This window comes from Pecten maximus, chromosome 2 (assembly GCF_902652985.1).
Source record: "Pecten maximus chromosome 2, xPecMax1.1, whole genome shotgun sequence".
Lineage (NCBI taxonomy): Eukaryota > Metazoa > Mollusca > Bivalvia > Pectinida > Pectinidae > Pecten > Pecten maximus.
The window spans coordinates 15,283,647-15,343,974 of record NC_047016.1 but is presented as its reverse complement, the minus strand read 5'-3'; the positions used below and the strand labels follow the sequence as shown (position 1 = coordinate 15,343,974).

General features: G+C 34.9%; 4 protein-coding genes and 1 long non-coding RNA gene across 6 annotated transcripts; 2 read left to right on the top strand and 3 right to left on the bottom strand.

The window, feature by feature from the left end:
- Positions 1 to 1,362: 1,362 nt before the first annotated feature.
- Positions 1,363 to 28,247, bottom strand: LOC117319148. Its single transcript, XM_033873997.1, has 10 exons — positions 28,048 to 28,247; positions 27,297 to 27,561; positions 25,162 to 25,266; positions 9,366 to 9,456; positions 8,846 to 8,937; positions 8,212 to 8,371; positions 3,588 to 3,736; positions 2,803 to 3,033; positions 2,421 to 2,456; positions 1,363 to 1,626 (listed from the first exon to the last, which is right to left on the bottom strand). Exons 1-10 carry the CDS (start codon positions 28,243 to 28,245, stop codon positions 1,526 to 1,528), a joined length of 1,428 nt encoding a protein of 475 aa, XP_033729888.1. The 5' UTR covers positions 28,246 to 28,247; the 3' UTR covers positions 1,363 to 1,525.
- A 3,985-nt stretch (positions 28,248 to 32,232) lies between these two features.
- LOC117319130 (Sjoegren syndrome nuclear autoantigen 1 homolog) lies at positions 32,233 to 36,565 on the top strand. Its single transcript, XM_033873982.1, has 3 exons — positions 32,233 to 32,419; positions 34,574 to 34,773; positions 35,066 to 36,565. Exons 1-3 carry the CDS (start codon positions 32,248 to 32,250, stop codon positions 35,177 to 35,179), a joined length of 486 nt encoding a protein of 161 aa, XP_033729873.1. The 5' UTR covers positions 32,233 to 32,247; the 3' UTR covers positions 35,180 to 36,565.
- Positions 35,483 to 39,439, bottom strand: LOC117319141. Its single transcript, XR_004530615.1, has 2 exons — positions 39,151 to 39,439; positions 35,483 to 39,038 (listed from the first exon to the last, which is right to left on the bottom strand). It is a non-coding gene; the product is annotated as an uncharacterized LOC117319141 (long non-coding RNA).
- A 358-nt stretch (positions 39,440 to 39,797) lies between these two features.
- Positions 39,798 to 44,953, bottom strand: LOC117319116. 2 transcript variants are annotated; one of them, XM_033873968.1, is made up of 3 exons: positions 44,819 to 44,953; positions 43,758 to 44,037; positions 39,798 to 42,933 (listed from the first exon to the last, which is right to left on the bottom strand). In XM_033873968.1, the coding sequence occupies exons 1-3, from the start codon at positions 44,864 to 44,866 to the stop codon at positions 42,368 to 42,370; spliced, it is 894 nt and encodes a 297-aa protein (XP_033729859.1). In that variant the 5' UTR covers positions 44,867 to 44,953; the 3' UTR covers positions 39,798 to 42,367. The 2 variants fall into 2 exon arrangements, with proteins under 2 accessions (XP_033729859.1, XP_033729866.1); XM_033873975.1 differs by having other exon boundaries at positions 44,833 to 44,942.
- Positions 44,954 to 45,385: 432 nt separating this feature from the next.
- Positions 45,386 to 57,953, top strand: LOC117319104 (fucolectin-like). The gene is made up of 4 exons (XM_033873957.1): positions 45,386 to 46,023; positions 48,420 to 48,656; positions 53,897 to 54,136; positions 56,994 to 57,953. Exons 1-4 carry the CDS (start codon positions 45,960 to 45,962, stop codon positions 57,200 to 57,202), a joined length of 750 nt encoding a protein of 249 aa, XP_033729848.1. The 5' UTR covers positions 45,386 to 45,959; the 3' UTR covers positions 57,203 to 57,953.
- Positions 57,954 to 60,328: the final 2,375 nt, after the last annotated feature.

The window sequence follows — 60,328 nt, the reverse complement described above, 5'->3', positions numbered from 1 at the left end:
AATAAAACAATACGATTGCCTAATTAAAAGCATTCGGATTGAACAATTGATGCCAGCCCGCATATATCTGCTGAGGAAAGCTCAGCCCAAAGCGACCCGCATTTGTGACGAATAAGATGCGTAGAACGCCCCAACCATTGCAAGACTTTTGAAGACACGGATCGTGTTACAGAGCTATTATAAATGCCTGAGCCGGAGGAAGGATCTTGTAGCATCGTTGAAATTTGATAGTCGCATAATTATTGCTCCATCATTAGCGTATCCCGGTGTCATTTGGGGCAAAATGTGGATTCTTAGAGAAATGTTTTGTACCACGAAAGTAACCGAAAAAGCATGCCTTCCTTCCGTCTTCCAAGAATTTACTTCATTGGTCAATGTGTCTAAGGACCTCATTAGTAAAATCTCTTTGAGTCATCATTGGTGTATATCGAATTTCGTCATTGACTTTGAAATTGCCAAAACTGAAACTGTACAACAATCAGCTAATACGTTAAATTATGTATGAATATGACTTTTGGCCTAATGATGCTAAAAATTAATTCTATTAAAAAATATCTATTTGAATTAATAACCTCTTTTCATGATTTTTTTTCAGAAAGGTAAGTAAGGATTTTCTTCATAATTCCAACGAAAGAGTCACTAAATATCGCAAATGAAAGAGCTGATTTGCAGTAGTTTCTAAGATGAATAAGGATTACATATATGTAAAACAAGACAATTTAATTATATTTGAGCTGAGTGAAGCAAACATATTTTGTTAATAGAGTATTAAAGGGTTTTGTTGTGTATATTTTGGAGGGTTCGAAGAGCGAATGAAAACCATTAAAAAATCCAATTTAATCAATTAATGAATAGTAATTGTTACGAAAGAATATCAAGTTCGGCACTTTTTTTCTTTAGAATGATAGGAGATTCCACAAACAGAAAACCAATCTGTCATAAAGGTCACGGGTACATTTCGACATCACAATAGAGAATTGGCATAATATGTTATTGTTCACACTTAATACTGTGACCTGATAAGTCGATTTAATATGAAATCCAGAAATGGTGTTTTGCCACATTAGAAATTTATCGAGATATGGTTCCAAAACATATTAGATGCATATCTTACTGCCCTTCATTTCAAATATATTCGAAAAACTGACAATTTTGTAAACATGTACATGTGTAATGTAATAGTTTGTCACTATCTTAACAAAGATGTATAATACTTATAAACATGAAATTTATCAAACATTCTTTATTTTGCCAGGCACTTTTGAAAAATCAATACCTTTTAAAACTATAAGCAAAATTTTGAGTTAAAAATAAAGTAAATCAGTAAGCACTATTACGTAGTATTCATAAAATGAATAGCGATTTACGATAGGGAGAAATCTTTATTTGATTTGTCATTTTCTTAAAAGATTTTGTTTATAGTACTAAGACACTAACATTTATATCATTATGTTGCTAAATAATCACTACAACGTAAACTACATTTTTGTAAATTAATGCACGTGCCTTATCGGTCACACACTATCTAAGCGTAGTCTATAACTCTGCTATCTCGTATATCATTGTAAAGAGATGTCAATCCGTGTATAAGACCCATCATACGTTCGAGCAGCTTCGATTTGAACACTGAAAATAAATAAAATTACCATGAAAACTGTTCAGGACTATATACGGTAAACCAATAGAGACCCCCCGGCTTCATAGAATAACATATTCATTTTCAAAATATTGCCGCTCGTAAGGAGATTCAGCAATAATCAAGAACTAAGTGCATTTTGAGTCTGTTTACGATTGACCAGACCAACGCCATTAATAATTATCGATAAAACATGCGTTTACAATTTGCCCCTTTACACATGTGCATTCAGGATTTAGCCATGGATAAAATGTTGATCATCCACTGATTGGCTTGTAAATTGTGCTGTTCCAAAACAGAAATTATTCAGAGATAATGTTGACATAAATATGGTATGTCTGAATGTTTTGTTCAAAATTACAGTTCATGATAATTAATAGGTGATTTTTTACCTTTGAATTCACCAAATTTCAAAACGTCTACTATGGAAAAAGTTTGAGTTGATGGACCAAACTTTATTTTTGATTAAGTGTTTTATGAGACCCTTAACTTTGTTATAAATCAAAATGGCCAAATTGAATTCAAGGCCAAATTGAATTCAAGATTTTAATTATATACTTCAGAAATTAAGATCGAAATCTATGGGGGAAACAAAACAAATGATTGGTTGGTCCCTATACTTACACATAAGCCAATGTCCCTACTCTTGTACTTACACATTGGTCATTGTCCCCACACTTATACTTAAACATTGGTCAATGTCCATACACTTATACTTAAACATGGGTCAATGTCCCTACACTTATACTTACACATGGGTCAATGCCCCTATACTTATACTTACACTTGGGAGTTGTTGGTGCAGGCGTAGTTGTGGTCACTAGTAAGGACAAAGCAAATATGGTTCTTTACCCGGAAGTACATTTTAAATTGGAAGTTTACTTTCTTAATGCATGGTTAAAATTGTATTTCATTCTGTATAGATATTTTATCGTGGAGGAGGAATACATACAAAAAATAGCAATGTGCTATTAGATTCCTGCCAATCAAAATTTCTTAATCTTCATTGATGTAATTAAAAACATTTTTATTTATTTACCCCTTTTTTTGGAAAAAAAGCAACGAATTTAGCATATAAAAACAGGACTGGATACAAATTATGATTAAAAACCGAGAACTACGTGATGTCAAATTGATGCAAAAAATTACAATGTTCCCTGACTTACCTGTGGTAGTCGCGATTGTTGTGGTGATACAGTCACACATCCGGCAGCCCGCGAAGTCGTACCTGTGTCCCATAGGACAGTGGGTACTAGCACAGACCTGGTCAACATCTTGGCACGTGGGCATGTTCCCGTCCGCAACCTCATACCGTATCACGTAACCCGTCAGCACAAGGAAAGTATCCGATTTGAAAGTTAACTCCAGGTACCTGTCTGACCTACTGGCAGCTCGGACTGAAACATAGGACAATGGTCTTCATACCGAGTGAATTATGAATATTATATCCCTGTTTATAAGATGGAATGCCTTGCTGTGCTGTTTCTATTTACGCTACAATCGAGGAACATGAATCGTCATTAGATGCAAGTGATTGTAGCTAAATGACAAATCTGTATACGAAAATGTGGCAAAAGCATTATTATTAAAATCATTAAACCTCTAGTGTATGTTTTACTGAAACAACCAATATAGTTTGCTTAGACAGAAATTCTTTCATCAAATGCATGGGAGGCTAAGTTTGCATTTCAGTTTGAAATAGTATACATCACTTTGATACGACATTAGAGCTACTATACAAAATCATCTGTCTTGTTTGTTTTTGCGATAATTCACAAATAGAATTTATTTTGAAAGACAAACTGTGTGGAAATGGAATAAGTATTGTAATACATAGGCTGTGCATTCAGATCATATTTAATCACATATACAATATTGCTGAAAATTGTTAAATATGTATATATATTAAACAGCATCCAAATGCCCGATAGTAGTAGTAAGTAAAACGTACAGGTGTATGTCTGGTTGAGTGAGATGTTGTTACTGTCACACAGTCGTGTGTTTTCCAGGCCTTTGACGTTAATGAACGTGAGGTAGTCACAGCGGCATGTCTTGCCGTCATACCCATATTTACAATGGTCTATGTCGAAATGAAGAAACCTGGTAACAAAGTCAATTCATAGGTAAAAATGTAGATAATTGATTCGTTATTTAAGAAACAAACAATTGTATCTTCAAGCAGACCCTCGTTTGTTTGTTTGTTACTGGGTTTATTGCCCCGTGAACAGCCAGTGTCTTTTCGAGGCGGGGTCTCCTTGTAGAAGTTGGTCACTTAAAAGCATACGAGAGACCCATCATATGCCACCGAGAGCAATTAGGGCAATGTATCTTGCTCAAGGGCACCACCATGACAGCACAGACCAGTCCGTTTCACAGCTTTCCGAACAACACAAACTACCACGGGTATGGAGCGTCAAACCACACACCTCCGATCTTCACCTGACTAGACCGATACTCTAAACGACTGAGTCATCGCGACCCCTCCGGACAGCTTAGAGTGCATGATAATATTATATAGATATCAACATGATTTAATACAAACAATCCACAACTTAGTATAAAAATATACGCATTCAGTACATACACCAACAGGAAAATACATACACTATTTTAATATAGTAGAGCATATGTGACCTGTATTCATTTGATATGATACAGTATGTGTGACCTATGTTTATTTTGATACGGTACAGTATGTGTCACCTATGTTTATGTTCATAAGGTAGAGTATGTGTGACCTGTGTTTATGTTCATAAGGTAGAGTATGTGTGACCTGTGTTTATTTTGATATGGTACAGTATGTGTGACCTATGTTTATGTTCATCAGGTAGAGTATGTGTGACCTGTGTTTATTTTGATATGGTACAGTATATGTGACCTGTGTTTATTTTGATATGGTACAGTATGTGTGACCTGTGTTTATTTTGATATGGTACAGTATATGTGACCTGTGTTTATTTTGATATGGTACAGTATATGTGACCTGTGTTTATTTTGATATGGTACAGTATGTGTCACCTATGTTTATTTTATATGTTACAGTATGCGTGACCTGTGTTTATTTTGATATGGTACAGTATATGTGACCTATGTATATTTTGATATGGTTCAGTATGTGTGACCTGTGTTTATTTTGATATGGTAAAGTATATATGACCTGTGTTTATTTTGATATGGTACAGTATATGTGACCTGTGTTTATTTTGATATGGTACAGTATGTGTCACCTATGTTTATTTTGATATGTTACAGTATGCGTGACCTGTGTTTATTTTGATATGGTACAGTATATGTGACCTATGTATATTTTGATATGGTTCAGTATGTGTGACCTGTGTTTATTTTGATATGGTAAAGTATATATGACCTGTGTTTATTTTGATATGGTACAGTATATGTGACCTGTGTTTATTTTGATATGGTACAGTATATGTGACCTGTGTTTATTTTGATATGGTAGAGTATAGGTGACCTGTGTTTATTTTGATATGGTAGAGTAGAAGTGACCTATGTATATTTTGATATGTTACTGTATATGTGACCTATGTATATTTTGATATAATAGAGTATATGTGACCTATGTTTATTTTGATATGGTAGAGTAAATGTGACCTATGTATATTTTGATATGGAAGAGTATATGTGACCTATGTATATTTTGATATGTTACTGTATATGTGACCTATGTATATTTTGATATAATAGAGTATATGTGACCTATGTATATTTTGATATGGTAGAGTATATGTGACCTATGTTTATTTTGATATGGTACAGTATATGTGACCTGTGTTTATTTTGAAATGATACAGTATATGTGACCTATGTATATTTTGATATGGTAGAGTATATGTGACCTGTGTTTATTTTGATATGGTAGAGTATATGTGACCTGTGTTTATTTTGATATGGTAGAGTAGAAGAGACCTATGTATATTTCGATATGGTAGAGTATATGTGACCTGTGTATATTTTGATATGTTACTGTATATGTGACCTATGTATATTTTGATATGGTAGAGTATAGGTGACCTGTGTTTATTTTGATATGGTAGAGTAGAAGTGACCTATGTATATTTTGATATGTTACTGTATATGTGACCTATGTATATTTTGATATAATAGAGTATATGTGACCTATGTTTATTTTGATATGGTAGAGTAAATGTGACCTATGTATATTTTGATATGGAAGAGTATATGTGACCTATGTATATTTTGATATGTTACTGTATATGTGACCTATGTATATTTTGATATAATAGAGTATATGTGACCTATGTATATTTTGATATGGTAGAGTATATGTGACCTATGTATATTTTGATATGGTAGAGTATATGTGACCTATGTATATCTTGATATGGTAGAGTAAATGTGACCTATGTATATTTTGATATGTTACTGTATATGTGACCTATGTATATTTTGATATAATAGAGTATATGTGACCTATGTATATTTTGATATGGTAGAGTAGAAGTGACCTATGTATATTTTGATATGGTAGAGTATATGTGACCTATGTATATCTTGATATGGTAGAGTATATGTGACCTATGTATATTTTGATATGTTACTGTATATGTGACCTATGTATATTTTGATATGGTAGAGTATATTTGACCTATGTATATTTTGATATGGTAGAGTAAATGTGACCTATGTATATTTTGATATAATAGAGTATATGTGACCTATGTATATTTTGATATGATAGAGTATATGTGACCTATATATATTTTGATATGGTAGAGTAGAAGTGACCTATGTATATTTTGATATGGAACAGTATATGTGACCTATGTATATTTTGATATGGAACAGTATATGTGACCTATGTATATTTGATATAATAGAGTATATGTGACCTATGTATATTTTGATATAATAGAGTATATGTGACCTATGTATATTTTGATATGGTAGAGTATATGTGACCTATGTTTATTTTGATATAATAGAGTATATGTGACCTATGTTTATTTTGATATGGTAGAGTATATGTGACTTATGTATATTTTGATATAATAGAGTATATGTGACCTATGTTTATTTTGATATGGAAGAGTATATGTGACCTATGTATATTTTGATATGGTACAGTATATGTGACCTATGTTTATTTTGATATGGAACAGTATATGTGACCTATGTATATTTGATATAATAGAGTATATGTGACCTATGTTTATTTTGATATGGTACAGTATATGTGACCTGTGTATATTTTGATATGATAGAGTATATGTGACCTGTGTTTATTTTGATATGGTAGAGTATATGTGACCTGTGTTTATTTTGATATGGTAGAGTATATGTGACTTATGTATATTTTGATATAATAGAGTATATGTGACCTATGTTTATTTTGATATAATAGAGTATATGTGACCTATGTATATTTTGATATGGTACAGTATATGTGACCTATGTTTATTTTGATATGGTACAGTATATGTGACCTATGTATATTTGATATAATAGAGTATATGTGACCTATGTTTATTTTGATATGGTACAGTATATGTGACCTGTGTATATTTTGATATGGTAGAGTATATGTGACCTGTGTTTATTTTGATATGGTAGAGTATATGTGACCTGTGTTTATTTTGATATGGTACAGTATATGTGACCTGTGTTTATTTTGATATGTTACAGTATGTGTGACCTGTGTTTATTTTGATATGGTACAGTATATGTGACCTGTGTTTATTTTGATATGGTAGAGTATATGTGACCTGTGTTTATTTTGATATGGTAGAGTATATGTGACCTGTGTTTATTTTGATATGGTACAGTATATGTGACCTGTGTTTATTTTGATATGGTAGAGTATATGTGACCTGTGTATATTTTGATATGGTAAAGTATATGTGACCTATGTATATTTTGATATGGTACAGTATATGTGATCTATGTATATTTTGATATAATAGAGTATATGTGACCTATTTTTATTTTGATATGGTACATTATATGTGACCTATGTTTATTTTGATATGGTACAGTATATGTGACCTATGTATATTTGATATAATAAAGTATATGTGACCTATGTTTATTTTGATATGGTACAGTATATGTGACCTATGTTTATTTTGATATGGTACAGTATATGTGACCTGTGTTTATTTTGATATGGTAGAGTATATGTGACCTGTGTTTATTTTGATATGGTAGAGTATATGTGACCTATGTATATTTTGATATGGTACAGTATATGTGACCTATGTTTATTTTGATATGGTAGAGTATATGTGACCTATGTTTATTTTGATATGGTAAAGTATATGTGACCTGTGTATATTTTGATATGTTACAGTATGTGTGACCTGTGTTTATTTTGATATGGTACAGTATATGTGACCTCTGTTTATTTTGATATTTAGAGTATATGTGACCTGTGTTTATTTTGATATGTTACAGTATGTGTGACCTGTGTTTATTTTGATATGGCACAGTATATGTGACCTGTGTTTATTTTGATATGGTAAAGTATATGTGACCTGTGTTTATTTTGATATCTTAACAGTCGTAGCACGTGCAACTTAACAACACGACATACGTACGTAAGTTTCACGTTTTTGTCCTTGAAGATGTGGTCCTGGCCCAGGTCGATCCTGATATCAGTGGTGTAGACTAGAGGATAGCGTCCAGGATAGTGTGCCATGCTGGGTGTCCTGATATACCCCTGGTTAACATACGTCTCATTGTTCTCCATTGGGTAATCTATAGGCAATCATATGTTAGACACATTATTGTGACAAGTGGTGAAAGACGGATACAAATATTACCACACACATCGACGACATCATTCAGTTTTAATAAATTTATTTGTGTTTCATAGGAGGACAATTTATACAACAACATCAGAGTAACGCTTGGAAAGAAGTGACAGCAATTTTGAATTTGGCATGAACAAACTTCCCGAAAAGAACGTTGATTTGATTTTTTTTAACGTCCCTGAAATATGAACTACTGTTACTATTACGGAAAGACGATTTACTGCTTATCTATTAAGGTTGACATTTTATAATCTTCCGTCATTCACGTAACATAAGAACATTTGGAATAACCCTTAAGCAGTAATACAACTAAATGGTAGCTTAGAAATAAGTATTCACTATAATATTTTACGACAGTCTGCGTGTAAATAGCAGAGCAATTTCGGTATCTTGATTTCAACGACAGCTATATCCTTACTTCGGCCAACCACAGTGCCTATAGGAACGGCTTCTGTTGGGAGTGAGGAAGCCTGGCATTCACAGAATGCTGGACAACGGTCATTATAATATCTGTCAAAACACAACGTAAGTAGCAGTAGAAAACACGGAGGAAATCGACCATCAATATCACCAGTATAAACGGGCTTTTCTTATATTTAAAATAACATAGAAATGAACTGACTGGATAGGAAAATAAAATGTTCGAAACAATTAGTGTTTGTATTAATTAATATAATTAAGAAATGGCAAAATGTCCAATGAATTAAGAACATCCTTCATAATACTTAGAGTAGACCAAGCAAATTATATATTCCAAATTATCCCTTTTCAGAAATGCGAAACTAAAGAAATGTGTTGTTTTATTATTATAAAACAAATATCGATTTAACAAAGAAGGTTAGACAATAAATATCAAAATTTTAAATCTTAAGAAGCTTCATGTCGTTAATAAAAAGTACACAAATACATAACGAGATTGTGAACAGCTGACAGCTTACCTGTATGTAGCTGTTTCATCTTGTGGACAGGTAGGACAAACAACAGGCAGGCAAGGTAGTGACGTCGTGGTGGCGATGGAAGTCGTCGTCCCTGGTAACACAATGTCTACACGTAATCTTTCAATATGAGTTAGTAAAATGTGTATCGAATAATGAATAACACGGGATCTACTCATATAATAGTATTGCGGTCCGAGATTTCTTATATTAAATGTACCAATAGGACTAGGGTCTGCGGAATGAAGAGTAAAGAATGAAGTGTAGTAAGGGGCGATAACGGAGTTATCGTTCCTTACGGAACGTAATGTATTACGAGCTAATTCGCCTATTTTGCCGGATATAATAGCGATTTGAGGACAGAAAAATTGGCTCATACAATTCGGTTGATACTTTGAACGATTGTAAAACTCGGCTCGATCTAGGTCTGGATGTATCTGGTATCCCTGTGGGAAATCGTATTTATGAGATATTTTGGGTCAAACATGCCAAAATCGTCATTTTGACCGGTAGCTTCTGTTTAACCGGTCCTTAAAAATCAGCGCTTTAATGAAAAATTCTGAAACTCAAAACATAACAAGAAGAGAGGATTCTAAAGAAAATGGAATCTTTAGTTTTTCTATATCTTTAATAGAACGGCCACAATAGGGTTTTGAAAAAGGGTCGTATTTTATCGAGAGTTGGCGGATGTTACGTCACTGGTGACGTAACCAAGTATGTGTGGAATGTAGTGTATTGAAGGACGGAACGTAATGTACATGCGGCTAATTCAGACCACTTTGCCGGAGCTAACTGAAAAGCGACTCTATACATTTTGATAAAACTTTCCACACTTATAAAACTCTGTGTGATCTACATGTATGTCCAGGCATATCCCGTATATCTGGGAATAATCTAGTTATGGAGATATTTTGGGTACAAACACGCCAAAATCGACACTTTGACTGCTGGTTTCTGCACAACTCTGCCTAGAGAACTCACGCATAAAGCCATCTTATTGAAACTCCACACATCACAAGAACATGTAATTCCGAAGAAAACAGTATCTTTAGTTTTTTCTATATCTATCACAGAACGGTCACAATAGGGTTTTAAACATAGGTACTATGTACCGCGACGTCACACATTCCGGAGAGTCTATTACATGTACGGACGTACGTCACGAGTGACGTTACTAAGTCTGTTCTGCTTGTTTGATTGAACTTATAGCGCTCGATGAGCTGGTTGTATTTTACTGTCACTGCCAATATTTCTAACAATTTTACGATATCAGAGAAAATACGAACGACACAATTCTCTGCACATTTTTTTTTTTTTTTTTTTTTACATATTTTTCACAAATATCTCCATCCAAAAGACAGGATTAATCTTGTTTTATCATATATGGTACATTAAGTTCATTTTTCTGTCTTGTCCGTGATGCAACAGTTTCCGCTAAGGACACACGGGTACGGACGATCGAAAGACAGTAATCCAGACATTTACACTGCACTGGGGATCTCCCGCCAGGGGGAATTCCCGCCTTTTTACACTCAGAATCCAACGCACTAACACATTTCGCAAAGTCTGAAAATTTAAAATCCGGAACCAGCTTAAGTGCAGTTAGGGGCGATAACGAAAATTGTATTTAACACTGGCGTTGACCAGTGTCCATTTAACACTGGTGTTGACCAGTGTCCCTTTAACACTGACGTTGACCAGTGTCCCTTGAACACTGGCGTTGACCAGTGTCCATTTAACACTGGCGTTGACCGGTGTTCATTTAATACTGGCGTTGACCGGTGTCCATTTAATACTGGCGTTGACCGGTGTCCATTTGACACTGGTATGTCTACATCAGTGTAAAATGCACACTGGTTAACGCCAGTACTAAATGGACACTGGTCAACGCCAATGTTAAATGGACACCGGTCGACGCCAGTATTAAATGGAAAGTTATAGAAATATTTGTAATGCTGCCTAGCATAATGCTAGAAGGTCCCAAGCCCTTGTAAAAGCAGAGGGGAAATATTTCGAAATGCCGTATTAAGAAATTCAACAAAATCAGTCTGAAATCAAGTAGTGCTATACACATTCCTATAGTGAAGGGGTTTCACACTTGCTACTGTGTTGCAGGAGACCCAGGTTCGACTCCTGGTGGGAATCAAAGCACGAAAGGTTTTATAGTGTTTTCTATGTTAAAGGCTATTTGATTTAATTGTCAGTCAAATTTATTCAATTTTATGGTTTAATTCTGTCATTGAGTTTCATTAATGAATTTAAATACATATTTTATTCGTTTCTTACTATATTCTATATTCAAGAATGTATAATAAACAAAGCAATGAAATAGACAATAAAAATCTATTTAAAAAACATCCGTCGACGGGAGTCGAACCCCTACTGCGGGTGGGGACACCCTGTTTCACTGTGACGTCACACAACATGGAAATGCACACTGTAATAACTATAGTATTTAATGGACACCGGTCAACGCCAATGTTAAATGGACACTGGTCAACGCCAGTGTTAAACGGACATTGGTCAACGCCAGTATTAAATGGACACTGGTCAACGCCAGTGTTAAACGGACACTGGTCAACGCCAGTATTATGATAATGGACACTGGTCAACGCCAGTATTAAATGGACACCGGTCAACGCCAGTATTAAATGGACACCGGTCAACACCAGTGTTAAATGCACACCAGTCAACGCCAGTGTTAAATCCAGATTTCTTTGAATTTTTTTTTTTTTTTTTTTTATTTATTTTAAATGTTTTTATAAATTTTAAATTCACACCAGTCAACGCCAGTGTTAAATGCACACCAGTCAACGCCAGCGTTAAACACAGATTTATTTGAATTTATTTTAAAATTTTAAAATTTATTTTAAATTTATTTTTGAATTTATTCAAACTTGTAAAGAATGAAGTGTAGTAAGGGGCGATAACGGAGTTATCGTTCCTTACGGAACGTAATGTATTACGAGCTAATTCGCCTATTTTGCCGGATATAATAGCGATTTGAGGACAGAAAAATTGGCTCATACAATTCGGTTGATACTTTGAACGATTGTAAAACTCGGCTCGATCTAGGTCTGGATGTATCTGGTATCCCTGTGGGAAATCGTATTTATGAGATATTTTGGGTCAAACATGCCAAAATCGTCATTTTGACCGGTAGCTTCTGTTTAACCGGTCCTTAAAAATCAGCGCTTTAATGAAAAATTCTGAAACTCAAAACATAACAAGAAGAGAGGATTCTAAAGAAAATGGAATCTTTAGTTTTTCTATATCTTTAATAGAACGGCCACAATAGGGTTTTGAAAAAGGGTCGTATTTTATCGAGAGTTGGCGGATGTTACGTCACCAGTGACGTAACCAAGTATGTGTGGAATGTAGTGTATTGAAGGACGGAACGTAATGTACATGCGGCTAATTCAGACCACTTTGCCGGAGCTAACTGAAAAGCGACTCTATACATTTTGATAAAACTTTCCACACTTATAAAACTCTGTGTGATCTACATGTATGTCCAGGCATATCCCGTATATCTGGGAATAATCTAGTTATGGAGATATTTTGGGTACAAACACGCCAAAATCGACACTTTGACTGCTGGTTTCTGCACAACTCTGCCTAGAGAACTCACGCATAAAGCCATCTTATTGAAACTCCACACATCACAAGAACATGTAATTCCGAAGAAAACAGTATCTTTAGTTTTTTCTATATCTATCACAGAACGGTCACAATAGGGTTTTAAACATAGGTACTATGTACCGCGACGTCACACATTCCGGAGAGTCTATTACATGTACGGACGTACGTCACGAGTGACGTTACTAAGTCTGTTCTGCTTGTTTGATTGAACTTATAGCGCTCGATGAGCTGGTTGTATTTTACTGTCACTGCCAATATTTCTAACAATTTTACGATATCAGAGAAAATACGAACGACACAATTCTCTGCACATTTTTTTTTTTTTTTTTTTTTTACATATTTTTCACAAATATCTCCATCCAAAAGACAGGATTAATCTTGTTTTATCATATATGGTACATTAAGTTCATTTTTCTGTCTTGTCCGTGATGCAACAGTTTCCGCTAAGGACACACGGGTACGGACGATCGAAAGACAGTAATCCAGACATTTACACTGCACTGGGGATCTCCCGCCAGGGGGAATTCCCGCCTTTTTACACTCAGAATCCAACGCACTAACACATTTCGCAAAGTCTGAAAATTTAAAATCCGGAACCAGCTTAAGTGCAGTTAGGGGCGATAACGAAAATTATATTTAACACTGGCGTTGACCAGTGTCCATTTAACACTGGTGTTGACCAGTGTCCCTTTAACACTGACGTTGACCAGTGTCCCTTGAACACTGGCGTTGACCAGTGTCCATTTAACACTGGCGTTGACCGGTGTTCATTTAATACTGGCGTTGACCGGTGTCCATTTAATACTGGCGTTGACCGGTGTCCATTTGACACTGGTATGTCTACATCAGTGTAAAATGCACACTGGTTAACGCCAGTACTAAATGGACACTGGTCAACGCCAATGTTAAATGGACACCGGTCGACGCCAGTATTAAATGGAAAGTTATAGAAATATTTGTAATGCTGCCTAGCATAATGCTAGAAGGTCCCAAGCCCTTGTAAAAGCAGAGGGGAAATATTTCGAAATGCCGTATTAAGAAATTCAACAAAATCAGTCTGAAATCAAGTAGTGCTATACACATTCCTATAGTGAAGGGGTTTCACACTTGCTACTGTGTTGCAGGAGACCCAGGTTCGACTCCTGGTGGGAATCAAAGCACGAAAGGTTTTATAGTGTTTTCTATGTTAAAGGCTATTTGATTTAATTGTCAGTCAAATTTATTCAATTTTATGGTTTAATTCTGTCATTGAGTTTCATTAATGAATTTAAATACATATTTTATTCGTTTCTTACTATATTCTATATTCAAGAATGTATAATAAACAAAGCAATGAAATAGACAATAAAAATCTATTTAAAAAACATCCGTCGACGGGAGTCGAACCCCTACTGCGGGTGGGGACACCCTGTTTCACTGTGACGTCACACAACATGGAAATGCACACTGTAATAACTATAGTATTTAATGGACACCGGTCAACGCCAATGTTAAATGGACACTGGTCAACGCCAGTGTTAAACGGACATTGGTCAACGCCAGTATTAAATGGACACTGGTCAACGCCAGTGTTAAACGGACACTGGTCAACGCCAGTATTATGATAATGGACACTGGTCAACGCCAGTATTAAATGGACACCGGTCAACGCCAGTATTAAATGGACACCGGTCAACACCAGTGTTAAATGCACACCAGTCAACGCCAGTGTTAAATCCAGATTTCTTTGAATTTTTTTTTTTTTTTTTTTTTTTTATTTTAAATGTTTTTATAAATTTTAAATTCACACCAGTCAACGCCAGTGTTAAATGCACACCAGTCAACGCCAGCGTTAAACACAGATTTATTTGAATTTATTTTAAAATTTTAAAATTTATTTTAAATTTATTTTTGAATTTATTCAAACTTGTAAAGAATGAAGTGTAGTAAGGGGCGATAACGGAGTTATCGTTCCTTACGGAACGTAATGTATTACGAGCTAATTCGCCTATTTTGCCGGATATAATAGCGATTTGAGGACAGAAAAATTGGCTCATACAATTCGGTTGATACTTTGAACGATTGTAAAACTCGGCTCGATCTAGGTCTGGATGTATCTGGTATCCCTGTGGGAAATCGTATTTATGAGATATTTTGGGTCAAACATGCCAAAATCGTCATTTTGACCGGTAGCTTCTGTTTAACCGGTCCTTAAAAATCAGCGCTTTAATGAAAAATTCTGAAACTCAAAACATAACAAGAAGAGAGGATTCTAAAGAAAATGGAATCTTTAGTTTTTCTATATCTTTAATAGAACGGCCACAATAGGGTTTTGAAAAAGGGTCGTATTTTATCGAGAGTTGGCGGATGTTACGTCACCAGTGACGTAACCAAGTATGTGTGGAATGTAGTGTATTGAAGGACGGAACGTAATGTACATGCGGCTAATTCAGACCACTTTGCCGGAGCTAACTGAAAAGCGACTCTATACATTTTGATAAAACTTTCCACACTTATAAAACTCTGTGTGATCTACATGTATGTCCAGGCATATCCCGTATATCTGGGAATAATCTAGTTATGGAGATATTTTGGGTACAAACACGCCAAAATCGACACTTTGACTGCTGGTTTCTGCACAACTCTGCCTAGAGAACTCACGCATAAAGCCATCTTATTGAAACTCCACACATCACAAGAACATGTAATTCCGAAGAAAACAGTATCTTTAGTTTTTTCTATATCTATCACAGAACGGTCACAATAGGGTTTTAAACATAGGTACTATGTACCGCGACGTCACACATTCCGGAGAGTCTATTACATGTACGGACGTACGTCACGAGTGACGTTACTAAGTCTGTTCTGCTTGTTTGATTGAACTTATAGCGCTCGATGAGCTGGTTGTATTTTACTGTCACTGCCAATATTTCTAACAATTTTACGATATCAGAGAAAATACGAACGACACAATTCTCTGCAAATTTTTTTTTTTTTTTTTTTTTACATATTTTTCACAAATATCTCCATCCAAAAGACAGGATTAATCTTGTTTTATCATATATGGTACATTAAGTTCATTTTTCTGTCTTGTCCGTGATGCAACAGTTTCCGCTAAGGACACACGGGTACGGACGATCGAAAGACAGTAATCCAGACATTTACACTGCACTGGGGATCTCCCGCCAGGGGGAATTCCCGCCTTTTTACACTCAGAATCCAACGCACTAACACATTTCGCAAAGTCTGAAAATTTAAAATCCGGAACCAGCTTAAGTGCAGTTAGGGGCGATAACGAAAATTATATTTAACACTGGCGTTGACCAGTGTCCATTTAACACTGGTGTTGACCAGTGTCCCTTTAACACTGACGTTGACCAGTGTCCCTTGAACACTGGCGTTGACCAGTGTCCATTTAACACTGGCGTTGACCGGTGTTCATTTAATACTGGCGTTGACCGGTGTCCATTTAATACTGGCGTTGACCGGTGTCCATTTGACACTGGTATGTCTACATCAGTGTAAAATGCACACTGGTTAACGCCAGTACTAAATGGACACTGGTCAACGCCAATGTTAAATGGACACCGGTCGACGCCAGTATTAAATGGAAAGTTATAGAAATATTTGTAATGCTGCCTAGCATAATGCTAGAAGGTCCCAAGCCCTTGTAAAAGCAGAGGGGAAATATTTCGAAATGCCGTATTAAGAAATTCAACAAAATCAGTCTGAAATCAAGTAGTGCTATACACATTCCTATAGTGAAGGGGTTTCACACTTGCTACTGTGTTGCAGGAGACCCAGGTTCGACTCCTGGTGGGAATCAAAGCACGAAAGGTTTTATAGTGTTTTCTATGTTAAAGGCTATTTGATTTAATTGTCAGTCAAATTTATTCAATTTTATGGTTTAATTCTGTCATTGAGTTTCATTAATGAATTTAAATACATATTTTATTCGTTTCTTACTATATTCTATATTCAAGAATGTATAATAAACAAAGCAATGAAATAGACAATAAAAATCTATTTAAAAAACATCCGTCGACGGGAGTCGAACCCCTACTGCGGGTGGGGACACCCTGTTTCACTGTGACGTCACACAACATGGAAATGCACACTGTAATAACTATAGTATTTAATGGACACCGGTCAACGCCAATGTTAAATGGACACTGGTCAACGCCAGTGTTAAACGGACATTGGTCAACGCCAGTATTAAATGGACACTGGTCAACGCCAGTGTTAAACGGACACTGGTCAACGCCAGTATTATGATAATGGACACTGGTCAACGCCAGTATTAAATGGACACCGGTCAACGCCAGTATTAAATGGACACCGGTCAACACCAGTGTTAAATGCACACCAGTCAACGCCAGTGTTAAATCCAGATTTCTTTGAATTTTTTTTTTTTTTTTTTTTATTTATTTTAAATGTTTTTATAAATTTTAAATTCACACCAGTCAACGCCAGTGTTAAATGCACACCAGTCAACGCCAGCGTTAAACACAGATTTATTTGAATTTATTTTAAAATTTTAAAATTTATTTTAAATTTATTTTTGAATTTATTCAAACTTGTAAAGAATGAAGTGTAGTAAGGGGCGATAACGGAGTTATCGTTCCTTACGGAACGTAATGTATTACGAGCTAATTCGCCTATTTTGCCGGATATAATAGCGATTTGAGGACAGAAAAATTGGCTCATACAATTCGGTTGATACTTTGAACGATTGTAAAACTCGGCTCGATCTAGGTCTGGATGTATCTGGTATCCCTGTGGGAAATCGTATTTATGAGATATTTTGGGTCAAACATGCCAAAATCGTCATTTTGACCGGTAGCTTCTGTTTAACCGGTCCTTAAAAATCAGCGCTTTAATGAAAAATTCTGAAACTCAAAACATAACAAGAAGAGAGGATTCTAAAGAAAATGGAATCTTTAGTTTTTCTATATCTTTAATAGAACGGCCACAATAGGGTTTTGAAAAAGGGTCGTATTTTATCGAGAGTTGGCGGATGTTACGTCACCAGTGACGTAACCAAGTATGTGTGGAATGTAGTGTATTGAAGGACGGAACGTAATGTACATGCGGCTAATTCAGACCACTTTGCCGGAGCTAACTGAAAAGCGACTCTATACATTTTGATAAAACTTTCCACACTTATAAAACTCTGTGTGATCTACATGTATGTCCAGGCATATCCCGTATATCTGGGAATAATCTAGTTATGGAGATATTTTGGGTACAAACACGCCAAAATCGACACTTTGACTGCTGGTTTCTGCACAACTCTGCCTAGAGAACTCACGCATAAAGCCATCTTATTGAAACTCCACACATCACAAGAACATGTAATTCCGAAGAAAACAGTATCTTTAGTTTTTTCTATATCTATCACAGAACGGTCACAATAGGGTTTTAAACATAGGTACTATGTACCGCGACGTCACACATTCCGGAGAGTCTATTACATGTACGGACGTACGTCACGAGTGACGTTACTAAGTCTGTTCTGCTTGTTTGATTGAACTTATAGCGCTCGATGAGCTGGTTGTATTTTACTGTCACTGCCAATATTTCTAACAATTTTACGATATCAGAGAAAATACGAACGACACAATTCTCTGCACATTTTTTTTTTTTTTTTTTTTTTACATATTTTTCACAAATATCTCCATCCAAAAGACAGGATTAATCTTGTTTTATCATATATGGTACATTAAGTTCATTTTTCTGTCTTGTCCGTGATGCAACAGTTTCCGCTAAGGACACACGGGTACGGACGATCGAAAGACAGTAATCCAGACATTTACACTGCACTGGGGATCTCCCGCCAGGGGGAATTCCCGCCTTTTTACACTCAGAATCCAACGCACTAACACATTTCGCAAAGTCTGAAAATTTAAAATCCGGAACCAGCTTAAGTGCAGTTAGGGGCGATAACGAAAATTATATTTAACACTGGCGTTGACCAGTGTCCATTTAACACTGGTGTTGACCAGTGTCCCTTTAACACTGACGTTGACCAGTGTCCCTTGAACACTGGCGTTGACCAGTGTCCATTTAACACTGGCGTTGACCGGTGTTCATTTAATAAAGAATGAAGTGTAGTGAGGGGCGATAACTCATTAGAGTTATCGTTCCTTACGGAACGTAATGATAATACGAGCTAATTCGCCTATTTTGCCGGATATAATAGCGATTTGAGGACAGAAAAATTGGCACATACAATTCGGTTGATACTTTGAGCCATTGTAAAACTCGACTCGATCTAGGTCTGGGTGTATCTGGTATCCCCGTGGAAAATCGTTTTTGTGAGATATTTTGGGTCAAACATGCCAAAATCGACATTTTGACCAAGAGGTTCTGTTTAAATCGCCCTCAAAATTCAGAAAAAAATCCATATATATATACAATGCTCATACAAAGAGATAAATGTTTCCTGAAGAAAACTGTCTGTTTAGTTTTTCGATATCTTCAGCAGAACGATTACAAGATTGTTTTGAAAATGGCCTATTTTTTCGACCTACTCAGTATTTTTCCACTCGACTGGGGTATTTACCTATAAATAGGCTGCCAGTTTTGATGACGCTAGACCGGCGTTTCCTTTCCGTTTAGCACGGTTGGAACAGATAGACCGGGTCGGCGTACACAGTTATAAGCATTAAAATCATTACGAATCAACTGGTTTTATATTTGTTTATATTTGTTTTGCGCAAATCATCTTGATGATATCTTTTAAAGCCTGCATTAACATCAACAGGTCCGTTAAAATTGACGTATGAAGTTTATATGTATTAGAAATTTTTAACACACTTGGAATGGTCGGCTTGACCGCATATATAAAGGACGACTATAGAAATAAAGCCATCCTGAACTAATCGGGTATTATCTCTGAAATGATTCCCCGAGGAGTTCCGGATGGAACAACACCGGGGACTTCACGCCGCTTACACGTTCAATTCCAGGCTTTAGCTGCAGTCTAAGTGAGTTGTATTACATTTTCCCGTCAGGACCAGGACTTTTTGATATTCTATCATATTAAATGTGACATTGGAGGTTATAGTTGTTCTACTATGACCATATTTGTTGCTTTCCAGGATCAGTATTCGTCAACCCAGACCAGCGTTCCATAACAAATCTAAACTCGTACTTAGTCGTAGGCTTCCGTTCCAGTACTGGCAGCAGGCCTAGTGTAAAAGCTACGTGTTCATTTACGTTTTAGAGACAAGCGACGTTTAAATATGTAATTATTTAATTTCTTTATTGTTTGTTTGTTTAATGAAATTACTGTGTCGTTAGTTGATGCTTTGATGTCTTGATCAGCTGATGTTTGTTTATGTTGAGGAGCCACGACGTTTCGAGAATCATATCTCATACATATTAGCTTACAATGACACGAACTTTCAAGAAACTACTATACATATACTTCAGTACACCCTAGCAGTATACTGAACAATTCTTTTTTAATAATAGATTTTTTTTCCAAATTTTTAATGAAATAGTAATGCTTTAAATTTTGAAGTCTTTGACCTGTCCTTTATTGAGATGGTTCTTAGGACAGTGACAAATTATAACATCTTTTGCATTAATACATAATGAAATAAATTTCCAAATATATTTAAACCCTTCACTTTTATGCACCAAAGAAAACAACATGCAAAAAAGCTGTTCTGACAATTTGAAGCTAAAATATTGTCAATTTTTATGTCACATTAAGTAAAATTCAGTTGTTTTTGGTGTATAGAAAGATGTCATGCATCTTTTATCGTTTGAAATTAAGTTAATTTCAACTTATTACAAAAAAAGTATAAGATGGGAAATTATTTGACAAAATCAAAGAGTTACCTAGGTTTTAGCTATAACAATTTTACAAAATAGTTGACTTTGAAATTTCATGAATTAGTAAATTTTCAAGTATCTATAAGTTGCTTTATCATCACTTCCATAATTGACATATTCAACATATTTCAACCCTTTGCTTACATGTGCCAAAGAAACCATGTGCGAGAAACCTGTTCACACAAAATTTTACTAAAATTATGTCAACTGTTATATCACATTATATATAGTTAATTAACTAATTTAAGGTGTGGAACCATGTTATATTTTTGTTTTATCTTTTAAATTTTTAATCAGTTATTAAATAATTACCAATATTTTGTTATCACTATTTTGTAAGATAGTTATTCTTCAAAATGTCATCTGCCCACAGGTAGCAATTGGTAAATTTTGAAATATCTTTGCTTTAATACCATACCAACATATTTCAACTTTTCACTTACATATACCAAAGAAAACAATGTGCAAGAAACCAATTCTGACCAATTTTTACTTAAGTTTTTTGAACTATCATGTATTTATTGTGTCGCACAAAGTTAAATTCAATGTTGGAGAACCATGTAGTTGTTTTTTTTATCTTTTGAATTTAAAGTTTACTTATCTAAAGGTATATTATAGAAAATTATTCGATATATTCAAACAATGACCATGATTTTATGATAACAATTCTACAAAATAGTCTTCTTCATAATGTCATCTTCACTGTCAGAAATATTTAACAAATCACTACAGGACGGTAAATTACCAGAAGCTTGGAAAGAGGCAAACATTACTGCTATTTTCAAAAAGGGCTCAAAATCAGAGGCAGGGAACTACAGACCAGTCAGTTTAACCAGCATAGTAGGAAAAACATTGGAAAAATTAGTAAGGGATAGCATAGTCAATCATATGAACATAAATAATCTACTCAGCAATAAACAATTTGGCTTTGTCTCCGGGAGATCTACACAACTTCAACTACTAATGGTTTTGGAAGAATGGACAGAAATAATTGATAATGGCGGTCAGCTGGATGTTGTATACATGGACTTCATGAAAGCCTTCGACAAAGTCCCACATCGTCGATTACTCGAGAAAATTAAAGGATACGGAATTAGTGATCAGGTCACTAACTGGATAAAAGACTTCCTCAGCAACAGATGTCAAAGAGTACTAGTAAATGGAGAATCCTCAAAAACGTACCCCGTAGTAAGCGGTATACCCCAAGGAAGCGTGCTTGGACCAATCTTGTTTGTAATATATATTAATGATTTACCTGAAATTCCCAAATCAAATTCCCCACTTTTTGCGGATGATACAAAACTATACCGAGAAATCAGAAATAATAACGATAAAGACATTCTGCAAAATGATCTCAGCAAACTTGAACAATGGTCTGCAAAATGGCTACTAAAATTCCACCCAAACAAATGCAAAGTGCTCTCAATTAACTCCAAAGAGAAAAGATTATATTACATGTCAGGAACAACGGGTGAAAAATTAGAACTAGAAAGTATAACATCTGAAAAGGACATTGGAGTGACAGTAGATGAAAATTTAAATTTTAGAACCCATATCCAGTTGGGAGTGAATAAAGCAAATAGTATTCTAGGACTAATTAGAAGAACGTTCACATATTTAGACGAAAAGATGTTCAAACTATTATTTAAGGCACTAGTAAGACCCCATCTTGAATACGCCTCAAGCGTATGGAGTCCCTATAAGACGAGGGACATCGATTTGATAGAGAACGTCCAGAGGAGGGCCACAAAACTCATACCTGGTTTTAAAAACTTGTCGTACCCGGAACGCTTGCAGAGACTCAAACTGCCAACCTTAGAACACCGAAGGAATAGAGGTGACCTAATCAACGTCTTTAAAATCGTGAAGAATATTTATGACGAGCGAGTCACAACAAATATGTTCCAAATGGACACCACCAGCAGGACAAGGGGACACTCGCACAAAATATTCAAAAAACGATGTAACCTAGACATAAGAAAAAACTTTTTCAGCTTCAGGGTAGTAGATGTTTGGAACAATTTGCCACAACATGTTATAGATGCCGAGGAGGTTAAACAGTTTGAAATTGCACTGGACAATCACTGGGATAATACCAACAAATAACTTGTGTATATATATGAAAAAGGACAAATTAACTCATTGCACACCAGATGTATATCACATTGTAAACATTGTAATATCAATTGATATGGACATAGAGGCTTACAGCCTGCGTCCATTATTTATCGTATTAAATCGTATTAAATTCACACAGGTAAAATACAGTAACACAGGGACTAGGGTACATGTAAATAGTGTATATTTTTCTTTTTTAGGCCAACACCACTATATATGTATGCAAATATTTACATTAGGAAGCTTAAGGGTGTTCTAAATAGTTGGCCAAAGACCGCAGTTAATTTCCCTCTATTTTGTACTGAAGAAACAAATTCAGAATTTTGAAACTTTACATGGAATCTGGTTTTAATTTCACATTTTAGAACTATTCTCTTAATATCAAACTATTTTGATATTGGGATAACACCATTTTCTTTAATTTTCACATCTTTTACAATTGCAACTGTGACAAATAAGAATTAAAAAGTTTTAAACAGTTACTGTAAACGAGGCCTTAGACCGCAAGTAATTACCCTCTATGTTCTACTTTAAAAAAAACTTCATTAAAATGTTTTTGAGACTTTGCATAAAATATGGTTTTCATTTCATTTTGTAAAACTATTCTCTCAATTTCAAGGCATTTATATATTAAGAAACACATTTTCCATAATTTTCACTTCTTTGGTATTATTGCCACTGTAAGAAAGTTTATTAATTATTTATTATTGAGGGGCCGAGTTGGCCGAGTGGTTAAGGTGTCGCAACACTTTATCACTAGCCCTCCATCTCTGGGTTGCTAGTTCGAAACCTATGAGGGGAAGTTAACTGGTACTGACTGTAGGCTGGTAGTGTTTCTCCCGGTACTCCCGCTTTCCTCCACCTCTAAACCTGGGACGTCCTTAAATGACCTTGGCTGTTAATAGGACGTTAAACCAAATACACCAAGTTTGTTAATATTATATTTATAGAAAAAGTATAGAAAAGTTTGAACAGTTATCCTGCAGAAGAAAAGGGAAGCTGACAATCAGGCCGGTATGTGCTGTTGTAGTTGTGTCTTTGGGCAAGACCACTTTACCCTTATTGATCTGGATGATTTTTAGCTCAAATGATGCATGACATTTTTAAAACTTAGAATACTGCAAGTGCATTTGTTCCTGAGCTGAACTTAGTTTGGTTTGTCTGCTGGTTTTATCACCACACATGTATGGTTCAGTCATGCAAGATCATTTTGAGACTTGGTCTCCTTGTAGTAGTTGGTGACTACCTCATTGAACAACACACTAGAACCCTGATTTTGAAATCATATTATATAATATGCATGACATTTCTTAATCTTTGATTGCATATGTCACTATTTATGGATTAGAATACTGCAAGTACATATGTTACTAAGCTGAACATAGGTTTGTTTGCTTGTTTGTTTTATCACCACGGTTCAGTCAGAATCATTTTGAGGCTGGGTCTCCTTGTGGTAGTTGGTGACTACCTCATTAACAACAGACAAAAGGCCCTGAACTTATGCTTGGATAGATGCCAATATTGATGTCTCATAATCAATTAAAGTGTCATATTCTAGAAAACTGTAGAATTTTGAGAATAATTATTATATAGGAGGTACCAGTGATATATCACTGTATCAGAGGTATATATTGGTATAAGAGGTGACTACCTCATTGAACAACACATCAGAGACCCTGAACTTATGCTTGGATAGATGCGAATTGATGTCTCATAATCAATTAAAGTGTCATATTCCAAAAAACTGTAGAATGTGTGAGAATTATTGCACTGGTAACCCCCATAACTTTCAATTTCCTCAGGCCAGTATGAATTTTTAAACTTAGATAAATGTCGCGTGTGTCAATTAAGTGCAAATGAGGAAATTCAGTGGAAGTGAGGAAAATCGGTGCAAGTGAAGGTATAAATGCTAAAGGAAGGGAATTTATTTGTATTTATCTGTCTTTCATGCTCAAATAGATTTATCGCCCCTCACTACACTTCATTCTTTCTGTGACACTCCTTTAGGTGTCACCCCACTAGTATGTACAAATATATACTAGTAACAATCGTTCTATTGGTATGTAAATGAAAATAGCATTTCTTAGCGCGAGTTTCACCAAATTTCTATAAGAAATGTTTTAAGACCTGATCTATTTTTATCATCCGTTGTCCTTGAAATGGATAAATAATAACAATTTAGGTAATAATAAGTCAATAAAAACAAAATACCTACGATGATGTACGACAAAGATGTTATATTTGGCGAAAAATCCCGACTTCACGTTGGAGTTGGAATCAGATATAAATCTGACAGCAATGGACTCAGTACCGTCTCCAACTGGAACATCAATCATATTACCCATCATGCCTCACCATTCCGCCAATGTCTCGCTATTTGTTTTGTATATATTTTCATATAAATATGCATGTCCATGATACAGTAAAATACAATTGTAACCAACATATAAAACATTGAAATACGAACCCCGGTTTAACTCTAACAGTAATAACAGTAATATCTACATTGTATATCCAGTGATTAATTGGTAAAACAAATCCACTTTAAAGAGGACCTGTGGGGTGACCTAATTTCTACAAAAGAGCACATTTATTCAGTGGGACCCACTAAAACATTCAATCGGCATTCCTGATTTGGTAAATAGCATATCATATGTTGTCAGAATCATATGATATTTTAGTTTGCTGACTATCAAAACTTACTAAGTGTGCGTTTTCAACAAATCTTTGGCATACCATAAAAATCATCTGTCGGTAGCCACCTACAACCCAGTAGATATGAGGACTATTGGGTACAGATGACGTTGATTCTCTGACTGACTATAATTTGTAGTTGTTTCTGGTTTAGTTTAATGCTTGTGGTACAAATCAAGCTGTGAAAATGTTTGAATTCTACGACAGATGATGACATGGAATAAATTTGACATATCAAACAGCATAGCAAATATTGAAAATCTAAACCAAATATCTGTTTTAAAATGTACCTAGCAATGTATTGGACAATAGAAAGTAAGCCGGAGGATGTAAAGGCATTCATTAGCACTGATAATTCTGGCCAATGGATGACGTTCAAGTTTGGAAGAAAGAACGAGAGACTTTCTTTATAACATTAATATTGTATATTCTGAAAATTTCAGTGAATCTCAAAATCCCATCCCACAGAATCCCCTAGCTGCATCAGTTGTTCCATTGAGTGTTGAATACTGATAATATCCTAAAACAATATCCCAAGAACTATCGCCCTAATCCTTTGCTTTTTCAAGACACAACGGGGAAACATCATATATGTCTATATAACGGACTTGGATTGTTTAGAAATGGCAGAAAATAATCTGACAGTTGACAACATCTTAATTCCTTTAAGCAATGCATGTACACGCTATCAAAATAGTTGGTGAATACAGTGCATTCTCCTGACAACATAGGTATTATATGTCTATAGCGTATTCAACATTATCAACACAGTACAGAGATATCATGTTCGCTTTATAAAGTATAGTGCTGTTATATCTGTAAAACATGTTAAGTGTGATTATTAACCGATTTTGGATATGTTCCGATTATCTACACCGGACTCAACTTTGTTGCAAACCTAAATAATCTTAATGTTACGATAAGTTTAGAAGTTATGTTAAATGGAAACTCACAACTTTCCGTTGACCTTAATAAAAATATCTTTAGATTTGTGCAATGTTTTATCAAATCCAGTAATAGGTTTTGAATTTTGTAATTGGATCAGTTTATTTGGTAAACCGTATATCATATAATTTTTGTCATCATGCATGCAAATGTAACTATGCCTGGTAATACAATGTATATATGTTGGGAGAAGGCGTTGATAAGTTGTTGTAACTTGTGCCTAATCCCGTGTCTATGTTTTGACAATAAATATGTTTAAACTAAAACCGGACTCAATATTACTTAAATATAGTAGTAAACTATGGATGTATGTGACGTTACTTAAATCGATTATCAGAACTATATATAGCCAGGAGTTCCTGTTTGGCAATGTCGATCCATTCCGTTTGTCATTAAAGTATTCTCAGTGAACACTAAACTACATATTCTGGAAAAATACTCCATCTCTTTTACAAATTCTTTAGGTGAAAACCTTTTTGTGACCATCAAATTTAGAAAGCTATGGGAGGTTTTCTTTGTTTGAACTTTCATTCCGCTTTCTGACTGATAAAAGATTGTTTGAAAAGATCAACGATGGCCAGCTACCATTACCAATACTTCGGGTGGCGGCTTTTACATGGTCAGCATGTGATTATTTAAACTGTATTGATACACGTAATCTGTTTGTCAATTTACACGAAAGCGTCGTACGGTACATACTATAAGGATTACCTTGCACGAGTCCATCACCATTAGGTAGGATGCTTCCACAAAAAGTCTGAGTAATCACTCCGCCCCTGAGAATCTCCAAACGGTCACACGAACAGGAAGTACACTGTTCCATCTCAAAAAACGAAAATTGTAACGAAATGGACACGACGTCTCCGTGACTCTGGCTTACATTCCAAATGGAGTAGGTTTTGGTGACGTTAGGCGGATACAGGTTCGGATAATTGGGCGACATGATGACACTATTCCCGTACACTGGAACCGGAATCTATTAAAACAAACAACAATTACTAGGTGGTCCTTAGTTACCGATGTGTTTCAGGTTTCCTGTGGGGTGGCGAGGTTGTTGGTTCGTATGCTGAGACGTGTCACACAGGAAAATGTGGGAATAAACATATTCTAAAGCTCGTTCTCAAACAGCTTTTTAGAGAGGAGAGTGTTTCATATTTTATCAATTAACATCTCATACTAACTTTTCGCAGTTTTTCGGTCACACATACATTAAAACAAGAGCAAAACAATTAATCAAATTAGCAAGTTTTGATATTATTTAAAGCATAAATAGTTTTACTGTATATCAAATAGTTCAATATAGAATATAATTGAGGGGGAAATTCACTTAGCCGTTTTTTAAAGTAAAATTGTTATATTTTTATTCATTTTTGTTTTCGGACATTTGTTGTTTATTTTACTGCATTAAAAATTCATGCTCAGATTTGAGGAATAGCTTAAATAAATACCAGTAATTACTTACCAGTAGAAACACACAAATCAAAACGAAAATTGCCATGCTGATGTCCGTGGCTTCTATCCTGGTATAGCTGGGACCCCGAGATAACCCCGGACAGACAGCTTGAGTTGCCCGGAGAATCAGGAATATACACGTACTAAGGGTTACTATCTCGCTGATTAAATATACCCTGTCAAAAACAACCATCGGAGAATAATTCATACATGGAATTCGTGTATGTGTAACATCCTATAAAATGATCACCCTATATGCATATGTGTAACAAGATGTGAAACACGTCGACCGCTGAGTAAATTAAGTTACTGGGAAATCTTAACATCCATTGGAAATATAAATAGTGGATGACAAAATCTTTCTGAATAAGAACATTAGTTTATTTATCTGAATTTCAAGCATAGTTCACAACAGTGATTTCTTTAACTATTTGTGATTATTAATCTGTCTATTAAGCTGTCAGAAATCCCATTGAAGCTTAGCATTACTTGACAATGGCACGGTACTGTTGTAACTTGTCTAATTCAGAGATTCAAATTGCCATCGATCCTTCAGTGCTACTATCCATGGAACCAATGTTAAAAAGCAACAAGACTTACACGTGTTTCGTCTGTTCTTGTGACCGTGTGGAGATTATCAGGGCGATCTCTCCATCAGAAACATCCTACCTAATGGTGATGGGCCCGTACAAGGTAACCACAATACTGTACGTGTTTGTTGCCCAATTTTTCCCGATACCGATTCGAATTTTGTTCTTTTGCTTTTAACTTTGGGTTCTATGACTATATCCTTAATGATCGATGAAATTTAAAGGTCATAATTAGTCGTAAATGGTAATTCCCAGCCAGACATATTCAAACTCAGGTTATGTTACGAAATCGTATATTTCTTCTTTTCTAAATGCAATATAATAAAGCAAGTATAGTTTGACCTTGTTATCTTATAGGTAACCTACCTAAGTGTTAACTTATAACTAACCAAACCAGTATTTTGAGTGTGTACTACAGCAATATTCACAATAAAGGTCGCTCTGATTTCCGATCACGATTTTTCGTTAAATTTCAGATCCCATTTAAGTTTAAACTTTCTTTTATTCAAATATCAAAGTAGATAACATTGCATACAATACAAAATAAACGGAAAATAGAAACAAGTGTCTAAGACACTTATATATAAATATATCACCTATAAATAAATAAGCAATTGAAAAATGGACAGCATAATTAAGTCAACAATGCATTAACAGTGAAAACTATACAATTGGGACAGTTTAAACAGGATGACAAAGAAAAATAAGATATAATGGAAGAGAGAAAATTAAGGTGGAAGAGAGGAAGGAAAGGAGTAAATAGGGGTATATTGGGTTTTGTTTTAGCTTGTACTGATTAATGACATATTATTCAATAGTTGAAAATCTGTTAATTTTCAAAATATAGTTCTGTACTGCTTCAAATACAACCTTGTTTTCATTTATGGATAATGTCTCGTTCCCAAAAAGTATAAGATCTAGTGTAACATGGAAAGGTAATGAGTGTAAATATCGTCTTCTATCTTCGGCATATCGAGTACATTCCAAAAGATAATGTGCAGTTGTTTCAATTAGACCACATAAACACAAAGAGGAATGAACAATATTATTACGAAAGAAATGGTCGTTGAGGGAACTGCACTCCATACGTAATCTGGCACGATAAATTTGCCCTTTACGGGTCCCAAAATTGTAATAAAAAGACCCCATTTTGTAAACATATCACATGTTCATGATCAAATATCGGCATTCTACACCACTCTGATATCTTATATATCGACCCTGTGTCAGTTTTAGTGCTAATTATTTGTAAGAAGAAATAATTCAACATATTTCGATTGTTTAGAGGAACAAGGACGTATCTCCAACAATAAATGGAGTGCTTAGAAGTAAAGGGGCGTATCTCAAATTAATCATTTTTTTGCTTTGGATAAATTCCAACTGAGCATTTCTTAAAGAATATGTACTTTATATCAATGGAAATTGTCTAATCCTTTGAAATCACATAGTATTTTAACAGAATAAGACCATTTCAATTAATATAATGTACATATTCTATAAGAAAATCTTACTCGTAGTTGTAATTTATTAAAATCTAAAAATTGATAAATTTGAGATACGGCCCTTTACTTCTAAGCACTCCATGTTGGAGATACGTCCTTGTTCCTCTAAACAATCGATTTGATCATAAGGGTTAGGTACGTATGTTGATATAAGAGATTGGTGTAGGGATACAGATATATATTTACCATTGTATGGCACTGCCACTATATAACCCTACCAATTCAGTTGCGAGTTCACCAGCTTATGAACTGCCAACTGAAATTTGAATTTGAAAATTTCAAAAAAAAAAAAAAAAAAAATCGCACGACAAATAAAAAATCGCAGATGGTAAATATAAGCATTGAACGGCTTTCAGTTGGCATTCATAGTCAATATGAAGCTAGCGCGCTTCATGGAATTTGCCTCTGTCCAGTTGGCATTCATATTGACTATGAATGCCAACTGAAAGCCGTTCGATGCTTAAATGTACGACCTACATTGTATCTCGTATATCATTTATAACGAACCCTGTGGATTGATTATTTAAACTGTCCCAACATTACTGTCGTACAGGCTGCAGTGCGGTTCATATCTATAACTGATGGTTGTCCTTGTGTTGTTTCTGTACGACGGATACTGCACTTAATTAATTACTTTTGTAGTTCTCAACCTTATATATAGCACACGTATCTTCTTCTTTGTACAGGGGCGCCATCATAATGATGAGTATGCCCTCTGGCACCTAGTCGTCTGTCAAACAGGTGTTTGTTTGTTTATATACTGTGGTAGAAGTTTTGGGTCCTGGAGATTTGTCAGGGTCTAATATTATGAATGTGATGGTACATGTACATGTAGTTCGTTGGGAAGTGTGACCTGGAAATACAGTTGTTGGTCTCTTAGCGAGGTGGTAAATGTTTAATAGAAGTCTTATGATAAGCAAACGGCATTTTTTTTTTTTTTTTTACTTTCTATAGGGTCAAGAAAATAAGGGAAATAACTCATCTGGTCTCCTTTAGAGTGTTCTATCCACCTCATTTATGATACTGGATATAGGGAATTAACTTTTTAGCAAGAACACCTAAATATAGTGGATTAGATTTTACAAATTGATACAGCAGAGGTATTTTATTGAAATAATATATATATATATATGTTGAACTGTCAAAATGACTTAAAAGAGTTTTGAACTTGACAATATTAACCGTTGTTTTATGCATGCAAAATTGTACATTCACTACAATTTTTTTTAAATATAATTATATATATAAATAGATAAATGAAAAATTCTGACAAATTGTACCGATTAGGTGTTATTTTATGTTCCAACTGATCAACATGCCTTAACCAATATACAATTTCTGTACGGAAAATTATTTAATGCGCTTTTTTCACCATTTGCTGAAAATATTGTTCAAATATAACATGAACTTATTTGAAACATTGTTCAATTTGAATGCCAACTTTGTATATTCATAAATGTTTGAAAGCAAAATCTCAGACGTGAAACTATATATAATACACAAATCATAATCCAATGAATTTACATAATTCAATATTCTGTCTCACAAATAAAAAGAAAGCTATATGTTAGACATTTGAATGCGTATTAGCAATATCCGTGGTGTAATGTCTTTTTTAGTGTGACATGATCCTACTCCCCACCCCCTCCCCTACTCCCCGCCCCTTATCATTTTTTTTTTTTTTTTTTTTTGTAGATTTCTACACGGATTTGACGTTGCAAAAAACAGTTAATTACTTTTAATCGGAGTTACAAATTATGTTGATTTATATTACATTTCACATTTAGACCAGAAGGAATTATTATTATTTTCTTTATCTTTTTTGGCGGAGAAAAGGTGGTTACAAGTTGTGTGTTCCCCCCCCCCCCCCCCCCCCCCCCCTTTTTTTTATGCTAGATCTACATCACTGTGGTGCATTATATCTGTACTCCGGTAACATTACTAAAGTAATCGTCATCGGCACCTACAATAATAAAATATGGTTGGGGCTACTCTATATTTATAATGAAATTATCAAAATATAACATATGTATCTATTTCATTGCTAAAATTAAATATGTATTTCATGTCGTTTTCCTACCGATTCGGAAAATTCGTCCTGTCTTTGGTTCTATTTTTATGTCAAACAGCACAGAAGTCGGTGACGTTTTACGCTTATCAACAGCTTGTAGACGGAAAGAACAAGTTACAACGCGCCAAGTGGAATTCGGTGGAGGAAAATTCACAGCTGTTGCTGAAATGTCGCAGCAAGGTGCTGCTCTGCAGAGCTACAACAATGAATTAGTGAAATGTAAGTTTTGTTTTTACCGAGCTGTCTTAAATTTTTCACCAAGGTGCTATTGTTTTCATTTCCATTGCCTAGTAGGTTAGTTGCCTCAGCTGAGTTTTCATTGTTGTTGTCATCAGCTAGCCTACCCGTCAGTCGGTTTGATCAATACCGTTTTTCTTTAGACCTACTACAACCGTTTAAAGTCACATAAGATTATTGAAAACTAAAACATATGTTAACTTTTTGAACTTTGGGTGACGTGTTTGATCGAAGATTAAACTTCGAAATTGATTGTCTTAACTGTTACCTGTACTGAGTACAGAGTACAGTACTTATATTTATTATTGTAGTAAACTTCCACTCAAATACGTAGTTATTATACTTCGATGCGATCACAGGGACATATCCAGTCTTATGTGATTAAATCAGCCAGAAATACGTTTATACAAACTTTGAAAGAACAATCTGTGTTTTCCCAACTACAACAGAAGGTTTAACACAGTGATCATGACTGATGTTTTCATTTCCCGTGGACTGTTCTTTCTTATCTAGCGCAGGGAAAGTAAACTGTGGGGAAGACTTTAGGTTCTTTCTTTCCTAGAGCAATTAGGCTAGACATTGGAACTTCCTTCCCTTCAATACTGTGATGGGTGACTCACGATTGGTCGAGTTATTCAGAGCAGCTGTATCATCCCTGAAATAATAATTGTCATACGTACACATGCACACATGAAGACCAGTCCATGTCTGTGCCATATAATCTTCAGTATGTTGAAGGAGGTCACATGCAAAGTAGAAAGAATTAAAGAGGTAGCCCAGTGGGTTTAATTTCCTGCCTATAATATAACTGGATATGAAAAACCACCCCATACACATGTACAATGCATTTTTGTAATAGGAGAAGGAGAAAATGTAGCAGCTAGACAGGGATCGAACCTGGGACCCTCCAAACTCTAAATGGACACTCTACCACTGAGCTACCTGGTCGCTGATGATTGGCCCAGTCCAGTTCCACGACATTTTAGCCTTATTTTTCCCAAAAAGAAATAAAAAAAATCCTAAATTATGTCCAACAACAACTATAAACAAAACCCTCCGCAACAATAGCAAATATTACATAAAATAGATAGCGAACTAGATAGTCAAAATAAAATTATTGGTGTGTACCATCATATATACAGCTAAGATTTACATGAACACTGCATTATAAAACTGGTAAGCACGGCACTCGTGAAACAATTAATAGCATATACATTTTAAACACTCCTGAAACAATTAATAGCATATACATTTTAAACATAATTTACATGTGAAATTTTCCCAATTCAATCAATTGCTTTTCTATATTAGTTCAGGCAGAACAATTTTCCTCCATGAATTTCCGTGATTCATCTACGGTCAGTCATTTTAGCTGTTAGATGTATACTTAATAATATGGTATACATTTCCATAAGGTTTTACAGGTACTTGTACCAGTAGCTACTACAATACATACTAATGTAGTCCAGTTCTGCTACATTTTGGCCTTATTTTTCCCAAAAGAAATTAAACTCAATCAATAGTGCTTTACTTTTCAAATGAACATGGAGGGACATTGGTGAAAATAAACATTTTAATGCATTCGGGCACCATGTATATATATTTACCTGTCACCCAGATTACATTTATATATATATATAGAGACAATGAATTTAAAATAAATGCATTTAATTAAATGCATGTTAGATTATATTTAGATTAGAATTAGATTTTAGATGATGATGATGATTATGCATCATGCTGATGATGATTATTGATTGTTAATGATGATATATGTGTTTGGAAAAAAAAGAAAAAAAAAATTTATCAAGAGAAGTGTATCCAGTACATGTTGTGCAGTGTGTGCATCTTATGCCATGTATTTGTTGCCGTTTGTCATGATGAGCAGTAAGTATCAAGTATTTATTGGATTACTCAACACACTAAAGACACTAAACACTTTGATTTATATACACACATTGAGGCATCATCCACACACATGAATTATAAATACACAGTACCAAGAGCAAAACAGTGTGATAAAGTCCTCTAGCCCTCACCTCCAAAACCTGGCACGTCCTTAAATGACAGTGGCTGTTAATAAGACATTAAACAAAACAAACCAAACTGTCATTGATTCTATCATTGTTATTTCAGGTATAAACGATTTGTGTCACAAACGTGATGACATTCACAAGCAGATCCTTCAAGAGGAGGAAGAGAAACAAAAACTGCAGAATGACATTCGCATCCTCACAGAACGACTGGCCAAGATCAATGAAAGTCTAAGTAAAAAGATGGCATCTCGGAATGAATTTGACAAGACAATAGCAGAAACAGAGGCGGCTTACATGAAGGTAACTATTTCATTTAAAGGCCAAAAATTATAGGACATTTCCTGTTTTATAAGTTTTGAAGAATGACTAATTTTTTGAAAATGTAATTCGTATTTACTGAAATATTTGCATTAAACAGGTTATTCTGAAAGTATATACTAATTTTGTATTTATTTGTTATGTAATGAAAATAATGTACATGTACATGGTTTACTGCAGGTATCCATACCTGAATATATATGTTTGCTTAAAGTTATGTTTTCTCTTTCAGTTTTAGATGCAAAATTTCTTATATTTTTGTTTGATTTTGCAGATATTAGAAAGTTCACAGACATTACTAAATGTGTTAAAACGAGAGTCTCAAAGTCTACGAGAGAAAAGCACTGTGGGAGGTGGAACATCACAAAGAACATTGACCCAAACATGATCTTAATCACCATGTCCTTAACCTGAGAAAATCTTATATAGAGTTACTTCCCTTGCACGACTGTTTGCCGGATCACCATTGTAGTCTATGAGGACCATCCCAAGGTGGTACCATTGCATGTCCATCTGTCTTATATTTTTGTTTAAAAAACTAAGCTGAACCATCAAATACCTTGACATAAAGCTTAAAAAATATCTTTAACTAATTAAGCATTTTTAGATAGCAAATATGTACATGTTAACCAATCTGTACAAGAATCAGGTTCAGATATCTGTTTAATCAATCTTTTGAACTTTAAGTTTATAAGAATTTTTGTCAATATGATTTTTGATTATATAAAGTGATAGAGTTGAGAAACTATAGCTGGCAAGAGAAGATAATGTGTTGGACCAATATTGTGGGTCGAACAATATTTGTCAAACTGTGATAAATAACTACTGTAATGTACTGTAGATATTCTATTATATATAATGATGTATTTGTTCTTGCTTTTCAATTCTTTGAATCATGTATAAATTCCTTATAATATAAATATAATTCAATGCTGAGTGTTAAGTATGTTTTTAGAATTTTATCAGCATTATTTCTTTTCACTTTTCTTCATATACACAAAAGGGACCATCACAATTTGCCTTGGTTTATATAGCAAAAGGCGCTAGATAGTAAGACAATATGTTTATGACTGATTTATAGATAATTCTCTGTATCCTGGTACTTTATCACTTAATGTTATGGAAGTGATTTATTTATGAAAGTGTAATAACTTGATTTCGTATTGAATTAGTCATTCAGTGCTTTTCTGGTCAAGTTCTTGATGGGATTTCATTTTATTCCAAATCAAAACACTTTTATTAGCAGATGTAATCTTTATGGCCTAAATTTCCAAATTAATTGAATGTCATGTTATGAATTGTTTCAAATCCTTTCTTTCTGTTTTTCAAATGTGTTCTTACTGCTCCTGATCTTCTCTGATAACAGTAAAATCAAAGCTCGTAACTGTACTTGCTGGTTTCTTGTGCAGCATATAATCCCTTGTGTATAAACCCTTCTGTTGCTGTAGTTTTCTTGTTTTACTGAGAGTGTGAAAGCTGTGACTGTAAGGAAATTATGTGTAAATGGGTACCATGGATACGTCGGTCAGTTATACTAAGTTTATCAGTCACTGTAGAAATAGATAGTTTACCACAAGAATAATCGAGGTAACATAATTCAAAATTTTTTGTTGAAGGTGTTAAAGACACCCTAATACTGTGGAATCATTTTTGCAACAGAATTTACATCTGTATTGCAAAATGCAAGTGTACAAGTGTCTACTTGTACAGTGGTGAGAAACTAGATTGTGTTGACAGATGTATACCATGTGTTGGAGTAAATGATATAAATGTGCTAATGTGTTTGTTTTTGTTTCCGAATAGGAAAGCATGTTAGGGAGCTTTGTACAGTCTAGTATTTACTCCAACAATGTTAGAGGATAACACCGCGAGAAACATGATGACAGGCGCCGTTGGTTAGCATCAGAACCAAAACATAGTCAGATAACTTAAGCTAGCTGAAGTATATAGTATTCAGATTTTCCATCAGCCTGTCCACTTTGACGTGCTGTGAAACAGCAATCTTAAGCGATCATCGCCAAATTTCGCTAGAACAAATTCGTTCAAAACTCTCGGGGAGGAATCAAAGGCATTTTTCGGTCCATACAGTTGGACTGGTGTTGTTCGTTTATGAAATAAAGACAGACCTGGTGATTTTATATTGTTTTTAGACGAGCCTTGACAAAGACTTCCAAGGCCTGTATTAACATTTGCAGGTCCGTGAAGATATATACGTTTGAAATATTACATTTAAAAACTGACGAACAGGTTTATCCGCATAAACGAACAGGTCCAAAATGTTGCTTACCCATCATTTTTATGATTAATCCTGATGAGTTCAGGATGGACTGGAAATAATTCTTCCCAAAAAATGCTAACGGCACACTAGAGAATCTTTTCTCCTTCCACGAAGTATTTGTTTGTGATTAAGTCATTATTATGTTTAATTCTTTTATATGTTTGAAGACATTTGTTTAAGGTTAATAAAATATAGAAAAAAAATTAAATTGTACACAATTACATGTTTTATCCCGGAGTAATTGTGCTTGCTTCCTGGATTGTGCGAGGGGAGGTAACTCGTATACATGTCCACTCTAGCTGATGGATTGGAAAGCCACCTCGAGCTCTAGATCTGGGTTGATAAAACTGGCCCTCGCCCGTCGAATACTATTGGACTATTACGATAAAGTCTCGTATTTTCCAATTGGAAATCGATAAGTGAAATCTCCGATTGTTTTTACATTCCATACTAAAAATACTTCCGATTGGTTCGTCATTTCCGAGAAATGGACCACACAAAATGCAACAGAGATTCCGATAGCAATTAAGTGGTTGCATGTTTGAACTCGGTCAAAGTGTTCCATGCTTAGACAAAATATATAACATGCATGAACGTGCAATTCATCAAGTTACCGGAACTGATTAGGCACTGTATAGGCTAATTCAACAAATGAAATTTCCGAGACGAGTTTATTCTAACGAAATTAAAGTTATCATATCTGTAATCAGGATACTAAACAGTTATTACACGGAGAGAAAAAAAACCCATTGGAATGAGTACAATTTAAAAACTTAGGAACCAAAATAAACTGGCAGAGTAGTTCACAAGAATCTTGTACATGTATATTGTTGCGATGTGGTTTATCAAGAATATGACGGACATCACGGATCAATCGATCTAAGAATTAAGCTTATTATTTATCATAGTTTGCCAATTCAAGTGAGGTTTAAATCCGTAATTCGTCACCATTTATGACAACAATTCCTTAAAATGACAGGATAATCATCAGTAAAACATTCAGGAATGCACTAAAATGACAAGAAAAATGTCTTTTTTGCTGTCATTTTTATTTATATAATGTTTGCCTTTCTCCTGTATTTCAATCCCTCGAGCACAGCACCTATGAGTGGCCTCGACATTTTGATTCATTTGTCTGTTTATAGGGCAAGTGAACTTGTATCATGGAGCATAGTCTGTTGTTTTCCCAGCGTTAACCTTTTTCCTTACAACTTCTTCAGGGTCTAAAATCAAGTAACATGCTAGAATTGATAACCTTGATACATTTTCAAGGTCACATGGTTCAAAACAACAAGTTTGTTGAATTGGTTCGAAGGCCTTAATTATCTTTCAAGGTTACATGGTTCAACTATTATAAGTTCATGAAAATTTGATTAATGAAAAGTGAGTGGTACAGGCTAATTGAGGGGAAAGTAAACATGGATTCAACAGGCTACATGTTTCATTACTTAATCTGATAAGAATACATTTTAATTAGATTGTGGTTGGTAGGATGTCCGGCATCCTACTCATTTTTGCATCAACACTGTCCTTTAAATGACTTCTTCATAAAAGCTTAAATATTTTCCCTCAATTTTAACGACTTCTGGTTAACCACAAGGCATATCATTGAGTCATTTTGCTTGTAGGTTTCTTAGACGACATTCTAGGATGTTTGCCAAAAGAATTAATCTTGACCCTTATTCAATGTCACAGTATTCAAATTGTTGCAACCTTCAATCAATTACTTCTGATTAACAAGTCCTTGAATCGAGATATTTGGCCTGGTTTCCTGGGATGGATGGCAGCCCTACAAAGTTCACCCTCAAACACTTTCTTCTGGTTAATCAAACCACACAGAATAGAGATGTATTTTTGGTATGTCCTTGGGTGACATCCAACAATATTTGCGGAAAAACTAAATTGACCCATATTTAAGGTCACGAGTCAAATTTTAAAAGGTACTGTATCAACAAGTTTTATCACATAACTGTCCCGTTCTACCATGTAATACGGACATGTCAAATATGACAAGACACGTGCAATAATGCTTAAATGGTGACTACATAAATAATTTAATTTCTGACATCAAAATAACATACCAGTCGCCTGTGTCGAATTTCGTCTCCTGTATAGAAATTAATTCGAGTCATAACTTACATTCTTAAAAATATGCTATTAATAGAAAACCTTACACTCGTGACTATGTCATATTGGATTTATTTATAAGCTCCGGATACCGATGAAATCCAATGAACTTAATCAACTACTGTCAGTTTAGTTTGGTTTTTCATCCTATTAACAGCCAGGGTCATTAAAGGACGTGCCAGGTTTTGGAGGTAGAGGAAAGCCAGAGTACCCGGAGAAGAACCACCGACCTACGGTCAGTACCTGGCAACTGCCCCACGTAGTTTCGAACTCGCAACCCAGAGGTGGAGGGCTAGTGATAAAGTGTCGGGACACCTTAACCACTTGGCCACTGACCCCCCCCCCCCCCCCCCCCCCCCCCAAACTTCTATCTGACAAACCGGCTACAGGATACAGGATCTGGCATATTATACCATCCAATATCCATTTGACTGAATTAGAATAGGCTGGGGTTGGCTTTCCGTACAAATTTCAAGGGATGTGTCCTCCCCAAAACAAATTCTCTTAGTAGTGTAGACGCCAGACTGAAATACATGTATCTGGTCATCAGATTGTTTCTTTTGTATGGATATTTATCTATTTTAAAATTACAATCAAGAAATAACACATACATAGCTTATTTAATCGTTCTAAAAATCATGCGTGATTGTCATGGCAGAAATAAAAATAATTACAATAATCTCGATATGCCGACTGCACTTTACGTTTTACCTTCGAACAACTGCACGAAACAGAATTGAAAATATAACGTATTCACCACAGAATATGTCATAACAATCGCTATGATGAACTGACCTGTACGCTTATCACAAACACCAAACATTAACATCCAAAAGATATCAACTCAATTTTCACCATTTAACCTACAGGTATTTTCTATGGAACAGTAAAACAGATAAAGTAAAGAGGGATGTAATTATTCAAAATTATAGTGATGGTGGCCTTAAAATGGTTAATTTGATAGCTTTTATTGAGTCTTTAAAGATAGGATGGATAGGAAGGATTTTCAATTCAAAAGGGAAATGGTTAGAAATTCTTAAGACCCGAATAAACCTTAACCTTTTGGCTGTTTCTGGAAGGAAATATCTTGACAAAATATTGACTTGTTGTAAAAATGTTTTTTGGGTGGATGTTTTTAAAGCCTGGAATAATCTTAGAGTAAGAGAAGAAATATATAAGAAAGATGGTTATTCTATTCTTAAATCACCGTTATGGTATAATAAAAATATAATTGTGGGTAAAAAAGTAATCTTTTTCCAAGCTGGTTTAAGAAAGGAATAATAATAATTAATGATCTAATTAAGGATAAAAGTGATGGTTCTTTCTTTTCATTTGAAGAATTTTGCAATATATATGGGAACATAGCTAACTATTTACAATATCATGGAGTAATTAGAAGCATAAAAGAGTTCCTTAATAACTATCCTATCCTAAATAGAACCCCACAATACCCGATCATCCCTTTAGATTTAGAAATTATTTTTAAACAGAAAAAGGGGTCTCAAGATTTTTACAAACTACTTATAAAACAAGAAAACATTGTTTTAGCTCAAAATAAGTGGGGAAATATATTTGATTTTAATAATGATGCATGGAAAAAGATATACTCTCTCCCATTTAGAATAACAAAAAATACAAAACTGCAATAGCTACAGTTTAGAATAAATCATCACATATTAACCACTAATGCTTTTATTTACAAGATTGGCCTAACAAATAATCCTAACTGTACATTCTGTAATGGTGAAAGGGAGACAATCACCCATATTTTATGGGAATGTAATGAAGTTCAACAATTTTTGTTCAATTTTGAATCACTTTTAGAGATCACTACTATTCCTTTTGCAATTAATAAACAAGCTATGATTTTTGGATTATTTGAACATATAGGCATTTATAATAAAGTTGATAATGAAATTATTTTAATTTTTAAACAATATCTGTACCAAACCAGGTGCGCTCATAAATCATTAAATGTTATGGCATTGGTAAATTTGATAAAAGATTATTACAAAGTCCAAAAGTACATTGCTCAGGGAAAAGGTGAACAGTGCCTCAATGTTTTAAATAATGAATGGAAAAAATGGTTAAAACTTGTTGAACAAAAACGTTAAATTTAATATTATTTATATATAAACCGAAAGTCAGACCACCTCTCACCCTAATATCCCCCTCTCTTCCCTATCTTTTCCATCACCATCAACCCCCCCGCCCCTCTTTTCTGTCTCTTTCTTTACTATAGATCTCTTATATGTGTTATGTTTTTGTTCTGCTGTTTCTTTGTGTTTTGTCCGATTCTATATGTCTTCATGTTGTATGCGAGTGTGAATGTAAGGTGGGTTGGATCTAACATAAGTATTAGTGTGATCAGTTAAACTGTTCAAATGAGAAAATGAAGAAAATTTGTGAGCGAGTAATTATATAATTGTACTTGTGAAATGTAACCTGTTTGATGTTTATCATGCAAAATGTTTAAAAAAATAAAAGAAATATAAAAAACAACCTACAGGTGTAACTATAGGAGACCAGCAATGTTCCTTGCTCAATGCTCCTTTACAACGAACCACGGGCGTCTACACCTGGTAAGTATTTATAGAAATACAATATTAGCCCCTACTCCTACATCGTGTAAAACTTGAAAAGTCGGAAATGGGATGTGAGCTTCGATTCACTTTGAATTTAAGTTCATACCAACTAACATATCAAATGTACACAAACTTCAGTAATGTACTTTGGTTTAGATTTTTTAAATATCAGTAATTGCTACTGTCGTGTGACAATAGTTTAAAGATAAGAAAATGGGCCAAACGCAGTCGTGATAGCCGATCGATGCTATATATTTTGAAGTGGTTTTGCAATGAACAATTTGATTGGTCGATAACTTTAAACGATACTAATTTTAATTGTCGACCAATCAGACTGTCCGTTTTAAGATAGATAGTCTGCTTCCGTTCCACAGTCGATTCAACGTCTGATCTTCAATCTATCTCCGATCTATCTCCTTGTTGATATAGTAGGGGCATAGGGGCTGGTATTTTTCTAATAAATCTAACCAGATACAAACGCCTGTGAGCGAACCATAAATGTGTAGTTAATTTAGTTAACTGTTCAATGCTGACTTGGTCACAGTATTTTTCGGTATGGTAACCAAATGTCCTTTTACACATGGCATCAGTCTAACAATTCTTTCACTTTCGTAGACTCTGAGGAAAAAAGACTTTCCGTATTAACCGACTCTGTGTTTTCCTCTCCTTCACGCAAAAACTCTTTCTTGACAGTTTCCTCATTTGGGTCGAATTCGGCGTTATCTGCAGAGCGGGAAGTGAAGTTATGAAGTTTGTTGCGGTTTGTCTGCTCCTTTCGTTCCTTCATTGACTCCGTCTCTGTGTGGGCGTCGGAATGGTTTAAGCTAATCGTAGTTCGGTGAGTCGCGATCGGTGAAGCTGTTTCTTCGTTTGCTATTTCGGGCACAACTGACGGAATACGGGTTTCTGTTCTAACAGGCGGTCTGACTGTAGGCTTGTTTTCTGGTGATATTCTGTCATGGCAAACGCTTGAAGGAGGACCCACTGTAGGAACATTGAGCAAGGCTGTAATTGCCGGCGGAGGAACATGGCCACCCTGTCTCTGGTTGTTCTGGGGGGAACTTGAGTCTGTAGTTGGAGGAGGTGGTAATGGTTTCGACAATGCGCGTGAGTTGATATTTATTTGTGTCGGGGATTTTCCTTTAACCAAAGCTACAAGAATAGAGACCATAATTGAAAGAATGATATTTCTGTTAAAATTAAAGAGTATTTAAATCAATTAAAAATAACTAGACAATCGCTATATACATTGTTTTAAATGTTGCATGTAAATATCAATTTAACTGTTATAGGTTCTCCTATAAATCCACTACGGCAGATTATAGTCTCCATATTGCATGTTTTGCCAACTTACCAGCTAGTCTCACTAATATGACCCGAAGACTAAACATGTATTTTATCATAATAACAACAACAAGAGAAAATATAACTACATGCTACAAAAAAAAAAAAAAAAAAAAAAAGAAGAAATTTAAAGAAATTTTAGAAAAAAAAAAATTAATAACTAAATGAATAGAAAATGCGTGAACACTAATATGACCCGAAGGCTAAACAGGTCTTTTATCGTAATAGTAACAACAGAAAATATAACTACAGCTAGGCCACACACACGAAATACTGAATGTGTTAACAGATACTCATGAATAAATAGAAATCGGTTTGTTACAATGCTTTCTGTATAATAGGTACATGTTTAACGTAGAAGAAATGCCTAAAGAATATACACGTTTTCTTGCTCAGCTGTTCCCTGTTTAACTTTGAAAACCCAAGAAGAATCCGACAATGTAACTTAAAATCACCCAGGTTCCCTATGTCAAAACATATCATAGGAACACTACTTTCTACTGAGTGTTATTATGGATAATGCATTGTGTACTGTGAAACGTGTCTTTTTAAAACAAGTCCTTCTAATTAAACCCCAGTCTGATACCCAGCACGTTAAATTTACAGGGAGATGACATTCTTTTCTTACTTACCAAAATAGTTATTTTTGCGTTTCTCGTATTCTGTATGAAGAATCTTGACCAGGTCAGTTTGTGTTCTATCAGCCTGAATGGCCATAACAAACACATCGTAAGCATTTCCCCCTTTCCTCAACAAAATGTCAATCATCACACTCGCCCGTTTTCTCCTTGTTCTTTCATATTCAATCTCCTCCTTATCTTCTTCATTGATAACAAACTTTGATCTCAAATAATCAAAGTATCGTTCCGGATTCATGTATTTACATAATATGTCTCTTTTCTCTTCAAGAATCTAAAAAGGAAGGAAAACAGAAAAAAGGTTTATCGTATTATTTGTTTGGTGACAATAATTAATAAGTGTTAATCGGGTTTTAATAAAATCAAATGAAGTATGTTAATTGTTAGCATTCAAAACACACATTTAAATTACTTTTTACTGTCGCTATTACTTCATCGATCAATTGTATACATCATTTGATATATTGGTTCTGTATCTTATCATAGCCTTGATATGCACGAGCTCTAACATACATGCACATGTAAGTCCGTGGTTCATGACGAATACAACGGACATTATTTATTTATTTTTTTTCATTGTTATTACCGTAATTATGTTGTTTCACACTAACTCGTTGTTTCAGTTCCATACTGATAATATATATCTACCGATTTTCAACATTCAAAAATAGCATTTCTCGTGTTTTATTCAAGATACAGTAAAATAAAGCTTCATACGTTTTAGTTCCTTTGCTTATACATTGTAATTTAAAGATAGAAGGGAAGTAACTCCAACGAGACCGTTAACGTTCAAAACTTTGCTGGTCATGGTCTGTATAGTTATATAGGAATCTCCCAACTCATAGCGACAACGACACGTTAAAGCACCCCGTGTTAAAACTGACAGAAATATATACATGTGTATAAGGGAACGTTGGAGTAATAGTGTCACCAAAGATATACAGTAGCGTAGCTCACCGAAAATAACAACTAGAACTTCTACATCACGAGTAAAATACGCGCGGGTACAACAGTTAGTTATCATTGTAGCCGTATCCGGTAAGAGACATACGTACCAGACGTTTTATACCTGCCAGGACCTCCTCTTCCGTAGGTGTCCCCATTTCTCTGTTTAAGTGACCACTACTTCCTGCTGGGTAATGATAAGACTGGGACCCGTTGTTAATAGGAAATCCAAACAATTCCTTCCGTATTCTGTTTGTTTTGAAACTCTTTTATTTTGAAGACAATATTGTGACATTTTAGCGGGGATTTTCAAAATTATATTTATATATCAATAGTGTCAATATACTTTTTGTCTTAACTTAAAATATTTTGTATGAGAAACCGTTATAAAACATTGTATTGCATTGGAGAGAAGATGTCGTTTGAATCGTTCCATAAATTTGACCCATGTGACTTTGATTGACGGTCAAGATAAATTATGTTCGCAATTAGCTAACCAGGTGAGCTAAAATACAGGAAAGATAGGAAAGAAATCAAAGTCTTAAGCGTTACGATGGTGAGAAGGTCTCCCAGATAAGCACTCTGTGACTGGACACAAAATTGTACCGTTTAGATGCCCATTAGAAAGAATCACAGTTAGCGCTAACACGAGTTAATATAGAAGTAAGTTTCATATATTTATTTGATATTTTTTATACTCATAATATATTTGAGGGTACCGGACGTCTTTATAGGGAGAAATAAAAAGCAAAAAAATAAAACAAATTACGACTGGACCAAACGTTCTTATATACCTACAAGACCTATAACGAAGACCTAATTAAGCGTTGTAGGTCAGTAATAATTTTGTATTACAGGAAAAATAATGTCTGTGTTGTTCCAGCATATTGATCAGAACTGCCAATGAGGTAGTGACACTGATAGATATGGGTCTCGATAACATTCTGCAAAAACACATGTGATATATACAAAACACAACTTATATCAGATCTAGACACTAAAAGAAAATTGAATAAAACTGTTGTAACTGTATGTGCTACTGATGTATCGGGGACTAGGCCAACGGAAGCTGCCGAGTGTTGTCACTCTCCCTTTGTATTGCCTATTGGTTCGATGGCTGATCTATAGAGACGACAGTCTACGCCGTGCAACTTCTGAACAATTGATGACACGCCTGGCACGAACTTTCTTCGGTCCTGATTTTAAGCTAATGGAAAACGGAGCATACAGTGTAGGTTGGAGAGACATAACATGGAGGAAGGATGTTTACTCCACACATTGCTAATGGCACTTTTTGTTTCCGCAGTAATAGCGGGTACGTATAAACTTACTAACCTACTATTTTTTTTAAATCAGTTCTTTTTTTTCCCTAAATCTTCAATATAATGGACATTTCTAGATAAGTAAAACTTACTTTATTCTGTGCCTTTCATATTTTAGTTATTCACTGGGCTCTTTCTTAGACCGCGATTCCTAAATCGTTTCTCAATCATTTATCAAAATAGTTTTTACACGACTATTTACTACAACGAAATAAAATGTACTACAATTAGAAATTGGATATTGTACCTCCCATTCTGTAACATCGATATCTGTAGGGTTTGTTTCTGTATTTCCACACGTTACAAAAAGGGCCGAAAACAGCTGCTCGGCTCATTCTATACCTTCATTATTTGACATAAACTGTGTATGATGAAATCCATATCATCGGTAATATCCTTTGTTTGTAACATTTACGTTTAACATGTCCAGAGATGATATCATTGGTTACTAACCGTTTGGTTATTTCTCAAATCTTTCTCGGCACAAGTGTACAGGTAAGATGGACGACAATGGCAGGATCCATGGTAATCTGACAACAATAAGTTATTGGGATCAGGTCTTGACACCACATGTTCTTCCTCTTATCCATCAACGTAACCTTATGATGCTAGGGTTTGTTGTGACTTTCTGGATCAAAACAATGGTCCAGTTCTTGATTGGCCACCAAACATTCCAGTTATGTCCCCAATCGAGTTTTTGTGGGACGAGCTTAACAGTCGGGTTGGGAAGCGTGTCAACATTCCATATAATGTCTCCCGTCCCTACTGAGAATGTGATGGAACATTATCTGTTAGATCGTCCCTACATAGAATGTGAAACAATATCTGTTAGATCGTCCTCACAGAGAATATGGAACATTATCTGTTAGATTGTCTGTTAGATCGTCCTCACTGATAATGGGGAACATTATCTGTTAGATCGTCCTCACTGAGAATGGGGATCATTATCTGTTAGACCGTCCCCACTGAGAATGTGGAACATTATCTGTTAGATCGTCCTCACTGAGAATGTGGAACATTATCTGTTAGATCGTCCCCAGTGAGAATATGGAACATTATCTGTTAGATCGTCCTCACTGAGAATGTGGAACATTATCTGTTAGATCGTCCTCACTGAGAATGTGGAACATTATCTGTTAGATCGTCCTCACTGAGAATGTGGAACATTATCTGTTAGATCGTCCTCACTGAGAATGTGGAACATTATCTGTTAGATCGTCCCTACATAGAATGTGGAACATTATCTGTTAGATCGTCCCCAGTGAGAATGTGGAACATTATCTGTTCGATCGTCCTCACTGAGAATATGGAACATTATCTGATAGATCGTCCCCAGTGAGAACTTGGAACATTATCTGTTCGATCGTCCTCACTGAGGATGTGGAACATTATCTGTTAGATCGTCTGTTAGATCGTCCTCACTGATAATGGGGAACATTATCTGTTAGATCGTCCTCACTGAGAATGGGGATCATTATCTGTTAGACCGTCCCCACTGAGAATGTGGAACATTATCTGTTAGATCGTCCTCACTGAGAATGTTGAACATTATCAGTTAGATCGTCCTCACTGAGAATGTGGAACATTATCTGTTAGATCGTCCTCACTGAGAATGTGGAACATTATCTGTTAGATCGTCCCCAGTGAGAATATGGAACATTATCTGTTAGATCGTCCTCACTGAGAATGTGGAACATTATCTGTTAGATCGTCCTCACTGAGAATGTGGAACATTATCTGTTAGATCGTCCTCACTGAGAATGTGGAACATTATCTGTTAGATCGTCCTCACTGAGAATGTGGAACATTATCTGTTAGATCGTCCCTACATAGAATGTGGAACATTATCTGTTAGATCGTCCCCAGTGAGAATGTGGAACATTATCTGTTCGATCGTCCTCACTGAGAATATGGAACATTATCTGATAGATCGTCCCCAGTGAGAACTTGGAACATTATCTGTTCGATCGTCCTCACTGAGGATGTGGAACATTATCTGTTAGATCGTCCCCAGTGAGAATGTGGAACATTATCTGTTCGATCGTCCTCACTGAGAATATGGAACATTATCTGATAGATCGTCCCCAGTGAGAACTTGGAACATTATCTGTTCGATCGTCCTCACTGAGAATATGGAACATTATCTGTTAGATCATCTTGAAGATTTTTTTACTCTGTTTTTGTTGTAAATTAGGCTCAAATAGTAAAATCATATGTTGGCCTTGTGTGTGTTAGTGCTGTTTTTTTTTATTGATTATACTTTGTATGTATATAATATGATACTGTTGTTTAAAAGAAAATTGGAATCTGAAAATTTGACAATGTCATGATTTTTTCACATGTTTTTGTGTATGAATTGATATGAATTGATATGGGTAATACATTTCAGAATTCCGACAGAACTATTTCCACGCCGACAGTCGGTACGATAACGTATTACCCGACGGAGGAACACTGCATTACTTCAATGTATCAAGTCTGGTGGAATGTGCACACACGTGTTTTGACCAGACCGATTGTGTATCTGTGTTCTATAAGGAGGGACAGTGTGTAGGATGGAACTCAAGAATGGACGATGTTTTCCCGACCACGGCTTCCGATAATGCGCGATACTATGAATTAAGAGGTAACATATGATGTCTGGCAGTAGCTTTTGTCTTTCTTAAGCTAATTCATACATCTTTAATCTATACCACAATCGCCATTTGGCATTTTGCGAAAGTTCAACAAGTCTCATACACAGTTTGACATTGTTGGTGACGAGAATAAGTACATACGTTATCTTACCTTAAAAAGTAAGAGATTCAATTTTGATAAGTCACTGCCAAAATCCTTTATCACACACTGATATTTTAATTGCTAAATCATTGATACTTTAATAAGAAACTATATGTGTGTGTGTGTTTTGCATAATTGAAACATGTACCGGTAAATATGAAATCGTATTTATTCTATATTAATACAATGGTAGGGTGATGCCAGTTATTAAATCTGTTTCGCCCTCCAACCACTGGAACACGTGTGTAGTATGAGGACAATAACACGACGCACTCCAAAGACTTGTCATGCCTTGGTGTGTGATAAGTATAGTCCTTATTCAGTTATCCATATTACCCGGGGATCATATCTTTTAACTTGGAGTGTTCGTTCTGTAATGACAACTTTAGCGGTATTGCCGAGTGCAATGGTCGTCACCGTTATATGGCAAGCCAAGTTGTCATTTATTCGCGGAGCAATGTTGATCCAGTATTTTACCAAATTATATAAGATATCTTATATATTATATAAGATATCTTATATATTATATAAGATATCTTATATATTATATAAGATATCTTATATGTTTATAAGATATATTATATGTTTATGAGATATCTTATTTAAAGTTTATAAGATATCTTATATAATATATGAGATATCTCATAAAAGCTCTATCTTATAATATATAAGATATCTTATATAGTATATAAGATATCTTATACAAAAATATATATAAGATATCTCATAAAAGATATAAGATATCTTATATGTTATATAAGATATCTTATATGTTATATAAGATATCTTATAAAGTTTTTAAGATATCTTATTTGATTATATAAGATATCTTATATAATTTGGTTAACGCTGGATCAACGTTGCTCCGTGAATAAATGACAACTTGGCTTGCCACACCGTTAGCTAAAAACAGGTTATTCATAAAACATGCATAGAAACGTTTTCACACAAGATTAATTATTCACTAATGCTGATAAAAGATAAAGTAATGGGTAAATGTTGGCACGGGTATATGGACTCATGTGCCATAATTGAGTCAATTTTTGTGTCTATATAAGCGTTCGGTATCAGTCCTCTTTATCTTGGTTCAGCTTCAAGTAATGTCATTGATTTTGATGTCCAAACAATGTTGATAGGGTCTAATGGGACACATTATACTACCTTTATTGAGTGGTGGTGTTCATCCTAGTCAAAATAATTAAACTAATTGAAGCGTCTGTTTGAGTTTTAAACAAGGAAATTTAATTAATCGATATGTCGTGACATAAGTCTCTTTGATGATCTGATTATCGTGTCTGTAAGTTCATCCTGGAATGTCTAGTTCTGCCTATAACTCACCATCGGCTGAACGTACATGCTTATTTTAACACTTGTGAATGCAACCATAGGGAGAGGGAAATTCAAAAATAATGTCGACAACAAGGAAATGAAAGCTTACATTGCCCATTTTAAGATAACTCGTAGAGCAGATAATAATTTATGAATAACAATATTTATTGGAGAATAGTTTTATGGGTATTCACTCAATGTTACAAACAGTTTATAGTAAATCCAAGAAAAGAAACAGATAATAAAAATGCCGATGATGTTAGTCGTGTAACTTTGTGTTGTGGTGAAATTATATTTCGTGTATCCATCAAACAGGACGTTCTTTTCACTTATCCAGCAGCTTTAGATCAATCAAGATGTAGAGTGAGATTAATTGCTAATAGATATTGGTTGTTATACCGTAGCGATATCTTTCTTATCATGAGAGATTTGGGGTGATATTACTATACTGGGTTTTACGGCAACGTGGGATAATACGAGTATTATTATACAGGTATATACAGTAATCTAAGGTAATATGAGTATTATTATACAGGTATATACGGTAATGTGAGATAATAGGAGTATCATTTTACAGTTATAACGGTAATCTGAGATAATATGAGTTTTGTAATACAGGTATATACGGTAATGTGAGATAATAGGAGTATCATTTTACAGTTATAACGGTAATCTGAGATAATATGAGTTTTATTATACAGGTATATACGGTAATGTGAGATAATATGAGTATCATTTTACAGTTATAACGGTAATGTGGGTTAATATGGGTTTTGTTTCATAGGCGTATTCGGTAATGTTTTATTGAGTTTTATTATAGAGATAAATTATGAATGTCGTAATTTAATTAACATTTCAATGATAAATCGATAATCATGTAACTTTTAACGTATAAATGCAAGTAATAGTTTTAAGCAATTTAGTAGCATAAAAACGAGATGTTGGTTGTTATAAAGAAATGATAGAATATACACTTTTGTATATTAATATTGAGAAAGTTTATAGTAACAAATGAAAATAACATATATGAGTCATAATTATACAAACAGTAGTCTGGAATGTTAAATGCTTTACCCTCATTATTTAGTAAATCTCTTATGTGCAAACTTTGTCTTTATATATAGTCTAGGTATTTCTGGCTATTTTAATATAGACTAGACATGTCCCTGTGGTCATATTATGTCAAGTCAACATCACAAAAAAACCCACTAAAATTGTCTGAATTATAATTACCTAGTGTCTGTGTATGCTACAAGTAGTCCGTTATTTCAGGCAAAAGTAATCGATAAACGAGAAATGACTTCAGCGCTATTCTATTTCCGACAATCGGAACACCTCGCTTCCGTCTGCGAACGTAGTTTCTGAGAAAATGACGAGGAGTTCCGATTGCTATTTCCGGATGCTTCGATTACTGTGGCAAAGTCCGATGAATTCCGAATAGCATAAAACACCGCAGCGCCCCCATACTGCATAATGAGGAACTAAATAATGAGTTCACCAGCAATCACAAAGTGAACGCGAATGTCGATAATGCAATACTGAATGTTGACCTAGCGAATACCGGATTGCGCAATGCAAACTCGTAATGACAATGTTGACGACTGGATTAATCAAACTGCAATATGCAATCTTAACACTGAATACATGAATGATAATAAAGGAAATGATAAGGTTCAATTCGCATAACACAATATTAATGTTGCACACAAGAATGCAATAACGGATAGTGTAATAATTACTTGAATTCCGTTCCATAGTTTTGCGTAATTGAAACATGTAAATATGAAATTGTATTTTATATTAGTACAATGGTAGGTGATGCCAGTTAATAAATCTGTATCGCCCTCCTGGAACCTTTGTATAGTATGAGGAACTGGAACCTTTGTATAGTATGAGGACAATAACAGGACGCACTGACTTTTAATTCCTTGGTATGTCCCGGGGATCATATCTTATAACTTGGAGTGTTCGTTCTGTAATGACAACTTATAATGGGCATTGTCGAATACAATGGTCGTCACCTTAGCTAAAAACAGGTTATTCAGGAAACATTCATAGAAACGTTTTCACACAAGATTAATTATTTACTGATGTTAATAGAAGATAAAGTTATGGGAAAAAGTTGACACGGAGTTATGTGCCCTAATTAAGTCAGGTTTTGCGTCTATATTCTAGTTCAGCTTCAAGTAATGTCATTGATTTTGATGTCCATACGATATACAGAACAGTAGTTGGTCTAATGGGACTCCTTATACTACCTTTATTAAGTGGTGGTGTTCATCCTAGTCAAAATAATTAAACTGATTGAAGCGTCTGTTTGAGTTTTAAACAAGGACATTTAATTAATCGATATGTCGTGACATAAGTCTCTTTGATGATCTGATTATCGTGTCTGTAAGTTCATCCTGGAATGTCTAGTTCTGCCTATAACTCACCATCGGCTGAACGTACATGCTTATTTTAACACTTATGAATGCAACCATAGGGGGAGGGAAGTTCAAAAATAATGTCGACAACAAGGAAATGAAAGCTTACATTGCCCATTTTAAGATAACTCGTAGAGCAGATAATAATTTATGAATAACAATATTTATTGGAGAATAGTTTTATGGGTATTCACTCAATGTTACAAACAGTTTCGGTAAATCCACTAACAGAAACAGATAATAAAAATGCCGATGATGTGATAATTATGGGTCGTGTAACTTTGTGTTGTGGTGAAATTATATTTCGTGTATCCATCAAACAGGACGTTCTTTTCACTTATCCAGCAGCTTTAGATCAATCAAGATGTAGAGTGAGATTAATTGCTAATAGATATTGGTTGTTATACCGTAGCGATATCTATCTTATCATGAGAGATTTGGGGTGATATTATTATACTGGGTTTTACGGCAACGTGGGATAATACGAGTATTATTGTACAGGTATATACAGTAATCTGAGATAATATGAGTTTTATTATACAGGTATATACGGTAATGTGAGATAATAGGAGTATCATTTTACAGTTATAACGGTAATCTGAGATAATATGAGTTTTATTATACAGGTATATACGGTAATGTCAGATAATATGAGTATCATTATACAGACATAACGGTAATGTGGTTTAATATTGGTTTGTTTTATAGGCGTATTCGGTAATGTTTTATTGAGTTTTATTATAGAGATAAATACGGTAATGAGTATTACCATTATGCAAATACAGACTATTGTTGAGAGCAATCCATGGTTTAACAGACCTGACAAGGCGAATATTCCCTGAGGCCGAAGGCCGAGAGGAATATAGTTCAGAGCAGGCCCGTTTACTTTATTATGATTTATATTAATTAAAAAAAAAACAGACTTAAGAAAGTTCCTTCAAAATATCATATCAAATCAACGGGAGGTCAGTATAACGTTTCGCAAGGTCCGTGTAATGCTATATTAAACCCCGATCTGCTCAAGAAACATCTCAGCGCAGATGACATAATTTCTATTTCTAGCAGGATTCCATACAAGATTCCACGGTCATGACAAAACATTATGTTTACTCCTCTTTGATACCACGAGGCATTTCCAAGGAAATAATTGATGTCATGTGATCTCATTAGGACCAATGAGTGATAGTGTTACAAAACAATCATATAATCAACAGGTAAATACGGTAATGTTGCATAACATTGACCCTTTTTTGGTTTATACGGTAATGTGGAATATCATGAGCATTTTTACATGTATATACGCTAATGCGTGATAATTTGGGTATTTTTACAGGTATATACGGTAATGTGGCAGCAGGAAAGCCAGCGGTTCAGTCAACAACTTTCCCACCATTGTCCGGATCATACGGGGCTTACAAGGCAGTGGATGGAAGTAGATATCCTGTTGCTTTCCAGCCAGACGATTCCTGTTCCTGTACAAACAAAGTTTCCTTGGAATGGTGGCGAGTTGACCTCTTGGATACATATCTTATCACAGACGTGGCCGTACTGAAGAGGCGAGATGACATATATGGTATATTGATGTTTGATGCTGCACTTCTGTTTTCTTGAAAAGGACTGATGACATGTTCATATATTCATAAAAAATATGTATATATATATAGTCAAATCATACCACTGCATACGACTACCTCAAACCAACTCTTAGTCGTAGAGTCATAAATATAGCGACACGGTTCAGAACATTTGGAATCAAACATTGTAAATTACTTTTATATTTATTGATTAATCAATTTGAATATGGAGTTATTGCATCACCCTTTTAATTCTATCGTCCCCCTAGATATCACTTTAGTCATAGAACGACAAAACATATATATGATGCAGTATATATAATTTCTGGCTCTCCTTTATCTGACTATCTAACTTTCATTGTGTATTGAAAGGTGCTTTCATCTTTCCATTTATATCATATCTGTCATATGGGCATACTACTGAGCCCCTCAAGGGGGAAAAGTACAGAAGATGCAGGTAAAACATGAAAAGAAAATAATCTCTCAAAACTATACATAGCCCATGCCGTCTGGACACTATTGCTGGTTCTTCTGATGCATAAATCACTATACAACTCGTAGCTTTCCCAAACAAAAATACGTGTTTTAGCACTATGACCTACATTCCTGCCCTCGTACTGCTTTAACGGATAGGCTGGCATTTGTTTTAATCAATTATCACCTGATGAATAAGAAACCAGAATTGAACAATTTATGTTTAATGTTTTCCACATGATTAGTTCCCACGCATACTTTGCGAAACATGAAAATGATGAGCGACCACGAAAGAATCATTGAGTACTAGTTTAGAATAATGGAATTTTATCTAGACTACATGACGTTAAAATGAACAAGGAAATGCTTATTTTTCCATTACTCGAAAACTCGTAAACGACATCTGAAATCAACATAATTAATTCCTTCCTTTGTAATGTCCCTGTTGGGTATTCTTCTATCTTCTGGTGCGTCTTCTGTGGGTATTTCTTCGGTGATGTCCTCAAATACTTCATCGTTTTCATCTTATGAAGTTAGTGGGGCATGCACAGATGTAGGGCCTCTTCTTTTTTACTTTTGGAGTGGTATGCTCAAAGCGTTTGACATTATACTGTTGTTTCATGCCTTATCAGTCAACAGTCGAAACTCTTCCCCGAGGTGTTGGAACCAACCCTATGAACTGTTTCCCGAGGCCACAGTTTTGACTGTTGACTGATAAGGCATGAAACAACTGTTTTGTTACCTGAATAATCCGGAAGATTTCACATATTGGATATTTTTTAGGCTGATGAATACGTAAAATGTCTTCAGTAAACTGTTAATTCCGGCTTTGGTGCATTTTCGAACTCCAAAGTTGACCTTAATTTGGCTTCGAACCTTTCTGACTTCGAATCTAGGCGTTGCTAGATATACTACAAATCACGATCAGAAATGCGCTTCATCGTAATCATTTGGCTGTTTGGGCGCGTGCGGATGTTCTTCGCCAGTCAACAGTCAAAAATATTGACCGGTCAACAGTCACAAATACTTCATTTACTTTTGCATAATTAACAATAGGCAATGGCGAATGTGCGTATTTTTTCTCTTTTGCCACTGTGACGGGTTTAATTGGTGTATGCTTTTGGAAAGTATGTATCCGTTTTGGCGCGGGGCTGTGAGGTGAAGGGATAGCTATTGAAAAAACCCTCTGATGGGACATCGGAAGGATGAAAGACGAGTGTCTTTATTGTTTCCTTATAACCCCTTTGCCTGACAGAGTTATTGGGCAATCTTGTTTTCGGGTTCGTCATCTCTTCGGCGCTGGAATTGAATTAAAAGTTAAATTGATAAACCAGACACCGAGTTTCTAAGACTTGATATGTGCCATATTCCGTAATAATGTTCCAAGTTCGTGGTTACTAATTATTTTTGCACGACCAAAAAAGCATAGGTGGAAACTCATCGTTTGAGAAAAATCAACCTAAATATAATTTTTAGTCTATTTTCACCATTTATGTTTGATTATTAGGTGACTATTGATCAAATATGAATATATACCAGCTTGTTCAGGCAGTTGTTACAGTAAAATAGGTCTTGGCGTCAAAACAAGTTTTTGTTGTGCGAACGACGAGGAGTTGTATAGTAATTTAAACATCAGAAGATACAGAAATAGTGTCCAGAAGACAATGGCTATGTCTAGATTTGAGATGTTATATTTTTCCTGTTCTTTCCCTCAAATCGACCTATGAATCCATCTTAGACTATCGTGGATTCACCAACTTCTGTCACGTGATTTTCTACCGTGCATGGGTTATGCCCAGGTTGGTGACCGGAGCAATCATGCATACCAACAAATATCGAACACGTCTGGCGTCATATCTCACAAGGAAATATACAACGTATAGTATTTTAAACATCAGAAGATACAGAAATAGTGTCCAGAAGACATGGGCTATGTCTAGATTTGAGATGTTATATTTTGCCTGTTCTTTCCCTCTAATAGACCTGTGACTCCATCTTGGACTATCGTGGATTAACCAGCTTATGTCACGTGATTTCCTACCGTGCATGGGTTATTTGCATATCAATAAATATCGAACACGTCTGACGTCATATCTCACAAGGAAATATACAACGTGACACGTATACATAGTAGACATAGTGACCTCAGTAGGAAATGTTCTAATTCCTTGTGAGATATGAAGTCAGACATGTTAAATACTTCTTGATGTGCCCGATGGTTCCGTTATCATCGCCCTAGTTATCTTTTTGAGGTTAAGCTAGGTCTCGCAGATGAATATGTTTAACTAAATTGATCTATTTTAATGTTGTTTTTTGTATATAGTTTTAAGTCCATGTGTGAGGGTTGACTGAATTTTATAACGGTTTTTATCTATCTTACAGGGATGACTCTGGTAAATATCAGTATCGACATGGCTCTAAGCGTGGCTGGTCCCTATACTCACTGTTACAACACTGGACCCATGTTCTCCTTGACAAGATTTGAAACATTTACTTGTGACACCCCTACCTACGGCCGTTACGTAAAACTCTCAAAACTTGTGAAGTCTTATCATTGTTTGTGTGAAGTAGAGATATACGTTCTACCATAATATTTCAAAATAAAGAAATACATGTACCAATATTTTCTTTATATAGTGCCTGTAGTATAACAGCATTAGAAATCTCACAATCGCATATACTATGAAGTTCATTATATCATTTAACATTCAAATAACAGGGATGCAAAAATATTAAACTGCATTCTTGGGAAGATTGTAGACAAAGTGTATAATGCGTTTTCCTCTTATTCAACCTGTAACCATCTTATCGCATCAAAAGTCAAATTTCGCATTGTCAATGTGGCCTGCTTCTATGATGTCACGAGTACACGCGATCGTTCCCGGCAGAAAAAAAGGTTAACATTTTAATCAATATGTTCCAACATCAGTATATTCATTCTTTATACAATAGAACTACATACTACATCGTTGCAAGTTATATTGATCAATCGCTTTTTTTTTAATCCTTGAACGCATTTTATTGACGTCAAAAATACGCTCAGTATTATGGCGTGACAAAACGACGACATTTAGTGACAAAATAAAAATATAGTTGGTTTGGCGTAACCCGCCCGATCCAGAAAAAATGCGCATACTCAGAAAATTTTATTGTGAAAAATAAAACTTAATGAACGTAAATGTTTTTGTGAAAAACTTTTTTTTTTAAATGACTTGACCGTTCCGGATATTTATGTACGGAAGTTGTTTTCGAGTTTGAAAATACGTCTAGCAAACCCAAATAAGCTTGGTGTGTGTTTCTTTTGTTTAAGATCACAAAATAAATAATGATTTCCAAACAGTTTATATTCTAGTTTGTTTTTGTATTGAAGGTTGAATATCTGCTTTCAGACCTGAATAAAAAAAGTTCAGCACTACCTACCTACCCATATGAAAAAAAACCCTTGTCGGGTTTCAGCAAACCAAGATATTTTTAAAGATGCCCTCACAACACCAATGTAATTATGTGAAAATTATTATTTGATAACTCCATTTTTTGTTTGGTAATGTTATATGGTGAAAATAGAAACATTGAACATCAAATTAACAGAAATACAGAAATATTGAACAATATTAACATCAGCGATAACGTCAAATATAGATAAGTCAAGCATTTTAGATTTAAAATTCAGTAATAAGATAAAACATCCAGATTTAGAGCAACAACAGTGAGATAAAATCATAAAGGTTTAGATTAGCACCTGGCTATATTACTGAGCGCCTCAGTAATGATGGTGACTAGGACATCCGGATATGTCGATATCAAGTCAGTCATACTGAAATATTCGGTGTTTATTGATATGCCTAGTGATTCCGTTATCCTTACCCTACCTATCATTTATCTAGATTTTACCTGGATTAGCGACTCGATAGAACAATAGATGCTAAGGTATTAACTCTTCCTATTCGGAGGAATTATTCATCGAAGAACTCCCATACCGGTGTTATGTCTCTACTAAAATCTCCATTTGGCAATGAATATTTTAACCAATTAGCTAATATGTGCCGGCAATAATCACATTAGTCAATATGAGCTTAAGCCATGCACGAGACTTATAATAGCTGTTAGATCAGAAGAAATGGGGAAAAAAAGCTATTTAGTGAGTATGTAAGCTTTCAGGATTTACTGATTGATATTAGATTTACCGCCCAAAATGATAGATATTATTGATCTATATACAAGGTTTAATTTTACACAAACAATATACGAAACAGTGTGTACGAGTGCCGTTGCAATGTTTAAAGATCGACTGGTCTCTTTGACAATCTCTAACTGGCTGTGTGAGCGAAAAGTCACGTTTACCTGTACGTCTTCGTGACGATATGGTAATAATATATCATCCCTCGACGACGGGACATATACACTAATAGACTACTGATCGGGTTAAGTCACCTATACGACCAATAACTGACCCAAGCGGGACAGTGGGGAATGTCTACTCCCAATCATGCAAATGGGAAACCAGCTGTCTAATCCTCAACATTCTCTGGAACATGGTTTCTGATTCCAAGGCCGTGCTTGGTGGTGTTGATATCTTTAACAACATAGTCTTCTACTTCTTGTTGTCATAGTTACTATTATTATGACTTTTATTGCAGAAAATAATGAGAGCCCCAACAATTTACTTTTTGAATGAAAATATTGATTCAATAATTCTGAAAAGAAAAGTAGTTTCTAATGGTTTTACTCTTATGTAAGTTTCATACAAATAATGTCGGGTTTCATGTGGCTGAGTACAGTACTTGAATTTGAATTCAATAAAAAATATTACCGTTACAAGCATTACATACAGTTTTTTTTATTTCTTCGGCTAGAATAAAAACGATTTTGAAATGTCCCTAAGTCTTGATATTAGTAATTCACTTTTTCAGTCCACAAAGCAGCTACATTGTGATTGATATCAAAAGTGAACTAAAGATCGTCAATAAACATTACTTTGTGGCCGGGAAGCTCTAGGGTTTTTATGTTTACAAATTCATTATGCATTTTAATTTACACATCCTAGGTTAACATACAATACAATCAGACCTTAACCGGACATTGATGCGATATGAATTAATTACGATATAAGGATGTTTGGCTCAATGTCGCTTGTAGCTAAGGTTCCCTTTCTACCTTTATGATATGCATTATAGTAAAACGCTTCCGAGGGAAATAATAATGTTGACTCTTTCAAATGCTTGATATGTAAGAAGTGATTATCAGAGTAGACAAAATGTGATAAAATGTCTTTGCATCGAACTAAATTACTCTGAAAAATGTCCTTCTTCTCATGAATCAGTACTGAACATACCGGGTAATATTATCTGTGGTATCATCACGGCTCAGAAACTTACCCCGTTATCTATTGACGCTAAATATGCTCAGATAAAATATGCAGCTGAATCTGTACTTTTGAGAGGTGGAAACAACCTAGCATACCAGTATAACCACTGTACGTTTTAGAGGTGGAGCAATGTAGTCCACCAATAATGCAATTGTGTACTTGTGAGAAGTGGGAACCAACTAGCATACTAGTTATAGCATTGTACTTGTGAGAAGTGGGAACAACCTAGCATACCAGTTATACCATTGTACTTGTGAGAAGTGGAGACAACCTAGTATACCAGTATTACCACTGTACGTTTTAGAGGTGAAGCAATGTAGTCCAAAAATAATGCAATTGTGCATACCAGTTA

Bases quoted from the DNA above. Each gene is read 5' to 3' on its own strand.
- LOC117319148 (XM_033873997.1), bottom strand. From the start codon at position 28,245: ATGAATTATTCTCCGATGGTTGTTTTTGACAGGGTATATTTAATCAGC. The intron at 27,562-28,047 runs GTAAGTAATTAC...TTGTTTTAATAG, and splicing joins TGATTTGTGTGTTTCTACTG to ATTCCGGTTCCAGTGTACGG. The intron at 1,627-2,420 runs GTAAGTATAAGT...ATTTATTTTCAG, and splicing joins TGCACCAACAACTCCCAAGT to TGTTCAAATCGAAGCTGCTC.
- LOC117319130 (XM_033873982.1), top strand. From the start codon at position 32,248: ATGTCAAACAGCACAGAAGTCGGTGACGTTTTACGCTTATCAACAGCT. The intron at 32,420-34,573 runs GTAAGTTTTGTT...TTGTTATTTCAG, and splicing joins CAACAATGAATTAGTGAAAT to GTATAAACGATTTGTGTCAC. The intron at 34,774-35,065 runs GTAACTATTTCA...TTGATTTTGCAG, and splicing joins CAGAGGCGGCTTACATGAAG to ATATTAGAAAGTTCACAGAC.
- LOC117319116 (XM_033873968.1), bottom strand. From the start codon at position 44,866: ATGGGGACACCTACGGAAGAGGAGGTCCTGGCAGGTATAAAACGTCTG. The intron at 44,038-44,818 runs GTACGTATGTCT...CTTCCTTTTTAG, and splicing joins TGGCAGGTATAAAACGTCTG to ATTCTTGAAGAGAAAAGAGA. The intron at 42,934-43,757 runs GTAAGTAAGAAA...CTATTCTTGTAG, and splicing joins ACGCAAAAATAACTATTTTG to CTTTGGTTAAAGGAAAATCC.
- LOC117319104 (XM_033873957.1), top strand. From the start codon at position 45,960: ATGGAGGAAGGATGTTTACTCCACACATTGCTAATGGCACTTTTTGTT. The intron at 48,657-53,896 runs GTAACATATGAT...GTATTTTTACAG, and splicing joins GCGATACTATGAATTAAGAG to GTATATACGGTAATGTGGCA. The intron at 54,137-56,993 runs GTATATTGATGT...TCTATCTTACAG, and splicing joins GAGGCGAGATGACATATATG to GGATGACTCTGGTAAATATC.